Genomic DNA, 71,492 nt, shown 5'->3' on the forward strand with positions numbered 1-71,492 from the left:
TGACGATATTTTGCTCTTTTCTCCTGATGCAAAAGCCCATCAAGCGTTATTGGCCCAGTTTGCTTCTATCACTAGAGCCCATGGTATCATGTTGTCTGAAAAGAAAATGATTATTGGACAGACGCAAATAGAATTCCTTGGGATGAAATTATCCAAAGGACAATATGAAGCCCAACCACATATAGCCCATGAACTACTCAAATTCCCAGATGAAAATCTCACAAAAGTTTAGGTGCAACAATTCTTGGGCATCATCAATTACTTACGAGACTTTGTTCCCCGACTATCTGTACTGACAAGGCCACTCAGCGATATGCTCAAAAAGAATAGTCCAGAATGGTCACATGACCAAACGGTGGCAGTCAAAAAACTGAAAGAAATCATGCAAAATTTACCACCTCTACAGATTCCTTCTGACGGAAAACGTGTTCTTCAAACAGACGCTAGTGACCAACATTGGGGTGCTGTCCTTCTAGAGCAAGATGAACAAGGAAAAAGACGAATATGTGGATACAAGAGTGGACACTTCAAAGATTCCCAACTCCATTATCATTCAACGCTCAAAGAACTGATTGCAATCAAGATGGGAATAACAAAATTTGAGTTCCACCTCATCGGCCATCATTTTTTAGTGGAAACCGATTTTGCTGCATCAAAGGGAATGATAGGCCTAAAAAAGAATAAGACAACCAATACTCAACTTTTGAGATTGGCAACATGGTTTGATCATTACTCTTTTGAAAGAAAACACCTTCCCGGAAAAGAAAATATCTTGGCCGACCTCTTATCTAGACCTAAGTCTATAAATATGGTCTCCTCACACCCACTCAAAACCATCCCTTTAATCAGCCACAACTCGTCCCATACCATTCCATACATATATATCATGGCATCATCATCATCATCGCAAAAGAATTGCTCATTTCCCTGCTCTTTTCCCCGAGATGCAAAGCTCATCCTTTCTAAATCCAAAAGGTCAGCAAAGGAAAAAGCCTCTCACAGGGCTATTTATACTCACGAACAGATTCTCTCCAAACTTGGACCCTATTTTCAATACGATTTTTTGATTCACCCAAAGTATCCTTTTGCCCATCTCGTCCCCTTTCGGACTGCACTTTTCACTCCAAAGTCCATAGCCCATCTTTTTTGGTACCTAACATGCCTCTGTACAATGGCTATCGAAGTCCAAACTATGGCTCTTCACACTGCTATACAGTCGTTCCTCGAACAAGAAAAAAAATAAACCAGCCTACGAAATCCAAATGGACATTTTGTCTTGGTACGCTCCTCTAGAGGAGTGGCAAAAAATACTCTGGGATGAATGGGAAAAGGTTCGCAACAATCGACACGTCTTTGTTTATCCATCAGGACCACATGTAGCCAACATGATGGATTGCTATACGGTCTTCTTTATCAGTCTTAATGCAAAATTGGACGAGAACAAGAAAATAGTTTGCAATCCCACTTTTGAACTATACGGATCCCAGGAAGCACCTTTCAGAGAGCAAGATGCAGAGTACAGAGATCTCCAAAAGATTATATTTGAGAAAAATCAGACTATTCCACCAGAAATTTGGCCAAGAATAGAAGATGATGCCCCATGGGAAAAGTTCCCCTCAGATTATTCACGACGCATAGCAAGGGCTCTAGAAAAGTTCCAAATCTCCGAGAATAGTCACAATCAGGTCCAAGCCCCTAAAGCAAAAAAGACAAACTCATCACTATTCAAAGAAACAGACACTGTGGGGGTCCTACTCCGTAAGACAAGCATTTTTGAAGATTCACAAGATCCATACATGGACCAAGAAATCAACCAGGATCCCTATCTCTTTCAGTACAATGGATTGGAATGGGAGATCGTCTATTCTGATTATGATGCATGTCCACCAGCTGGAAGTGATGAAGAAGATGAACCATCAGGTTGGCACCCACTTCAAGAAGACCCCAATTATGACTCAGACTACAATGCTGATCACGAGCCAATTATCGACCGCTAATAAGAAGAACGAAAGAATTCCGTATCTCCTATTTGTGTAAGATAGCAATAAGTGGAAAAATTCCTTATAGTCATGATGTTTGTAGGAATTTTTTCTTATCGTTTGGCATTTTCTATGTTTGTCAGTTAGTCAGTTTGTCCATTTGTTGTCAGACTGTCTTTTTCTCCGCTTGTCATTTTGTTGGTTTGTCCTTTTGTTGTCAGAGTGTCCTTTTGTGTGCTTGTTTGCTTGTAGGAAATTTCTAGGAAGTTTCCTATTTTGTATTGTACTTCATGTAAATGGCTATATATAGAGCCATCCTTTTCATTGTAAGGACATCAGAAAACTTTCTACTAAATAAATTTCTAGTGTTCTTCTCTCAAAATGTTCTTTTAAATTTTCTTTAAGAGATTTCTGAGATAGTGATAGTGTGCATTATGGGTCATACTTAATAGATATTGTGCCCCCTAATATATTGAGTTTGTCAAAAATACCCTTTTTATAATATCATATGCTCATATTTAATTCTTCCTCTCATTTTGTTCAAAACCACCATTTGTACTGATGATGTGGCAATGTAACAAAGGATAATGAGTAATTTGACCTCTTTTAAGATGGAAATTGACTTTAAGGTGGCATATGTAATGCTAAAAGAAAAATAGAGTTCACTTTTATTATATTACAAAATAGAAAAAATAATTAAGAAACGATTAAAAAAAAACATTTCATAACCCCTTAAAAACAATTTAATATAAATAATTTCATTTAAACAATCCATTTTTTTTTTTTTGCTAGTTCAAAATAGAAGGTGTAGAGTTCTAAAAAAATATGATTCTATAGTAAAATCTTCTTCTTTGGCCAATTCATAATTGGTAGTATTGTTAATGGTTGTATCTACTTTTATCTTTTTTTTTTGAAAGTCAAGAGAATCTAAATTTATTCATCTAATTTTAGATTCTTATTATTTACTTTTTATTTATTGTTTTTAAGTTTTTTATTTACGGTTATAAACATGTTATTATTCTCTTTTTTTCGAAGGGTATATAAATTTTGGTTGATTAGGATTTTTGTTTACTGAACTTTGACTACATGTACCAAATTATGTCCCTAAACTTTTTTAGCCAGTTAAAAATTCTCTCTAAACTATTGAGATTGTTGGATTTAAGGACTTTTGTCCAATTTCATTCAATTTTACTAATTTTGTGATTGTCCATGTACTAAATCATGCTCTCTAGACTTTGATATCTACCAAAATATGTCCCTCGAACTTCGACATGTACCAAATCAAGCCCCATGAACTTTTATCCATGTTAGACTTTTCTTACAAAAATTAGAAAAAAGTCCTTAAATCCAACAATCTCAATAGTTCAGGAATTTTTAACGACTAAAAAAGTTGAAGAAACAGGATTTGGTATATGTCAAAGTTCAAAAAGCAAAAATCTTAATTAACCATAAATTTTCAACTACTATCTATGAATAATACCACATCATGATTCATGATGTTACATCATCAATTTAACAGTTAATTTAAACAAAACCAGACGGATGGACTATATTACTCCTAATACACTTTTAACAAGACTTATAGATTAAGGCGCAAGTAGAAAGGGCAAAAACATTAATTATTAGTAAACATCCCGTGCTTCGCGGCGGATATATAAAATATTTTAAATTATATAAAAAAATATATTATGTATTTTAATTAATAATAATTACTTAGTAAAATTATATTGAAATTTTAAGTTTACTATTAAAAAAATTGTGACATAAATACTTAAAATATTAAATTTGTTGTTAATAAATACCGAAATTCGAAAAATAGTAGCATAAATCTTCATTTATGGTTTAATTTTTATTCTAATGTGTGTGTTAAGTTCTGAGTTCGAATTTTACTGTGTGTGTTTTTAATGTTTGAGTTTTAGTGTTTTACTGGAGTTTTCATGTTTGAGTTTGTGTTTATGAGATCTGTTTTCTTAATTTATTTATTTTTATATATTTTGAGAACTTAAAATTTGATGTTGTTTCTATTGATTATTGGGATTGAGAGTTTAATTTTTCATACGAGAATTAAAGTTTGTATTTTTGTTTCATGGATTGAAAAATATTAGAAAGTTTATGGAATGAGAATTTTGAATATATGAAAATAGAATTGAAAAATAGCATTTGAATCGAGAATCAAAGTTTATTGTTAATCTCCTTACAAAAAAAATTATTGTTAATCTGTAAAGATAATATGGCTCGAAGAAGATGGAAAAATTGATTTTTATTTCATTTAATATGTATATAATATTAAATGAAATAAAAATCAATAGGAACTACAATGATGACATCAACTTTATATGATTGTAATATAAAAATAATACATTATGAAAAAATTGGATTCATAATCTCACACATGTTTCTTCTTCTACATAATCTCACACTTGATTTTTTTTTTTGTTCAATTCGTAATGTTTAATTCATTATAAAATTTTTTTATTAAAAAAATACTTTTCCTATATTCTGCAAAGTTAAAAAAAAATTCACACGTATATATAGTTATGAATACATATGTATAAATTATTGAATAATTATTTAATTTAATATTATTAATTTAGTTTATATTTATTATTATGTGTTTTTTAAAAAATAATTAATTTAAGATAGATATTTTTATAGAAAATTTATTAAAATAATAGTAAAATATTAATTTGTAAATTTATGCTCTAATAAAATATTAAAAATTAAGAGAATTACGGAGAAAAAAATAATAATTTTAGAGAGATTTTAGACCGCCACGTCACCGCCTCATACTTTTCTTTTATAATTTGTAAAATATTAATTTGTAAATTTATGCTCTAAGATTCCAATTTGTGATTGTTTCATTAAAGATATAATCTCTCTAATTTATTATTTTTCTTTGATTTTAAATAATAAAGTACATAAGTGAAAAATTCATGTATATGAGAACAAATACAAATACAAAATGTGATTTGTCATCATAACAATGCATAAATTTTCTAAAATTGTAAAAGTGATTATCCAAATAATTTATTAGAGTTCAAAAAAAAAAAAAAATCATTAGAGATTTACATATCTAAAGTCATTGACTCTAGATCAAGAACAATAGCCTTTCTATAGCCTTCTGCTCCTATCACAATGCACACTCATTAAAAACCATAATAAACAAAAATAAAAAAGAGCATGTCACAAAAGTCAAAATTATCTCTCTTAATTCATTAAGGTAATATAAAATTAATGGTAATTAAGTCTATAAATAAAAAAATTATCTAGTAATAAAGTCTTAAAGATGTGTATTTAAGTCAATAAAATCAAACTAATATAGGTATATGTATGGTTCAAAGAATAAAGAAACACTAAAGAAAACAATATAATAATAAAATTACCATCTTATATGAACTATATTGTAATCCAATGAGAGAATAAAAATGAGAAAGATGAATGTATATATATGAAAAAACGATGCGATTTATGCATCATTTAGAATTAATGTATATATATATATATATAGATAATTATTATCTATATTGTTTTAGAGTTTGGTAGAAGATTTTTTTTTTTAAAAAAAAAAATAATTAGAAAATAAATTTTTGTGTGGTAGTAGAAGATTTTTAAAGAAAATAATAAAATAATTAAAAAATAACTTTTGTATATATGATAGGATATAGATTTTTTAATATATTAATTGTATATTATTTTTTCAAATTTTAATTTAAAGAAAAAAGAAGCCAATACGTGGCCAAAAAAAACATAATAACTAAATTGTTTGTTGAGTTATCATTTTTTTTTTAAAAAAAAATTAAATGAATTAAGAAAAAAATATATTAATTGTATATTATTTTTTAAAATTTTAATTTTAAAAAAGAAGCTAAAACGTGGCAAAAAAAATCTAATAATTAAATATTTTGTTGTTATCATATTTTTTTTTTTAAAAAAAAAATAAATGAATTAAGGAAAAAATATATTTTATATTAATTAATATATATGAAATTAATAAAAAATTAAAGAAAAGAGAGAATTAAGGAGGAAAAAGAAAGATGACTTTAAAGCACTTTTAAGCCGCCACGTCACCGCTTCATATTTCTCCTTTATATATATATAGATTCTTTTTAAATATCTTTTCAAAAAAAATATCATTACTGAGTATTTGTTTTAAAGAAAAAGGCTAAAAAGTATTATTGATGTTTAATATTATTTTTGAAGTCATATTATTATTAGTGTAATTAAATATTGTGTGACATATAAAAATAATTTTCAAAAAATATTACTAACTAATTATAAAATAAAATGCGCTTGACACTACTAAAATCTAATATCTAATAATAATATATTTTTTTTACTTCAATAATAAATATTTAACATGTCCATATGTCAACATGACTACTTTAAAGCATTTTAGTTTGGCACAACTGTGTTGTGGGAAAAAGCAGCTGTAGCAGAACTGTGAAAAACACTGAGCTGAGTGTTTGGTAAATTATAATTTTTAAAGTGCTCCGAGTTGTTAAAATTCTATTATAATAATAATAATATTTTAATCTAATTCATTATAATCACAAATATATATATAAAAAATATGTTATATAAAATTTTTATTTTTTATATATTTTTAATTATTTTTTCTATAGTATAAATTTATATGCATTTGATAAAAATAATTTTTTTTATTATTTTTAAATTGTATTTTTATCACTTGTAAAAGATAAAATTGTAGTTTATAAAAATCATAAATTGATATTGTTTGTTAATAAATAAAATATAAATATAAAATATTTTTTAAAATAAAATAAAAAATTAGAAATTTAAATATTATTTATTTCTAAATATTTTTTCATTTAAAAAATATTTTTATTTTTTATAATATATAATAAATAATTAAATAAATTTTTAGTAAAAATAATTTATTATAGAGTCTTTTAATCAAAACAATTTAACTTTTAATTATATCTTTTTTCATAAATTATTCAATAAATTGTTTTTTAAATGCTTACCAAACTTTTTTTTTTTTGTGACAACTTTTTAAATTTTTTAAAAAGTAATTTTTAGCTTTTTTGTAGTCAAAAAGAAAGACTATTCTCAAGTTTTAAAGCATTTCTGTGTTGGCCGGTGACGTGGGTCCGACTGGTTTAGTGGTTTACACTACAGAGAAGAAATTACCTTATTTTACTTTTAGTAAAAAAAACTCCACCTATAGTCTGTTTTGGAGACTTAGCATTCTACTAATTATACACATTAATTATATTCATCATCAATCATGATTCATGTACGTACATCTCTTTAAATATAGAAACCTATAGCTTTCTACTCTCTCAACCATAACCATAATTTTGTCTCTCTCTCTCTCTCTCTCTCTCTGTCTCTTTAATATATTTTTGTATAGTTTTTTCAATGGCTTCATTAAAGCAGAGCTGTGATGATGATAATATTGGATCAATTACCAACGGTATCAAAGCATTGGTAGAATCAAGAGATGTTAGATCAGTTCCTTCAGAATACACATTTATTAGGAACCCCAATGAAGATCATGAAGCTGACTTGAATGATCCTGACCATTCAATTCCCATCATTGATTTCTCACTCCTCACCTCTGACTCACCTCAACAACGTTCCAAGATTCTTCATGACCTCCAAAAAGCTTGCCAGGAATGGGGGTTCTTCTTGGTACTACATATCTATCTATCTATATATATACCTTAAATTATTTTTAATTAGTTGATTTATTTACCTTTGTGGATAGATATGGTATATATGTGGAATGTGGATCTATAGTTTCATCTCTTATAATTCACACATATATTTATTGGAATAATGTTTCTAATGCAAAAAAAATCATGTACTTTAAACAATATAATATCCTCACTTAAGTAGCCAAGATCTCATTTCTTTATAGAGTTTTCACCACATAATATTGTATTTAGGCTAATTAGTAATTTTCTTCCCTAACTTTGACATGTACCAAATCATGTCCCTGAACTTTTTTGGCCGTTAAAAATTCCCCCTGAACTATTGAGATTGTTAAATTTAAGGACTTTTGTCTAATTTCATTCAATTTTACTGTTTCAGGTACTAAATCATACTCCCTAGACTTTGATATCTACCAAATCATGTCCCTCAAATTTTTATATGTATTAAATCATGCCCCCTGAACTTTTATCCAAAATTTTTAACGGCCAAAAAAATTCAAGGAGCATGATTTAGTACATGTCAAAAAATTGCTAATTAGCCTTGTATTTAATATTGGGTTGGAGTTTAATATAATTTTATGGTTTTGTTTGTGAAAACTGAGCTTCAACTATTAGATTTTAATTCAATCGTCAATAATAAAACAAAGATTTGAGTTATTTTACTTTATTTTTTACATCTTGTTTCATCCTTTTTGTTAGGACTATTACAGTAAAAATCTTTTGATTTTACAATGATTCATTTAGGATTAGGCATGACCATAGATAGTACTATGTTGCTGCCAGTGAGGCTGCAAACACATGTTTTCTAAACTTGAAAAGAAGCTATCCATTTCAGAAACCATGGAAGTATAGAGGTAAAAGTTTTCCAGCCCAACCATGGAAATATATATATATATATAATATTTCGTTTACACTATAAAAAAAAAATGTGTTTATATCAAAAATATTTAACTCAAACTCTATTTTTTTTACCTCATTTTGTGCTAAATACCTTTTTTTTTTTTTTTTTTTTTTTTTTTTTTTTCCACCCATAGAATAACCCAGGTGTGTAATGTAAAAAAATCTGTTTTTTTTTTTTTTTTTTTTTTTAATTAGAAAACAAAATTAAGCTTAAAATGCACTATTTTCAAAAAAAAAAAAAAAAAAAAAAAGCTTAAAATGCACTTATATATATTTATTTAATTTTCACATTCGTTGAGGCGTATATAATATGATATATGCCACAAGTGTTTTTTTTTTTTTTTTTTGAAGGAGTCTCTGGCTATATATACATAAGTATATGTATATATTTATATATTTGTACATTTGTATATGATATGATTCCACTATCTTTTTGCTAATTGCTGGTCATTTGTTTGTATATACCTAAAAGATCGATCGGTGGAAAAAGGTTAAGAATATAATTACAACAAATTATATATCTTTATATATTAAAAGTGCCTATTTAACGGCATTTTTTGGTTTAACATTCTTGGTTTAATCTGTTAAATTTAACGATTAGTTTGATCTCCCGTTAAAAAATAAACCCAATAATTAAACCAAAAAATTAAACAATCTTTTAAATAAACAATCTTTTAAATATTAATAATTTCTTTTTAAATTAAAAAAATCATCTTAGACACATATCTCTCTAACAAACCTATCTTGGGAGAATATTAATAATTTTTTTATTTATTTTTTAAAAAAGAAAAATATAGATAAAATATCTAGAAAAGATAATATAAAAGAAGATTGATTGTGTTGGCTTAGAGATTTTTGGGCTTGGGCTTAAAAAAATAAATAAAAAAAAAAGATGAAATGGGCTGTAATTAGTATTTACCTTATATGTTTGTGCTTATTTTTAGTTTTATTTTTAATTTTACCACCAAGAGGAGAAAATTGAAAAATATTAGAATATGAAAATATTATTGGTGCTTATTAGTAATTTGCAAAGAGTGTGAAAGTCTATAAATATATAGTTGTGTAGCTATTATTAGATATGAAATGAGATAATAGAACTTTTTTCAATTAGAAGATTAATGTACATTTTACTATTAATAACATACATTATTATAACACAATTATGTTTTACTTACTAAATATACTGACACATATTTTATTTTTATAAAACAAATCGTTCAAATAATTATACTATTTTAATTATTAATTAAAATAAAAAACTAAAATATTAAATAAAACTAACACTACGTGACTTGGCACGTAACAATCACCTAAATATATATATATATATATATAAATATATATATATATATATATTTAATTACAACTTTTTGTTTTACATGAATGTCATGATCATATATAGTAATTAGTACACTGCATACTATGTTTATTATTATTTATAGAAAAGGGACATATAGTGTTATTAATTATTAATGATTTAAAATGAATCAGCTGATTAACCATGGTGTGGGGGAGAGTTTAATGAAGAGAATGATAGAGATGTGTAGAGACTTTTTCAATATGCCGGCTGAGGAAAAGCCAGAAATAATAAGTAATAACAAAGGAGCCAAAAGAAGTGTTTTAGAGCCCATTATGTACGGCACTAGTTTTAATGTTGCTATTGATAAAGTTTTGCTATGGAGGGACTTTATTAAGGTTATATCTCATCCTCATTTCAATTCCCCTCACAACCCACAAGGCTTCAGGTATTAATATATATTAATTATTTTGTATCATATATTTATTTCTTACTTGTTTGGAAGACGAGATTCTATGACTTAAAAAAAAAAAGAAAAAAAAGGTTATATTTTTCAGAATAAGATTGACTTAAGGTGGCTATTGGTTGGGAGGAATGAAAATATAAGAATGAGAATGTGAATGAGTATATGAATAGAATAGAATAAAATTTAAAATGCATAAAAAATATTGATAAAAAAATTATTAAATTTTTTCTCATCATGCATTGGAATGATCTTTCCTTCCATTTCAAAGAACATAAATAATACAACTAAGTTGAAACTAACCATATCAGGATTAAGATCCATAGACCTAAGATCAACCATTGATATTGACTTAGAAAGATATAACGGTAAGTTTATGATATCTTATCTAAGATCAATATCGGTCCCTTCCAATGTATACTCCATACATCCGATACTGGTAAACTTTGCCAATACCCTAGAAAGGACATAACACTTATCCAAGGTGTAAGTATACCTTATCGTTGATTATCATGCCAGTATAAATCCAGTGAACTGACAAATCATGAGAATTAAACTTTTGAACATATAATCATGATTATATTCTACTGTGCTGACGACACTATAATCATGAATAAATATATATATATTTATATATGTTCTGGACTTAATAGAATTTATATATTAAACATAATCATGAAATAAATTATGTGAACCATGCAACATAAAATGCAGTTTCTAATCTTTATTAATTAGTAAATTTGATTATATTGAAATGAGTTTTATTTAGGGCACAAAACTCAACAAATACCTCATTTTATAATTTGAAAAAAGAAAAAATAGAATTATATTTTTGGGAAAAATTTAGATCTTAATTCTTAAACACATTATACATAAAAAGGATAATTACATAAAATATTATTTTTTGTTAAAATTTTACATTTTTACATTCAAATACTTATTTTTTAATATTTTTATGGTGTTTTATTAAAACAACAATAAAATAACATAAAAATAATATTCAAACAATATCAAAACAACAACAAAAAATAACAAAAAAAATCAGCAATAAATTAACAAGAGTATAACATAAAAATACATTAAAAGACTGTATTTTTTTGTAAATGAAATCATAAATTGTTATAGTGCACCAAAATTTGGTGATGAAAATTGGTATATGTAATGCATATTAAGTTGTAGATATTTTTTTATATTATATCTCAATTTTTTTTATATGATATCGTATATTATAATTATGTATTATGCATTATGTTTGTTTTTTATAAATTATATTGCGCCGAAAATATATAAGATTTAAATAGTAACATGTACATGTATTTTTTTTTTTATTTTATTTCTTAATGTCATAAATTATTTAGAATTTTCTAAAAAGATATTAGAACTACAATATACATGAATATTATATGAACTAAAGAAATAAGATATGAAATGAAAAATACTCCTACAGCATAGTAAATGTGATGTGTCCAACCTAAAAATCTATCTACATATATTCTAAAAATTTAGTAAAATTTCATTTTAGGGAGACTGCTTTAGAGTTCAGTACAAGAACAAGAGAAGTAGCAAGCAAAGTAGTAAAAGCAATATCAGAGACATTAGGACTAGAAGAGGATTGCATTTCAAAGGCAATGAATTGGGATGAAGGCTTACAACTCTTGGCTGCCAACTACTATCCAGCTTGCCCAGAGCCCGATCGAGCCATCGGAATCCCACCTCATACAGACCATGGCCTTGTCACTCTTCTAATCCAAAATGAGATGAGTGGTCTTCAAGTTCAACACAAAGGCCAATGGGTCATGTTGGAAGCCATAACTAATGCCTTTGTTGTTAACCTTGGTGATCAAATGCAGGTAATTAATGTGTTCAGATGAGACTACCCAAGTTACTAAAATCTCCCACAATTAGACATCTTAAGATGACTTGTAACAATTTGGTCAGCCATTGTGGCTGCACATGGATTAGTTGTGTATGCTCTTCAGATGGATTAACAACTTGTTGTCATTTAGACTGTATGACATTATTCAGTTATCAATGATTTTGGTCATTGTTTTCAAAAAAACAAAAAAAATGACTTGTAACAATGTGTTCCTTTATTATCCTATAGATATAATGTGTTCTTGTATTGTATTGCAGGTGGTGACCAATGGTAAATACAAGAGTGTACGGCATAGAGCTGTGGTGAACAACACGAAGACAAGGATCTCCATAGCAGTGCCACATGGACCGTCGGTGGACACGGTGGTTGTGCCATTGCCGGAGCTATTAGAGAAGGAAGGCCAATCTCCGGTGTACTCTGGCATGTCGTACAAAGACTACATAGAACTTCAGCAAAGTAGCAAGTGCTACATGAAATCCTCCATTGATATGATAACGATATAAAATATGTACTATAAACTATTATAATGTGTTTTGTTTAGTGATTATGTTGATGGCCACTTTGATCCATACTCAAATATTTTGTTAGTATTTGTGTTGTAATTTCCTTTAAGGCTTCCTGGCATTATTGATATGTTAAAGGTCAATACATCATTTTATGTATGTGTTTTATGTGTTGTCAATGTCAATTAAATATGAGTTTTAGGCCATTTGGCCTTTCTTAATTGTTATGTAATGAATGGTTACATATGTATTATGTAATATGTGCTTAATTTATCGATCAAGATTGTTATTTTTTTCACATTTGAAAAGGCATAGTGCTTGAAATGACAAAATAATTCACATGACTATATACAGACAAATATGGTAGCCGGCTCATGACGTTTAATTTCTCTTTTTTATATACTTCAATGCTGTTCTTTAAGATTAAAAACAAAGAAATAAACTTTTGGCCAAAATAAAAGTAAAGAAGAATATAAATTTTATATTGATTTGAGCTCTCCTATGAGGGGAAGGGGAAGCTATTTATTCTGTACTATTGAAGAACAAGTTTACATTCAGAGACAAATAACACAAGAGGTGATTCCAAGTCACAACTCAAGACAACACTTGACTGTAACCAATTAAGTATCATTTTGTTTCAGACTTTTACAGATCACTTTGGTTGAATTAAACTTAAATAGACACTGTAATATATAAGATTCTATCATGTCATTTTGGACCTAATTTCTCTTTTGCTCTTAGATGGTTCCTAAAACATATAACTATTTGGAAATCTATTGCTAGTTGCTGTCTCAAAACTCAAATATTGAATTTTTGGTTTAAAAGTTCTTTTTTAATACACGGTTGCTTCCTCGGATAGTTTAAAAGTAAGAGAAAAATAAAAAATACTCTGTGAATAGGATTCGGTGAAGAAAGAATACAAGCTCTTAGAAAAGTTTTCAACAGCAAAAATTTTGTTCCAAGCTTTAGGGGTTATATACTTTGGTATTCGCGGTGCGAGTTGTTTTTTTTTTCCGAATCGTGACTGTGAGATCTTAAAACAATAAAATTTACACTGCAAAAAAACGGCATAGTGCAGTACGGTTTGAACGGTTTATACTTTATCATTATCAAACGTTATAAGAAATTCAAAAATCAATATAATAAAATTGTAATGATAAAAAAAAAATTATTTAAATTTTAATATCCTAACATATATACTAATCATCAAATCGAAATATATTATAATATATATATATTTTTTTTTTGAAAAAGAATCGTTATATTAAACAAACGAACTAGTTAGACTGTAAGGTCATTACAAATTAGATTCAAAAGAATGTCATTAGCATCCAGACAACCATAACGATTTTGTGTAAAAGTCCATTTCGCTACATTATGAGCACAAATATTACAAGAACGAGCTACATTAGAGAAATTATAACCCGCAAATAAAGAAGAAATGCTTAAACATTGCCGAGTGTAATTCTCGATATCCCACCTAGACTCCATTTCCAAAAGAGAGTTAATCACCACCCAGAGTCACTCTCAACAATAACAAAATTACATCTCTTCTCTGTCGTTATCGGTAAAGCCAAGTAACGCAGCCTCACCACAAAGAGAGTCTGAAAAATCAAATCTAGCAGTGGCGGCCCAACAAAACAATCTCTAGCAACAACAGCAAGGAGTCTAAATATATATTACATATATTTGTTCGCAATTATTAAATTCGAAAACCATTTCATTTAATGAACACCCTAGTTAGAACAAGTTGAATAAACAGACTAACATAAGTAATTAGAGCACAAAAACATATGAAGTAGAAAAAAATGGAGAAAAGATTTTTTCGGAAACTAATTTCAAAGCCCACAACAACACAAAATCTATGAGAAATATGATACCAAAAGTATTAAGAATTCTCCATCAAATGGGCTCTTCAAAATATAAGCCCAACAGAATTCGAAGCCCACAACAACAAAAAATCAAAGTAGCCCAAAAAATTTAGAACTAGAATTGTAGGACTTTACCCCGAAGGGAGCCCTTCCAGAAATTCTCGAAGGCCTAGGCTTAACCAAGGCCTAAGAGGGGGTTTGGAAATAGTTTTCAACCAGCAATAGACGCGCCTCGGTTAGAACCTCACTAGCTGCGTCATTGCCCCAAGCGCAAAGATACTTCTACACTTCCACCTCCTATTTGTTTTATATTACAATCTCACCAAAACATTACTCTCTCTTATCCATGTGGGATAAACTCAACACAACAAATTACAACTCAATACTCTTCTTAATGGGAAAAACCCTAATAATAATGAATAATATTCATTCTCAAAACCCTGACAAAACCAACAAAACAAACAAACCCCATTCATTTCAAAAACCCTCCTCCACTGTAGACTATAGATAATACTCTCTCTTCTTCTTCTTCTTCTTCTTCCCGCCCTGTAGAGTTACCATTAGAGAGTATACCTCAAAGGGTTTTAGAGATGCTTGAGAGTTATGCAGAAACTGTGGAGGAAAAGCCCCATTCTTTGTACTCCTCTGTGTACTAGTCCTACTCTAGCTCCATTTTCATTCTCCATCCATAAAAACTCAATCCCTTTGGCTTTCAAAAACCCCTCTCTCTCTTCTTCTTCTTCTTTATCTTCCTCTGTTTTCCCAATGCCCACCGCTTCCTCTTTCGCTAGCGGCGCAGCCCTCGCCGGCTCTTTCTCCAAGACACGCGCTTCTACCGTTTCTTCTCGTTTTGCCGCCGTCGCAGCCGCGGCTTCCAGAAACGGCAGCATTTGCCGATGCTCAACCGGGAACAGGGCACCGTTTCGGGCGTGGGTAGCGTGTAAGAACGGCCGGCGTCCAGGGCACAGGGCCGCGTGGCTTCAAACTGCCGTTGAGGGTACGAAGAAATCTGAAGAGGGTTTGGTGTGTTTTAGTGATGGTGAAGGTGGAGAAGCCGAAAAGGGTTCGGAGGAGAAGCCGCCTGTGCGGTCGCATAACAGGAGGCAAAGGGGTTCGTCGTCCGGTGGTGGTGGTTTGACCGATAACCCGGACTTGTTGACCATTCCGGGAGTGGGTCCAAGAAATTTGAGAAAACTGGTGGAGAAAGGTATTTCTGGTGTTGCTGAGTTGAAGCAATTGTATAAAGATAACTTCTTCGGAAAATCTAGTCAAAAAATGGTGGAGTTTTTGCAGGATTCTGTAGGAATTATTCACCGTAACCATGCCGAGAGTATAACTACTTATATCAAAGAGAGTGTTGATGAAGAAGATATGAAGATTTCAGGCCAAAACCAGAAGAAGAAACGGCTTACTTTCTGTGTTGAGGGAAATATCAGTGTTGGAAAGACAACATTCCTTCAAAGAATAGCTAATGAAACAATTGAGCTACGTGATCTTGTTGAGGTTGTTCCTGAACCCATTAACAAGTGGCAAGATGTTGGACCAGACCATTTCAACATATTGGATGCTTTCTATGCTGAGCCTCAGAGGTATGCCTATACTTTTCAGAACTATGTTTTTGTGACAAGGGTTATGCAGGAGAGAGAGTCATCTAGTGGTATAAAGCCACTTAGGTTGATGGAAAGGAGTGTTTTTAGTGATAGAATGGTGTTTGTGAGAGCTGTGCATGAAGCAAAATGGATGAATGAGATGGAGATTAGCATTTATGACTCATGGTTTGATCCAGTTGTTTCATGTTTGCCTGGGCTTATTCCTGATGCTTTCATCTACCTTAGAGCAAGCCCTGATACTTGTCACAAGAGAATGAAGCTGCGAAAACGAAACGAGGAAGGAGGAGTGACATTAGAGTATCTCAGTGACCTGCATGAAAAGCATGAGAGCTGGCTTTTCCCTTATGAAAGTGGCAATCATGGGGTCTTGTCTGTTAATAAATTACCTTTACATTCAGACAATTCGTTGCATCCTGATATTAGGGGGAGAGTGTTCTTCTTAGAAGGAAATCATATGCATTCAAGTATTCAAAAGGTACCTGCTTTGGTTCTTGACTGTGAACCCAACATTGATTTCAGTAAAGACATTGATGCAAAGAGACAGTATGCTCGCCAAGTCGCGGAGTTCTTTGAATATGTGAAGAACAAGAAAGAAGATGACCCTACAAAGAAAGCTGGAGATGAAGGCAAGAAGACTAAGCAACCTCGGATATTGTTGCCACCTGATGGTGAACTATGGGTTCCTAATAAGCATTTTCCGGGCTCAGCCCTGAAATCTCTGGATTTCAGACGAGCCATGTCGCTCATGTCTGGCTAAAGTGAAGGTATTTTAGATTTAGATTCATCTAGGGAGTGTGTGTGGTGTGGTGGTATTGTTTTGTGGAGGGGAGTTGTCTCTAGGTGATGATGTATCTAAAGATTCTTGTGCACGTATAAAAATGTTTAGGTGTGTAGTCTTGGAGATGTAGAGAGAATAGTTATGATGTAAAAACATGATGTGTCGGTTGACATGTTTTAGATGTCATTCGCTTAGAAATCGATGTCTTGTGTTTTTGTACAACCGATGTGATGTTGGGATGGGATCAGTAATGATTAAAAACTGTTCGATTTTCCTTTTTTAGAATTTTTCTTGTTCAAAAAATCATGCACTCAAGTCCTTTTTCAATGCCGGATGGTGAAAAAAGTTGGTGAAAAATACACCATTCCTTAGTTTGTGAAAGAGTGTTTACATTGAGAATCTTGGTATGCTCGGTTGAGTAACAAATGTACCTAATTCCAACATGGGTAACACATCTAAAAAACCCTATATCAAACAAAAGTAAGATATCTATTTAAAAGGAGGTATGCTTTACCAACTGCAAAGCCAAAACATATATAAAGTGAGTTTAAAGCTCTTATTGTAAAAATGAGTAAATGCACCATCTTACTAGAATTTACAGCATGCTGACACATGGCATGAATTAAAAGGGTTTTTTTTCCTTATGATTCCACATAAATTGTGCTAAAGTGGAAAAAGTTTCCTAAAAGGAGATTAGTGCTTGTTGTGGAGGGAAGTTGTCCCAGGGTAATGATGCATCTAAAGTTAAAAGATTCTTGTGCCTTCATGTCACTTCAGACACTTCAAAATATAGATATTTCTTCTCATAAATCTGGAATCTGAGTTAGGATGAGAATGTACAAATTTACTTATTCATACTAATGTACTCACTAATCTTATTACCAAATACACCAGTATATATATATAGTTTATATATATGTTTTACATGTTTTTCTCCTTATACAACAGGTAAGAGTACTACATGATACAACAAATATGTAGGATCTTCATACGGTGAAACTCAAATTACCTCTCCTCAAAAGTCCGAGTTGGAAGAGAGAAAAATGGCTTTTATGGAAGCAGACAATGAAGAGGATAGTATTTGAATGTATTATATCAGAAATCTTCAATGCACTGCAAAGATGGGTTCCCCATCATAAAAATCTGGTTGCAATGTGCTCTGCAATAGCTAAACTTGATGTTAAACCCGGTGACTCGATTCCGAAAAGGTTGACAAGATTAGCTACACCATGAATATCTGCCCCCTGAATGGAGAAAATCAAAGTAACTGTTATCAGTCCAACAAATTTACCAGCAAAAAATGTATAAACAAAGCATATTGAAAGTTGAATTAGGAAAAGAAAAATCAGTCTGGCTAGATTGCCTTTGCACATCCCTCATAAATTGTATATAGACTGTAGAAAGACAATTCAAATAAATCCTAATAATTATGTCTAAAATCATGGCTAATCACAAATGGATTCTACAGCTAGAATACAATACAATTAAAGTTGAAATATAATTTTATTCTTCTTGATTTCTGTATTCTCCAAGCATATTTGGGTGCACATAACATATCATTACTCTTAAGCTAATTCCACATAGACTATTGATGCATTTTGTAACCAGTTGTAATCACTTCGTTTAGTTTACTTCGCAATCAAGTCAACAATAGCTATCCATTTAGCTACCTGATTCTATGAATTGAATTCATATAGCAGTATCTCACAAACTTATTACACACTATTTGAATCTTGCTCTTAATCAGTTTTTACTCAGACATCTGGGCTTGCTTAGCAGGATTCTCTGCCTAAACCTCTGATATATGGATAGCATAAACAAAAAAAAAAAAGCAATAGCTACGTAGGTGGTTGGGAGGGACTCAAACCTCATATCTTGTGGGAACAAATCACAAACCATTTGACCTACCCCTTTTGAGTGAATCTATCTCACAAATGGACACAAAAGAATACTAAATTTCATTTATAAAGATTCTTCAGATCATTGAATTGAGAAACTACAAAGTAAAATATGCTCCCATTAAGAAGTGCAAATTGCATTTTGGGTGTAAGAATACAAAAGAAGATGCTAACACAGGTCCTCAACTATATGCTTTCTGGCTGATATTAATTACAGAGAGTTGAGTAATAAAATTTACCAAGACACATAATATCAGGCATAAGAATTGTTCAAAAAAAAAAAAATATCAGGCATAAGAAAAGCACAAGAACAGACCTGTACTATAAAATCAACCGGTGGCTGTCCAGGACCTGAAACTTTTGGTCGAATTCCTGCATATCCTGGCTGAAGAGAATCATTCTTCAAATTTGGGTAGTACTTTCTAATATCCTGGTAAAATAGCTCCCCCCGAGTGGCATCTACAGTGTAGTCAAACCTGAAATCAACATTTGTTTTTAGTTTTTGGGCATGTCTGCAACAACTATGTTACTATGTACAGGAACACTAAAAAAGAAACAGCAGTAACAACTAAAAACTAATTATTTTAAGTCTATCCAAGTGATCATGTGGGTATGTTGTGAGTAAGAGATACACTTACCTGCTTCCTTTTTCTTTTTTCTTTTTTCATTTTTAAAAGGAAAGAATCAGCAGTCAGAAAGAGAAATGCACTAATGACCTTAATCTCTCCCTTAGATAGCACTAACTGAGGAGTTCAATCTGTTTTCATACCATAATTCATTAATACCCCATATATGAAAATCCTCTCCAATTTTGGTATACAATTTTTGATAAGTTCTTTCTTGGATAGAGTTAACTTCTATCATTACACAGTAGGTTAGCTGAAATTCCTCCTCAAAACTTTATTGAATTGATGAACAAAATTACAAATCACAAGCTTTCGAGAGGTTAGTTCTCTCCTAATATTCTTTTAGAAAACTGGGGCTCTCCACAATGAGTCCGAACTCTTATCAATTTTCTCTATGACCTTCTATCAGGAAAAAAAAAAGGAAGAAGAAAATCTCCATGACCTTTCTAAGAGAACCCCTCCCCCTTATATACTCTAAGGTGCCCTAAAATAATTGCCACATCAGCCTCTTAGACTAATACAACTCACAACTAATAGACATCAGCTTTTAATTAAAAATAAAAAGAGTTAACAACTAAGCCTAAAGTCTAACTTAACCTATTGGCTTATCAAGTTTATCTAAATAAAAATAATAAAGTTCGAAAAATTATTTAATAACTACTAGTTTTAGATGATTTGCATGCATTCACATGAATTCAGACACTCAAAATAGGACAAAGGATCCATAGTTAATGATGAAGAAATTGCAAAGGTTAATCAAGATCAAAATTAAACAAAATAATTTGGCCCTTTACTATCCTATTCATGTTGTCAACACGCGGAAAGCGCATAACTCAATGAAATGTAAATTTCAGTAAGTGACTTTCTAATCATAAAATTCCTACAAATCAATTGACTCATAAAATGTCTAAAACTTAGGTGAACCAGAAGCTATTGTAGTAGTCGATTGGTGTTTCTCTCATTTGGAGAATAATTCATTCAATTACTAATGAAAGGGTTAGACTGACAAACAAGAACAAAGAAACCTTACTTGTTTAGAAAGCTTGAAATTTCATCCAAACCATCAATCCATTCAACGTCTGGACCAAACTTCAGCTGACCATCTAAATCTAGGGTAACATGCACCCCAAACCCACCCTCTACTGGAATAGGGTATATCAAATGTTTAAAAGGAGGGTTCTTCATTTTATTCAATGTGAAATAGCAACCACGAGCATAATAAGCAGGTGGGATTTCTGCAGTGTGTATGCCATCAAACTTCTTAGCAAGGACAGGGGCACTCAAGCCTGTTGAGTTTACAACAAGATTAGGAATAAGTACTAATTCTGGATGAATTAAAGACCTCAAACCATTTTCAAGAGATTTTGTTTCAGCAATGTGAAGGCGAATTCGAGTTTCATCGACATGGCCACCAATAACAGTAGTATTATATGAGAAAGTTGCTCCATTGTTTTCAGCCTCCCCCTGGCTTCATAAATAGATTACACCCTTGTCAAAATTGGTTTTTAACTCTAAATAGAAACAAATAGATTAAATCATAGTATTAGCTCTCCACAAAAACATGTCTTAAGTTACAAAATACCTATCTAGTTTAGATTCAAAAGGGAATACATACCACTAAAGATAGCATTAATGAGTGTGTATCAATAATCCCAGTAAGAGGTGATAGTATTGCTTTCGAACACTGCAATTCAGGTTCCATTCTCATGGCTTCAGAGCCCTCCATCATCTTCAATCCGGGAACCCCATTTTGGATTCCACGTCTCATAATATCATTCAGCTTTGGAATCTCTGAAGAACTTGTTGCAACTATGAGCTTACCAATTTGTTCATGAGGAACATTATGTTCAGTGCAATATTTATACAATAAGTCTCTTCCTCTCGCACAAAATATAGCCTGAAGATAATAACGAATTGAGAATCTAAACAAGATTACGAATGATTCAAGAATCAATAATCTTTCTAACATATAATAATTTTTTGAGCTGATTACGAAAGGAGTTAGTACAGAAGTTGCTAGAAAAATTTATTGAACACCTTGAGAGAATTGCGAGGGTAGTAGATCCCGGCATGAATGACTTCGCTGTTGCGAGAAGAGGTACCGGTGCCAAATGTGGAAGCCGATTCTATAACCAAAACGTCTCTGCCTCTGGCGGCCAGCTCTCTGGCCGTGGCGATTCCGACGACGCCAGCCCCGATCACTACGCAGTCGACTCTCTCGGAGGCGTGGTGGCTGGTGAAACTCCTCGGACATGGAAGAAATCTCTTGAGGCTTCGAAGCGCGTGGTTCTTCAGCATCATCGGACCCTACTCTAATGGCCGTTGAGCTAACTGACACTCTCCTATGAAGGAATTTAACAAAATAAGAATCAGCAGTCAGTGCTCTTTTCTTTTCTTTTCTTTTCTTTTTTAGTTAATCTTCTTCCTTATTTATTATCAAAAAATAAAACTTAGATATTGTATAATTTTATAAATTAAAATATTTAAATAAATATACATATCTATAGTATTTCGTAATACTTTTTTTATTAATTTTTTATTTTTTAATTTTTTAATTGAAAATCAAAATTTTAAAATTTTTTAAAATAAAAAAAAAACATTTTCACAATATTTTTTTATTTTTTTTTCTTAATATATAATTTGGACTCCAATCAAGCCCAAACCCAAAATTGGACGCGAACTCCAACCCTAGATCCGGCCCCAAACTCAACCTCGGACCCAGATCCCAAACCCCGGACCCGAACCCAAACCTAAACCCTAAACTTGAACCCAGATCCTAACTCAGACCCAAACCTAGACCCCAAACTTGAACCTGAACCTAGCCCTAGGACCCAGACCCGGACCCAGACCCCGAACTTGGCCGCGAACCCCAATCCTAGCCCCAAACCTAGCCTCGAACCCAGGACCCCAGCCCCAAACCTGACCCCTTATACGGACCCTAAACTCGACGCGGGACCCAACCCCAAACCCCGGACCGACCCCGGACCTCGGGCCCGAACCATCCCCAGCCTTAAACCCTAGACCCGAACCTAGCCCCGGACCCAGACTCAGCCCCGGACCCCAGACCCCAAACTCGCACCTAAACCTGCCCCCAACCTCGACCCTAAATAAAATCAAAAAATGAAAATGAACTTTGCAAAACATATTTTTGTTTTTTGTTTTTAAAATTAAAAAATAAAAATAGTTATAGAACGCATTTTTGTTTTTTAAAAACAAAATTTTTAAACACAAAAAATCTACTTTCATTTTTGTGATTAAAAAAATTAAAGAAAATAAAAGTGTTATCAAACGCCGTCATACTTTGTAATTTGTTGGAATTATTAAAAATATATAGGAAGTATTGATGATTATTTAATTTCAGATTGATAAAGTATGCAAGTTCTGCTACAAACATTGCTACTAAAATAGAAATGTTATGACAAAGTTAGTTTTTCTTTTTTAATTTGCTTTTATTCCATATTGTTGGATAGTCGAGGCTTCTATTCTTTCTCGAGAGTTTGAAATTATTGGAAAAAAGATAAGCAAAGGGAGACTTATGGTAAAACTTAATATGCACCAAAGTTTTTTTACCGCGTGACCATTCTTACTTAAAGCTTTTATCCATAATTTTGGGAAAAACTTTTGTAAGTTTATATTGGCTTGCACCACTCTTTTTGGTTTTTCTTTGTGCTCCTAAATGGCCAACCTTTAAAGAAAGTTTGTTCTCGAAAGAGTCTTAGTCTTATTTAGGAAGATTTATTGCAGCACGGAGATCCTCCTGATCATGATGCAAGGTGTTAGTGTGACCTTGCGTGAGCTAAGGGCGTTACGAAGGTTTTGAATCTCAGTGCCATCCCCTACCATCGTTTGAGCATTGGTTGTGGATGGGATTCCAGTGTTGGGAGTGATTTGATTGACTGTAAAACTGGTATTCCCAGTCTCTTGCACAGCTAGGGTGATCCCAGCCAGAGGGGAAGTCACACCTTGGCCCACAGTAGGTGTTAGGCTGCTCAGGATTGGTTCCTGGAGGGACCCTTGTATTCCCAGGGGTTTGCATGGCAGGATCTGTCAGCAATGGGTCACTCTGATCAACCAAGCCTCTGCGAGTTTGCACCACCATTCTGTGTGTCTGTTGAAACTTAAGACAAAGAACAAACTTGGATTTTTGCTCTCAATAAAAGCACCAAAATGTTAGCCTCGTTTTTAGCCAATGACAGTGAGTCAATTAATAAGCGATTAGAAATATAATAAAACAGAGCAAAAATCAATAAGCAATAAAGAACACCAAGTTTTAAAAAGGTTCGGCCCCTTTAGTTCGGTAATAGCTTACTCCTCTTAGATTGTATTAACTTGAGAACAAAGAACACAATGTTTCCTCTCTCAAAGATCTCACAATGAAATCTCTCAGTATTTTCTCTTATATTTCTCTCTGAAGCAATTCTTTCGATCCCTTTTATAGTGAAGCTAGGTCACTATTTATAGGGCTAAATGCATGAGAGATGGTTTTCCTTTTGCTTACAATATCTATAATTGGTAAGATCATGCATTACATAATTAGAATACATGAAATGGGGGATTGGGACAGCCTGTCGTATCCTTCTTATACAATCCCATGATTGTAGGGATTCCCTTTGTGCTTGGGCTTCACGAAATCAACTTTGAAGTAGTTAAGTCTTATAACACGTGGCTCGGAGAAGCAGCTTCACTCTTTGCTCGGATTATCTACCTTCTACTCTACTCGGTCAAATAGACTTTGTGCGTGCAGATATGTTGCTCGAAGTCTGTTCGGTATATCTCTCTGTCCAAGTGCAAGGAATGACAAACATGTGTCACTCATACATGCTGCCACGTCATAGAGCAAAAAATGGGATAACAATTATAAAATTTAGTGTTATATTTAAGGGTAAATAGCGGCATAAGTACCCAATATTTTAGATTTGTAACCGGCATAAACTCAATGTTTATTTTTAGCGGGTAAAGTACCCAAAGTTTCTAAAAGTGTTATTCCGTCCACCTCCGTTTGAGTTTTCTCTGTTAGTCTATTATGCTTAACACGTGTAAGGCCAGATTAATAGGCCTTCTTTTTACATAAAAACAAATAAATAGGAATTAAAACAAAATCTAAAATATATTAAACTGAATAAATAAAACATAAATTCTAAAAATAAAATAATAAATCGTTTAATCCTGTAAGATACGAAAGGTCTCCCTATATTCCCCCCATTTTTTTTGGCATAAAATCTAGACTTTGAACCGAAGTAACACCTGCTTCGTGGACCGATTCCGGTGAACATCGCCGGAGAAGAAGACGAAAATAATGTCTTATCCTAGTCGAGATAGTCATCAAGGTTGGGTGAGAAGGAGATTTGATGGTATAACTTGCGATTGTGGCTTAGAGTGTGCACTGAAAACATCTTGGACCAAGAAAAATCCAGGTAGAAGATTCAAAACTTGCTATAGAATGAAAGTAAATAATTTTAAAGTTAGGCAGAAGATTTGATATATAATTTTTCTGAAGAAGGGATTTGATTCTGGGTTGGATGAGAAGAATTGAAGATTACCAAGGAGAAGAAGAAATATCATCCCGAGGGAGTTTGGGCAACAATTGTGTGCTTATCAAAATGGTGGTATTTGGGTGAATATAAGTTAGGGGAAATTATTATTCTTTTTTTTTTTTTTTTTGTGGTTGTTGAAGTAGGTGTAGATTTCAAGAAATTGTTATGGAAATTCAGTAATAGTATTGTAATTTTTTACACAATGATTTAATAAATTAGTGTTTTCAATTTTAGTTTACTCTATATATACAAATATGGAAAAATTATATTATATGCATATTATTGAATAATTTTAATTTGGATTCATATTATTGAAATCCTGCTCTTGGTGAGATAAGCCTAAAAGGGAAATCATTTTTTGTTGAGTACCAGAATATTTGTTGCTACTGGCTTCATTGAGGTGGAGCTCGACTATTGTTGCATTAGATCGGTAAATCGTCGAAAGGGAAAGAGCATGTAAAGAGTGTGGGTGCATGAAAAGTTTCAGAAGCTTATTTGAAGTTATTGCCAAAGCTCTTTTGTTGAGATATCATTCTTAAAAGGTGGTGGGAATTTGTTCTTTGCTCACTTTTTATATTGTAGAATGATACAAAAAGTATTTTTCTCCATTGATTTTTTTAATTCTCATTGTGTTTTAAAAAAGAGTACCAGAAAAAAGACTGAGCAAATAAGAGAAGCAATTATAGATGTTAGTTCCATACAGGTGGGAGAAGAAGTGCTCTTTTTATCTTTTCCTTTCTAAGTTTCTTTTCATATGTACATATTTTGATCTATATCAAACAACTGCTTTTTACTTTTTTTTTTGTAAAGTCCTTTTTTGGAAAGTTAGTTGACAAAATAATTTTTCCATTTATGGTAAGATTGTTGTGCATTAATATTCGAATTCTTACCTTATAAATTCAGTTTTTAGTTGCCCTTTTCCTTGTTAGGAAAGTTGCACTTTCAGCTGAACTTTCCTTTGTTGAAAACTTCTCAAAAGAGAAGGAATTCTCTTTTGGAAAGTTGTCTTTTTTAGGGAAACTTTGATTATTGCCTTTTCCTTATTGATTTCGATTGTATCTTGATACAATCAGAATATCTAATCTGTTTTTGGCAGGAATCAAGCATTGATAGAAGATCGGACTCGTTTATAGCAAGTTTCCCGTTTCTGGTCAGATCTGCTGCGTCAGCATCCGAATCTGATGTAGCAGATCGTGTTTTCTTAGGAAAGTTTTTGTACAGCTGTAGATTCGAACTTGTGGTTGCCTCTTTGGTTTCTATGTTCTATAAATAGAGCCTAGAGAGCAACCATTCGAATCACCTCTTCCATTATTCATGTTTTGCATTTATCTTTTGAGAGAAGAGTGTGTTTCTTTGTTTTGTGAGAGCCTAGTTGTTCATCTAGGTTCTAGTTGTTCTATTTCTGTTCTTACTCTATCCTAGAGGTTGTGAAGAACTACTTGACTGAACAAGAGATTGGTCTTCGGGAGAAGACTAGATAAAGCCTTACTTCGGGAGGAAGTAAGCACTTGGTCTTCGGGAGAAGACTTGTTGAAGCCTTACTTCGGGAGGAAGTAAGCACTCACACTTCAAAGACGAAGGGAGTTCGGGCTTGAAGGTGTTTCAAGAAGTCAGATTCATAAAGTGGATTACAAAGGATTGCGGCAATACTTTAGAGGGAGTCTAAACTTGTTTAAGTCAATTGTTTTTGTAATTTTGATACTTTATTAATTGATTTCATTCTCTGGGCGTGGCCCCGTGGACTAGGAGTTTTCGTGAGAACACTGATACCACGTATAAATCTCTTGTGTCAAGTTATTTATTTTTCTGCAAATATTTTATATTCTGCCTATTCAGTTTTGCTGTAGCAGAATTACTTTCTGCTGCTGCAAACGCTTACAGTTTTTATATTTTTCTTATATACAACTGACATTTGCAAAAACACGGTTTTTTATTTTTTTTTCATTTGGTTATAAGATTTAGATTTATGAGAACAGCTTTTCAAGTCATTTTTTTGTTACAAGAGTTATACCCAATGAATAAAACACCAAAAAATGGGAGTGTCAATATCATAAGTGCATCATTTCAGATTGTAATAATTTAACAGTATTTACAAAAATGTTAGAATAAAAGGTACGGTAACAAATAAGAATTAATAATTAGTAACTATACCATATTTTTTTTTGTTGGAAGTAACAATATCAAATTAATACCATTGCAACAGATGAAAGTACAGTACTTTCTCAAAAAAGAAAAAGATAAAGATGAAAGTGTGATTTCTTTGTAGTTTAGAGACAAAACATTAATGATTTTATCATTATAATTGTCTGATTTCATAGACATTTTGCAAGTCTTTTTTTTTAAAAAAAGAAAAAGTAAATAAAAATTTCATTGAAAAGAGAAAGCCAAAACGCCTACAGAGTTGAGTCTAAACAAACAAACCAACGTGCTAAAAGCCTAAATGTCTAAAGGCCAACATGCCAAAACAAAGTGTAAATGTCAAAAGACTAACATGCTACTGCCTATTTCAAAAGGCCAAAAGAAAGTGTAAATGTCAAAAGGTCAACTTGTCAAAAGAAAGTCTAGCCAAAATAGTTTCACTACCACTGCCTATTTCTATCCCTGTTGAGATGTTCTTGGTATTTCTTGAGATTGTTTTGCTGTTTTCCTTGCCTTTTGTTTTTCTCTCCTCTTATTTCTTTTCACAGTTTCTACACTTGGATTTTTCTTTGGTGGCCTTCCTTGCCTCTTGCTAGTACTAGTTGCTTGTTGGTTTTCAGTATTAGCCTGCAAGTAAATTAATTTACAGCATTTATAAGTAGCTTATGAAAATTTAATACAAATTAATTATAGAATAAATTTTACCTGCTCTCTTGTTGGATTCTTACAAGTACGACGAGAATGACCTTGTTTTCCACATTTGCTACAGCTGTTGAACTGTCCAAATCTTCTAGCCTTAGTTGCATTAGCGGCAGGAAGTTCATCAACATCCTTTTTTCTTGCTTTCTTTGGTCTCCCGGGTAAAACAGTATCAGCAGGTGGATAAATTGGATTTTGTCCTGGGTTTGGCCATTTATCAGGTGATGGCATTGGATAAATAATGCTTGCATACTAAGCTGTAAAGACCTCTTTCTTGTACACATTATCCACAAAATCCATTACTTCCAAGTTAGAGCTCCAAATAGCAGATATTGCATGCCCACAAGGTATTCCAGTTAGTTGGTAACCCGTACAAGTACATGTCCAACTAACCAAGTTGACTGAGAACCTTTCCAAATCACGATAATGTACCTGGAATAGGTGTGCATCAGCCCTAGTGCAAGAACAACGCCTGGCCACTTGCTTGTTCTTCTCTATAACTTTCCAAACCCTCTTTCCAACTAGATACGGCCATTTTGAAACACTTTCTCTTTTCATACAAAATCTACTAAATAACTAGAATCGAATTTTCTCTAGCATTGTAATGATAGGCTTCTCTCTTGCTTCTAATATTGCAGCATTAAAACATTCACAAAGGTTATTCAATAACATGTCATATTTAACATTAAATTTGAAATGACTCTTACTCCATTCACTTGGGTTTTTCTTCATCAACCAGTCATAGGCCTTTTCATTGGCCTCCTTTAGTTCAGCCATTTTTCTTTTGAACTCCTCTAGTGTTGTAGCTCTTGCACATGCCCACAACTTTTGTTTCAACAAAAGACCTGGAAAATCTTTTTTGAAATTGGCATGTAAATGACGCACACAAAATCTTATCTCTGCACCCTCAAATGTAGAGCCTTGAGCTTTCTCTAAACCTTTTTGTCTATCACTAATCATAGTGATATTTGTAGGATTGGTAACTTCTAAATCTTCTTTCAACAAGTTTAAAAACCATGTCCAAGTATCAGTATTCTCTTTCTCGCAAATAGCATATGCAATTGGGAACATAGAGTTATCAGCATCAATACCAATAGCAACAAGTAACATACCTTTACAGTATCCTTTTAGGAAGCATCCATCTAAACCAATGAGTGGCCTGCATGCTTTGAATCCATCCTTACAAGCTTTAAGGCCTACATAAACTCTCTCGAACAACCTCTTCTCATCAACTAGATTGCTTTTTATAATGACTGTGCTTCCGGGATTCAACTCGAGCAGTTGCCTGCAGTAATCCTCTAATACAACGTACTGTTCAGCTACCGAGCCTTGAAGAAATTGTTTAGCCTTTTTCTTTGCATTGTAGAAAACATGCTGGTTGTGTGGGAGAACTTGCTTTCAGTGGTCAACTCCATAAAGTTACTATAATGCATGTTGGGGTTCATTCTAAATTGATCTATAAAATGCTTAGCCAACCAAGTTGCATCCACATGCCTACTATTAAACACTATTCCACAATTATGAACATTCCAAATGGAATTAATTCTAAAAGTAGTGTTGTCTCTTTTCTGTACCCTAGCATATAGAGACCATGGACATCCTTTAGCCTTACAAACTGCTTTCAACTTTGTTTGATTATTGAAAATATACACAAACTCTCTGTCATTGGCTATGAAGTACTCTGTTATAGCTTCTCTTAGCTGGTCCACATTAGCAAACTCTAATTCAACATCAAACTTGAAATCTAACCATTCATCTCGCGGGGTAAACTCCTTCCTACTTTTTTTAGATTCACAGTCACCCTCATCACCACTTTTTAAGCTATGTAGATCTTCATCATCATCATAACCAATACTTGAGTTATCTTCTTCTTGTTGGTTGCAGAAGTCATTAACTAAAAGCCACCATATGCTAGGTTCAGTAGTGTTTACTTCAGCTTCTCCAACATCATCTTCCTCTAGGGCATACTCATCTTCAACAAAGTCGGAGTCTTCTTGGGCCTCATCTGCAACTTGCTCAATTAAAGCCTCATATCTAGCTCGGTCCAGCCAAAAATTATCGTCATTTTGGCCCTCATTTTGACCTAAATTGCGGACCACTATCTCACCTACAAGTAACACAACATGAAATCAATTCATGAATACAACATATATAACCATATACAAGAATCAGTTCATGATTTTTTACATATATAACCATATAAGAGAATTACTTCATGATTTGTTATCTGTAAGACAACATGGTATCAGATCATAATTTGTTACATATATAATCATATAAAAGGATCGTTATTTTGTATATAAATGATATTGCACATAATTACATAAAACTTTTTCACATTTATATCCCCAAACATCCTAAGTAAATCCTTATATGTGACTAAACTTTTTCCCATCATTCAATTCTAAATCTTTGGGTTTGTACCAAACTAATTCTTATCACAACCATCAAAATAACTTTCATGTCCTCTCTGGCTCTCTCATATTTTTTATTCTAAATGGACCAAACCTGGTGTACACTTAGTATAAAAAAAATTAGAATAATCATTCATGACCATTCAATAAAGTCAAACCATTAACATCTTACCTACTTGGCAAATAGGTGAAAACAAAACAAAACCCCAAACCAATACAAAGATACTAACAAAAACAGTGCAACTGCAAGTGGTCCCTTCTCCCGATGTTAAATCAGTAAGAAAAATATCCTATTTTATACAATATTCTGCCATACATTAATTTAAATACATAAAAAAAACTAATCAAATAACTATATATAGCATATTGTCCATAACATTAAAAAAATAGAGATGTATAAACAGAGAAAAGTGAAAGTACTCATATAAAAAAAAAAGTGGATTTCTTAAAAAAATTTACATTCAAACTGTTCGTCAAAAATATACAAATGACAGAAAACTTATTACCATATGGAGGAGCTGGGTCTTCAAGGTCATGCCAAGACATTATTTTCGTCTTCTTCTCCGGCGATGTTCACCGGAATTGGTCCACGAAGCAGGTGTTACTTCGGTTCAAAGTCTAGATTTTATACAAAAAAAAGGGGGGGAAATATAGGGGGAGACCTTTCGTTTCTTACAGGATTGAACGATTTATTTTTTATTTTTAGAATTTATGTTTTATTTATTCAGTTTAATATATTTTAGATTTTGTTTTAATTCCTATTTATTTATTTTTATTTTAAAAGAAGGCCTATTAATCTGGCCTTACACGTGTTAAGCATAATAGACTAATAGAGGAAACTCAAACGGAGGTGGACAGAATAACACTTTTAGAAACTTTGGGTACTTTACGCGTTAAAAACAAACATTGGGTTTATGCCGGTTACAAATCTAAAATATTGGGTACTTATGCCGCTATTTACTCTATATTTAAATTATATTATTATAATTATTAAATCATAGGATTTTTTAATATTTCGTGTCGTGCTTTTTAAGTTTTTTGTGTGTCGTGTTTTTCGGGCTAGTCTATTTGTGCTTACGTGTCGTGTTATTTGTGCTTCTCATACCGTGTCATGCTTAATCACATATTTTTTGTTTTCTGTTGTACCAATTTATAATATTATATCGTATTCTGTCTAAATTCATATTTTTTTTTTGTGTTTGATCATATTCGTGTCCTCCAAACTCGTCTTAATTTCGAGTCTTGTCAAAAAAAACTCGACCTATGTTTACATTACTGTCACTGGGTATGGAGATGATGCACTACCTAAAACTAAACAAATGGCATAAAATTAACACATAAACAAAGGTGTCATGAAAGCAGAAAGAGATAGTGTCATTTTGAATCATGTAAAAACTCATTTCATTTACACACATATACATATATATATATATGACGTGGCTATATATGACAGTGACACATATGAATGTAATGTGACACTTGTATAAAACGTGTTGAAGGACAAGAAGAGTAATAGTAATATAGTAATTTAATAAATTGGTTGAGAATATAGTAATTTAGTAGTGCTACCATTGATGAGTGAGGAGAAAGAGAGATGATTTACTATTTAGATGAAAGAGAAAGTTGCCCAGGTTGCATTATTAACAATCTCAAACAATCCAATTCTGGCATTCCCTTCAAACATTTCTTCTATGTTTTTCTTCTTGCCCTTATTACAGGTAACTTCTCTGTTTTAAAAAATAAAAATATTGTTCTGTATTTTTTAAATAAAATGTAATATATGGGATGATTTCTTATATCTATTACTACATTTAAAGCAATAAACATTTGCTAATTGCTTCATTTTTTTAAAGTTAATATGCTTTCTCTTAATTTTGTTGTTAAAATTTTGCAGCTTTGCCAATGTCATCTTTGTTTCCTTTCCTATATTTCATGGTAATTACTTACTATGTTTATTGGTGAAACTTGTTCTATAGTATAATATAACTTACATATTAATTTATAAGGTAAAGTGTAGATCATATTTGAAAAATAAGATTAGATTGGATTGAATTAAAAATATATGTAAAATATTTAGTAAATTATGAAAAACAAGTTGGATGCAAAATTATAGTATCTTTCTTATCACTGAAATACATGAAGAGATTAATTTATCTCAATTTTTGTAAAGACTAATGCCAAATGCATACTTAAATTAGTGTGTCGTAATCATTACTCATTCTAAATTGATCTTTTCAGATAAAAGATTTTAATATTGCAAAAAGAGAAGAGGATATAGGTTACTATGTTGGTGTTGTGGGTGAGCCTATTTTTCATTACCTATGATTATTTATATCAATACAAGATTTTGGTTTTTATGATGTCTTTTAATATATATTCATTCCTTAATTAAAGGATCTGCATTCATGTTTGGAAGATTTCTTACTTCCATTATTTGGGGAATGATAGCTGATGAATATGGTCGAAAACCAGTTATGATTTTTGGCACAATTGCAGTGTAAGTACTTTCTAATTAATTACTTAATTAATAGCTTAATTAAGCTTTATCATTTCTGTCAAGGTCTCATTCTTTTCTCTCCAATATTGTTTTAACAATTTTTTTTGTGACAGGATAATTTTCAACACATTGTTTGGACTTAGTACAAACTTTTGGATGGCAGTTTCAACAAGGTTTCTCCTTGGAAGTTTGTGTGGAATACTTGGACCAATGAGGGTAATACTCATTCTGTTTTATTGTGGATTTGAACATTATTATTTAAGTTTGCCACCATTTTTAGCTAACTAGTAAGCTAGCATAGCACAAAATGAGCATTATTGAAAACAGATTGTGTCAAACAAATGGAATACATTAACATTAACATATAATTTAAGAGCATAATAATATTATTAAGCTATGATCATATTTTTCAGGCATATGTTTCAGAAATTTGTCATACAAAATATGAAGCCTTGGGAATGTGTATAGTAAGAACAAGCATGCCCTTTCTTGTTTATTTGAAATACCAAAATAGAATGATATAATATATAAGAGAAAGAGTAATTTTTCAGACAAGCACAGCATGGGGGATCGGATTAGTGATTGGTCCTACTCTTGGAGGTTTCCTTTCCCAGGTATTACTTTGAACAATTATTTTAGTTTTACCTATGTAACAATTTCGACAATAAAAGTAGTCGATTTTGTTAAACTCAACTATTATTCTTTTTACCGTTAAATAATTTTAAGTACTTAATATTTTTTAATCAAGTTTTTGTCTTTGAAATTAGAAAGTAAGTGCATATTTGGCATCATAACTAAAAAATTGTTTTTTGTTTTTAAAAACAGAAAATTGTTTTTTGAAAACAATTTGGCATGTTTGGCCTTATTTTTTAAAAACAGTTTTCAGAAAACAAAGTTACAAAAAACAAGAATTTTGAAAACAACAAAATGTTGTTTTCTGTTTTAAAAACCAATTCACTTTTAGTCAATATTGTTTTTAAAAAACACTAACCAAACATGACTTGTTTTTAAAAATTTCAAAAATTATTTTTTGTTCTCATTTCTAAAAATAATTTTTTGAAAACAAAAAACAAAAAATAATACCAAACATCCTCTAATTTTTCTTTTGTTTTAATCATGTTTTTGTTTTTGTTTTATAAAATCATGTTTTTCAAGAATCAATTTTTTTTTTTAAAAAAAAAAATACTTCTAAATTTTTTTTAATTAATATTTTAAACTTAAATAAAATTAACAATAAAAATAAAAATAAAAACAAAATTTACAGAACATAGTTAAAATTTTTGTTTTTTTAATTATAGAACATATTTTTATTTTTTTAAAATATATTTTAAAATAAAAGTTGTACTTTTAATTTTGTGATTAAAAAATTTGAAAACAAAATGTTAATAAAGACCACTTTTTTAAAAATAATTTAAATTCTATAATTAAAAGTCTAATATTGTGAGTACTTGGATTATTTAAATTATTCTATATTAGGAAATATACTTGCGCTTAGGGGTGTTTATTGGATCACATCCAATGTTTTTAAGCCCATCCAGATCCGATCCAATCATATATTGGATGTTAGATTTTACCATCCGATCCGATCCAATCAATTTCAGTCATCCAATCGATCCAACATCCATTGGATGTTGGATTGGATCGGTTTTATCCATTGGATGTATTTCATATATATTTATTGGTTTAATTTGGGTTTATCCAATATTTTAAACCTAGTATTTTTTGGATCGGATCCATCCAATATTTTAGGTCCAGTATGTATTGGATTGGACTGGATCCATCCAATCCAAGAAAAAAAGAGTAAAATTTTAATGTTAATTTTCATATATACATATAGATTTGACGTATAACAATATAGAATCTAATTACTCATTCAAACTAAATGAAAATACAAATTAGTTCGATTAGATGTTGGATGTATTGGATTTTTAGACACCCCATCCACCATCCGATCTGATCCAATTGGATATTTAAAAATAACATCCAATCCGATCCGATCACAATTGAATATCCAATGTTTGGCGGTCGGTTGTAATTGGATCGGTCGGTTCTCATTGGATTGGATCGATTTATGCACACCCCTACTTGCGCTTCTTACATTTTTTTTAATAATGTAAATATAATTTGAAATTTTATATTTTATAAATATAATATGTATACATTTTTGTTACTATAATATTTATATTATTTTATATAATATAAAATTTAAATAAAATTAAAATATATGCTATAAATTAAAATATAGAGTTAGATATAGAATTATAATTTCTATAAATATTAAAGATAGAGAGGCGAACTTGTAGAGGCAACTATAGAATTTTTTAAATACTTATTTTAATTATTTTTTTAATTTGATTTATAATTTATTTTTGCATACATAACAATTTTAAATATTTTATAAATGAAAAAAATATACATAATTTTAAAAAACTTAAATGTTAAAAAATTAATAAAGTATTTTATTTGTTAAAAGAATAAAAGAATTTTTAAAGTTTTAACAAAAGTGGTATCCTATTATAGAATTTTATAGATGAATTTTATTTAAATTACTATTATTTTTTTAATTTGATTTATAAATTATATTTACATACATGAAATTTTTAGATTTTTTAAAATTAAAAAAAAAAAAAAAACTATTAAGACTTTTTTCATAAAATAGAAAGACATCACAAATTAGTAAGAAATGAATAATATATACTACAAATTAAAATATAGAGTATGATATAGAATAATTATTTCTCCAAATGTCAAATATAGAGAGATAGGGAAAAAAGTAGTCCCTACTATAGAACTTTTCTATATTTTTATTTTTTGATTGATTTATAAATTATCTTTGAATACATAAGAATATTTTTCCTTATTTTTTTATTTGTTAAAAGAAAAAAAAAAAGGTTCTTAAAGTTTAGACAAAAGTGGTGCCCTACTATAGAATTTTCTAAATTTTTATATTTTTAATTTAATTTTTAAATTATTTTTACATACATAAAAATTTAGATTTTTTAAAAATTAAAAAAGAATATTAGAGTTCAGACTTTCTTCATAGAAAAACATCACAAATTAGTGAAAAATCGAATAATATAATTTTCTCTAAATGTCAAACATAAAAATTATATTTGGTATGGGATCCTTAAACCCTAAACTCTAAATCTTATACTTGAGTTCTTTGAACTGTTCTGCCATTCATATAAATGATGATATACTATAAACATGACTCTCTCTTGACATAATTTTTTAAAGTTTTTTAATTTTAAAAACAATAAAATAAAAATAAATCTTTTGTTTTTAAAATTTTATTTTTAAAAAAATAAAAAATATGTTCTATAGCTAATTTTATTTTTAAATTTTAAAATTAGAACACAACACTCTGTTCGCGCTGAGTGTTGGGGAAAGATTAGAAAAATTTATAGGACCGAATTTCAAGAGGTGGCAGCAAAAGATGTTCATTTATCTGACTACAATGATTCTTGCAAAATTAGCCACTGATGACAAATCATAGCTCAAAGAAGATAAGAAAGACACCAAAGTCATCAATGTTGCTAAAACTTGAAACAAACCTAAATTTTTTTCTCGTAATTATATTATAAATAGCTTAGACAATGTATGAAGTGTATCATAAAAGGAATACGATTAAAAAATTGTAGAAGTCTTTGGATTGAAACTATAAAATTGAAGGTGCTAGCTCTAATAAATTTATGGTTGGTCGATTCTTTAATTTTAAAATTGTAACGTCCCCGTTTCAAGTTTCTAGTGGACCTTCTCCCACAAACTAATGACTCTTATACACGAGTACGTTACTCTTGGCTACTTCATGAAATGACGACTGATCTTGCAGAATAACACGAGTCTTTCCAGCATGCTTTGTCCTTACTCGCCTGCTTCTTAAAAAAATTTCCCAAGAGGTCAACCATCCAGAAATTACCCCAAGTCAAGCATACTGAACTTTAAAGTCCTTTCATGATGGGCTACTAAAAAGAAGATATATCTTGTTGATATAGATAGTATCAATCAATCTATTTAAATCCTTTTAAACTGTGTAGTCTCATACCTACGCAGTTTCAGAATCATCACACTTAACCTTCCCCAGGCAATGTAAATTTCACAGTACCCGGTCTTTCCTCTTGCGGATCACAACTCTCTCACAATCACCCCTTTTGGGAGTCTGACGTCCTCGACGACCACACTTCCGACTGGGGCAAGGCTCTGATACTATTTGTAAAATCCTCACTTCTAGCCTTCATTGGGCCTTCTCCCATAGACTAATGACTCTTATACACGGGTACGTCACTCTTGACTGCTTCATGGAATGACGATTAGCCCTGCAGACTAACACGAGTTTTTTCAACATGTTTTGTCCTTACTCGCCTGCTTCTTAAGAAAACTTTCAAGAAGGTCACTCATCCTGAAATTACCCCAGGTCAAGCATGCATAACTTTAGATCTCTTTCATGATGAGCTACTGAAAAGAAGATACATTTTTTTGATACAGGTAGTACCAATCAATCCATTTAAACTATTTTTAACTGTGTAGTCTCATACATACACAGTCTTAAAATCATCACAGTTAACCTTTCGATGTGGGATTGAACAACTCCTAGTCTTTCTCCTTGTAGATCACAGGACTCTGACTGTCACAGAAAAGGTATATTCTAAAACTGTGATAAGTTAGGTTCAGAAAATTCTGTCAATCTTGCATAAGATACATTCTGAGGGAATGATTCTTAGGGAGACCTTCCAAATAGCTGTTATGGTTAAGAAGTTGCCTTGCCTGGAAGGAATACAAAAGTTATCTTAAGCACAAGTAAAAACAGATGATTATTGTAGATTTAATTGTTAGACTTCGTATCGAAGAAGACAACAAAAGTTCTAATAAGAAAAATTATAATCAAGATATGGTGAAGGACAATTTAACAGAGCAAGGTTTAATCTTTAAAGGAAAGAACAACTTTAAACCTAATAATAAAAGGGTAAAATTGGGACCAAAAGGTGATGTCACCAAAAAGTAGTTCCAATCACTTGGTAAGTACTTAAACTTCAATAAGCCAGGTCACAAGCCAGTGGATTGTAGACTGCCAAAGAGAATATATAATTTTGAAGCCAGTATGGTAAATGACATGTCCAAAGATGTTGGTAATATACATCTATTGACATTGGTTTCAAAGATAAACTTAGTTAAATCTAATCAAAGAGAAGGGCTCATTGAAATTGATTTTATTTGATATATATGTCCTGAAAAGAGTATGTTTAAATCTTTTGAAGAAATAGATAATAGAGAGAAAATATTTATGAAAATTTTGCTACGTTTGAGATAGTGGATTAAGGTAAAGTGATCATAAAAATAAATTCTGAAAAGGAGTTCACTCTCAACAATGTGTTGTATGTACCGGAGATCTGTAAGAACCTTGTAACTAGTTCACTGTTGAGTAAACATGAATTTTTCCTAGTATATGAGCCAAACAAGGTTGTGTTGTCCAAAAGTGAAATATATGTGGGAAGAAATTATATAACAAATGGGTTGTTTAATTTCAATGTAATGGTTTTTTAAACCAATTATCAATGAAGTTAATAACGCTTCTATTTATTCGGTTGAATTTTTCAATGTATGAAATGGAAGACTAGGACATGTTAATTGTGATACTATGTGTACATTAATTAATTTGAATCACATACCTAAATCTCGCATTGATATAAATCATAATTGTATGACCTGTGTTGAGGCAAAACTAACTAGATCATTCTTCAAAAATATTAAAAGGAATAATGAACCCCTAGATTTAATACGTTGTGATATATGTAACTTGAAATTTATTCAAAGAAAAATGGGAGGAAATAAATATTTTATTACTTTTGTCGAAGATAGTACAAAATATTTTGCTAAAAAGCAAAAAGAAGGTTATAGATAAATTTATAATCTATAAAAGTGAAGTTGAGAATCAACTCAACAAAAAGGTCAATGTGTTAATAAATGACCAATGTAGTGAGTATGGATTACCGTTTGGTGAATTTTTTGCTATAAAACTACGACACTTTATTTGCCTCAAAAAAATAGAGTTGTTGAACAGAAGATTTGCATGTTAAAAGAAACGATGAATGCAATGTTAATCAGTTATGGCGCTGCTTAGAACAAGTGGGGGAAGTTATCGTGTCAGCTAATCACATTTTAAATAAGTTACTAAAAAAAAAGAGAAAAGACCCCTTATGAATTATGAAAAGGACAACAAAGTCTTCCTTCAAATACTTAAGAGTGTAGGGTGTCTTGCCAAAGTGGTTGTAACTTTACCTAAAATGGTGAAGATAATTCTTAAAATTATTGATTGTATTTTCACTGGTTATACACATAATAATACTATCAATTTTTTTGTGTATGAGTCGTAAATTTTTTATTTTTTTTTCACATAATGTGACCGACTTAGAATGAGTCCATCAATTATTCTTGAGATTTGAATAGCCAAAATAACATCTGCTAAATTCATATTTTTCATTTCAAATTTAGATTTCAACATACTTTATATAGATTTGACCATCTTATCGTTGCTTGCTTTCTATAATGAACATGTCATCAACATAAAGACATAAAATGATAGTCATGATTTCTTTCTTTAAATGAACATAGTCGTCATATTATCATATGGTCAAATTTTTTATGCTATTATTTTGGTGCTTGTTTTAGTCCATATAAAGACTTCACCAATTTACAAATTTTTCCTTGTCGTCGGGTAGAAAAATTCTCATGTTGTTTCATATAAATTTTCTCATTTAAATTCCCTTTGGAAAAGTTGTTTTCACATTCATTAGATATACATCGAGAATGTGTATTGCTGTAATAAAAAATATCATTCTAATAAAATTTATTCTCGTCATAGGAGAATATGTATCAATTCTTGTTGTTTATAACTTTAATTATAAGTCTCGTGATATTCTTGTCAATTTATTTATATGCTTTCATTCTCTTCTTAAAAACCCACGTAGACCCTAAAGGCTTACATCCCGGAAGAAGATCTACCAACTCCCAAGCATGATTTTGTAGTATGGACTCAATTTTACTATTAATGGCTTCTTTTACAAAGAACCTTCAGGAAAGTATATGAATTCTTCAAAACTTTGAGATTCACTTTCTAGTAAATAGGTCAAAAAATCTAAACAAAAAAGATTTCTTTTATAATTGTTTTTTAACGTCTAGTTTGATCCTAACTATTTTCATCAATAGTGTCATGTGTTCATTTTAATAAACATGAATTATCTTTGAATCTACATGGAAATACATCTTTAAAGAAAGATGCATTCCTAAATCATCAATATCAGAGATTTGCGAATCATGTACAAAAAACTAATAAGCAGTATTATTATGTGCATACGTAATGAAAATGCAATTAATAATTTTTAGATTTATGTTTACCATTTTAGGTAAGTTTACAACCACTTTGATAAGACACATTTGAAGGAAGGCTTTGTTCTTTTTCTATGACTCATAAGGGGTCTTATCCTCTTTGTTTTTTGGTACCTTGTTTAAAAGGTGATTAGCTGACATGACAATTTTTATTACACTGAGCTAATTTAGAACTGATTAAAATCGCATTCATCATTTTTTTAATGTGCAAATTTTTCGGTCAGCAACTCTATTTTGTTGAGGCAAATAAGGTGTCGTAGTTTCATAGCACAAAAATCACCAAACAGTGATTCATACTCACTACCTCAGTCACTTATTAATCTCTTGATCTTTTTGTTGAGTTGATTGTCAACTTTACTTTTATAGAGTATAAGTTTATCTATAGCCTCGTTTTTGCTTTTTAAAAAATGCATATAACACTATTTTATACTATTATCGATAAAAGTAATAAAATATTTATTGTCTCCCATTGTTTGAACAAATTTTAAATTACATGTATCACTATGTATTAAATCTAGAGGTTTATTATTACTGTTAATAGTTTTGAAGGGAGAGTTTTGCTTCAACATAGATTTTATATTAATGTGAAATTTAAGTATGTGATTTAAGTTAATTAATGTATGTACAGTATCACAATTAACATATCTTAGTCTACAATGTAATACATTGAAAAACTCAACTAAATAAACAAAGGCGTTATTAACTTTATTGATAATTGGTTTAAAAAGTCATTACATTGAACTTAAACAACCCATCAGTTATATAATTTCTTCCAACATATATTATATTTTTGGACAACACAACCTTGTCCGACTCATATACTAAAAAAAATTCATGTTTACTCAACAGTGAACTAGTTACAAAGTTCTTATAAATCTCCAGTACATACAGCACATTGTCGAGAGTCAGCTCCCTTTTGGAAGTCATTTTTAGGATCACTTTACCTTGAGCCACTATTTCAAACGTGGCAGAATTTTTCATGAATTTTTTTTTTTTTCATTATTTACTTGTTCAAAAGATTTGAGCATACTCTTTTCGGGCATATATGTTAAGTAGACTCAATTTCAATCAACCCTTCTCATTGATTAAATTTGACTAGGTTTATCTCTGAGACCATTGCTAATAGATGTATATTACCAACATCTTTGGACATGTCATTCACTATATTGGCTTCAGGATTATTTATTCCTCTTTGGCAGTCTATAGTCCACTGACTTGTGACCAGACTTATTGAAGTTAAGTACTTACCAAGTGATTAGAATTGTTTTTTTTGGTGACACCACCTTTTGGTTCTAACTTTACCCTTATATTATTGTGTTTGAAGTTCTTCTTTTCCTTGGAGATTGGACCTTGTTTGTTACATTGGCTTTAGTCATATCTTTACTATAACTTTTCTTATCAGAATTTTTGTTGTCTTCTTTGATACAAAATCTAATAATTAAATCTACAATAGTCATCTGTTTTCGTTTGTGTTTAAGGTAGCTTTTGTACTCCTTCCATGAACGGGTAGCTTCTCAATCATAGCAACTATTTGGATGGTCTCACTAAGCATTATTCCCTCAAAATGTATATCACGCAAAATTAACTGGATTTTTTGAACCTGACTGATCACAGTTTTAGAATCTACCATTTTAAAATCAAGAAATCGACCAACCACAAATTTATTTGAGCCAGATTTTATAGTTTTGATTCAAAGACTTCCACAGTTCCATAACTATATTCTTTTTAAGATACACTTCATATAAATTACTTTTTAAACTATTCATAATATAATTTACGAGAAAAAAAAATTAACTTTCTTCTAAGCTTTAACAACATTGATAATTTTAGTGTCTTTCTCATCTTCTTTGAGCTCTTATTCTTCATTATTGACTAACTTTGCAAGATTCTTTGTGATAAGATTAGATGAACTTCTTCTGCTGCCACTTCTAGAAATTTGATCCTATGAATTTGTTTGAGCTACTAGATCTTGAGTTTCTGCCATCACATCATCATCTCCACCATCTTGGTTCATTTTAGTAATCATTTTATCTAAAATCAAGTAACCAATAGTGCTAAGTTTTCTCATAACAAATTTTTAAATTTATACTCTAAAGATAATTTAAAGAAAAAACCTAGAAGGGTTTGAAACTAACTATTTCGTAGCTTGACCTCTTGTCGAATATTTCTTTAAATTTGTTCAATTTCCTAGCCAAGTACGAAGGTTTTCAAGGCATTACTCATCCTACACTTATTTTGAACTCTCTGAGATTCTTAGACAAGTAATAGAGAATATTCTATCACAAATTTTAAAGTTAATTTTTCTAGACGAAATCACAATCCTTAAAATTTACCATAATATCTTATAAATTAATTGATATATTCATATCATCAAAAATTAGATATATTCAGCATTATGATGATACATAAATCACGGAAATATATCTAACTTTAAATATTATATCAAAGTAAAACACGTTTTAAAATTGTTGTAAATATAATGAGACTAATATAATATTTAAAACAAACGTAATGATAAATTAAAATTAATATACATCTATTAATATATTAATCATACTCTACACATTATAATAACAAACATATAAAGAGAAAATTAATTGTGAGTGTAATTTTAATTGACAAACATATAAAGTGTGACAGTTTGTGGTCCTGTAATTTATAAGGAGAAATACTAGTAAATTGTACAATCTCACATCGTTTAAAGAAGGTTAAGTGTCATGGTTCTGAGACTATGTAGGTATGGGACTACACAGTTAAAGATGACTTAAGTAGATTTATGAGTACTACTTATATCAACAAAGTGTATTTTATTTTTTGGTGACTCGTTACTTAAGAATTTCAAAATTAAGCGTGTTTGATCTGAAGTAATCTTAGGATGGGTGACCTTTTGGGAAGTTTTTTCAAAAAGCGTGTGAGTGAGGACAAAGCACGCTGGAAATACTCATGTTAGTTTTAGGGTCAGGAAGCAACTAGATTGACGTACTCGTGTGTAAGAGCATATATTTGTAAGAGAAGGTCTAATAGAAGCTTGAAATGAAGGCTTATGTAACACACAATTTCCGCCCTATGTAGCACACAATTTTTTTTTAAAATAGATTTGCCTAAACTAAATAATATGCCTGAACCCTATTACAAATATTTTAGAACATTTTATATCAATAACAATTTATCATCTAAGACTTATCATATAATGATATGATGTGTTGGTGTAATAAAATTAATCAAAAAAACACTGGTTATATTATATTTGTAGTCTTGGATTTTGATAAATTTTAGCTCAAAACAAACTGGACTAAAATCCACATTTTTTCATCCATTAAAATATGTTGATTTAGTGAACATTTCTTAAAAATCATCCTTTAGAAGTAAAAATTAAAAGATCATTCTTTTTATAGGTGTTTTGGCTTCATTATTTCTTCCCAACAACCTATAAGTAACATTATTAAAGTGTTTGTTTAGTTGGATTCTTATTTGTAATTATACCTTTATTTTATTACTTTTTTTATTATATATATATACTAGCAAAAAACTACGTGCGAGGTACGTATACTAAATTTTATGCTAGTTTTTTTCTATGTTATTTGAAAGTGATACAATTAAAAATTAAAGAAAAAATATTATTAGTTATTAGGTGAGATTATTATTATGTGTATAGGAAGAAATCACAAATTAATTAATCTTATAATCTTAACTTTAATCAAATAGGGTTCTAGATATATGAACATAAATAATCACGTAAAAATCAAAAATAATTATTTGAATAAAGAATTCAATATACACAGTTATATATATAAATCTCATTAATAAAAAATAATTATTTAATTTATGAACAATAATTTGTCACGCTATATGTTTTCCAATAAAGAAATACACCTCCTCATAGTCACAAAAAAATAATACATGTAATACAGATCTTTGTAATAGAGTACCTAAAAGAAACAAAACTTCAGTTACCATAATTGGAAAAGGTTTAAGTGAACTAAATAATGACTAAGAAGATCTAAATTACAAAATGAAAATAACATGTCTATATGAGTATGATTTTTTTTGCTATATGAGCATGATTGATCTAAGAGAAAATAGATAAACCTATAAACATATAAATATACTTAATATTAATTTTGACAAAGAAACAATTTAATAATAAACAGTTCTAAATATCAGTTTGACAATTTCAACACACTAATTACTCATTAAATAACCATAATGTATACATCATGATAATTTTATTTTATTTGATATCAAATGATAGAGATTATTGAGGTTTTCAGTTATGGAAAACACACTATGATCAAAAAGTAATGCTCATTAATTGTATATTTCAAAGAAACCCAAATTTCCATGAATGTCCCTAATAAGATATAAACAATAAAGTTGTAAATTAAAAAAAAAAGTAGCAAAATTTCAGTTAATATAAGAAATAGAACAAATTGAAGATTTATACAATACTGGAATTTGAACTCTTAGAGGCCATTAGCGAAGGAGCGAAACTCGTTAGATCTCATAGTAGAACACTACCTTAATAGTCTGAACACAAAAATTGTAGAAATCAAAATATGAATAAATTAGCATCATCAACAAAAGGAAAATTAAAGGGAAAAGACTTAATAATTACGTGACAAATAATTATTAATTGAATTAAAAAGTTAAGATTATAAGATTAATTTAAATTATTGTTCATATATTGATTAATCCCATTAATTAAAAATAATTCAATATATGAACTCTATTAGATTAATACGGTAATTAAAGAAAATCTAGAACCTTATTTTTTTGGGGGATTTAATGGGATTTATTTTATTTTTATTTTATTATATATAAATAAAAAGTGACTCATGAATTTCTCATAAACCATTTTATTTTTAATAATAAACCATTTTATTTTTAATATAAATAAAAAATCACCCATGAATTTCTCATAAACCAAGAATTCTGTTATATACGCAGACTTTATATAGAATAGATATTGGGTAGGGTGCAAACCTAGTTGGGATTAGTATGGTAAATTCGTGGATGTTGGCTTGTCCAGCCCATATTATCAAGATTGGCAATATGGGTCACGACACGCCGACATAGCTTGAAAACAACACAAAATAAATAAATTCAGGTGACGTGTCATAATCGTGTTGATATAATAACAAATTAATTTCTATATATTTTAAAATAAAAAATTTAAAGTTCTTGTATTTATAATGATAATCGTGTTATCATGTCGTCTGATCTATTAATTAATCGTGTCGTGTTCGTGTTTGAGGTTTTGACACATTTAATAAATTAAATGTGTTGTGTTTGTGTGTGAGGTTTCGATACTTTTAATAAACATGTTGTGTTCATGTTTACCTTAATCATATCGTGTCATAAACGTGTCAACACAAACACGACACGATAACACGAATTGTCAGCCCAACATATTATACCGTACTTATTTAAATATAGGTTGTGTTATGTCGTACTATTAATAAATATGGATCGTGTTGTGTCGTGCCAATATTTTTAAGGGGTAGGCCCAACATAGTCTGGTGTGCTCGTGCCGTACTCGGATTTGTGTCGTGCTTTACTCGTGTTGGCCAATTTTTTTTTAAATAGGCCAACCCATTTTCATATTCTGACTCGATTTCGTGGTTTTTCACATTTATTTTTATAATAATTAATGAGTCCATTACTAATATATATATAAATATATATATATATATTTCTCATAATATTTTACAGAAAACTATATTAAAAAAATATTATAATTTAAATATTTATTTATAAATATTCAATTTTTGTGTCATATTTTATAATTAAATTAATATACAGTTCATAACCAAAAAAATATAGTTTTAATTTTATGTTTTTTAAATTTTTTAATTATCCAATTATAATATTCAATTATAATATTCAGTGTTATTATATTTAAATTTTATTATTATTTTTAACTTATTTATAATGAATAAATATTTATATTTATTTTTATATAAAATATAATTATGTAACATAATTTTTAATTTAATCTTATTTTTTAATTTTCCTGTTAACTTTAACAAGATATACGATTATTTAATAGAATATTCTTAATTAATTTTATATTATTATGTATATCTAAAAAAAAATTAATATAAATATCTTTATATAAATAAATTCAAATACATTTAATGCGGTGGATACTTTTCACAATTTCTTAATTTAAGTTTGATTTTGTATTTTTGAGTTCACTTAATTGAATATAAGTTTTAGTTTTTATTTTGTTTAATTAACATTTTTTTTTTCAATTCTATACAGATATATTTTAGGTTGATTGTATTCATATTTTAACAATTTTTTTTTATTTATGACCGTTAATTTTATTTTTGTTTCGATCACAACTTTTTATTTATTTATTTATTATTTTTTTTTTTTTTGAGAAAAATCTTACCTCATTATCATCACAATTTTTTAGTTACCTTATTTTACAATTACATCATGAATTCTATTATAAAAATTAATATATTATTATTATTATTATTATTATTATTATACAAAATATCATCATTATTATTCTAAAAGTTTTTTTTTTAGATAAATTATTCTAAAAACTTTGAGCATTTGTATTTTTTTTTATTTTTTTTAAAAAAAATATATATATACTATTATGTTTCTTTTTATAGAGCTTTAAAATAAATATTGTTCTGCTAAAATAATATTATTTATTTAATTAAATTATATATAATATTTTTATTCTCACATTCAAAAATTAAAACATAAGTTAAAAAAAAAGCCTAAACATATAATTAAGTATATACGTACCTTACACATGATATTTGCTTAGTATATCATTATTATTATTATTTAAAGTGTCGTACCGTGTTTTTCAAGCTTGTCTCGTACTATGTCTTTCGGGCTAGTTAATTCGTACATACGTGTCGTGTCATACTTAAGCACATATTTTTTGTGTCATGTCATGTCAATGTGTAGCATCATGTCGTGTTGTGTTTAATTTCATATTTTTTCGTGCTCGTGCCACTCGGACTCATGTCAGTCTCTAGGAAAACAAATCATTATCTATTTACTTATTTTGGAGAGGAATCCAAGCATGACTTCAATGATAGAAGTTGGAAATTGTAGTTGAGATTATTTTTATATTATTTTTAGTTTTGATGCATTTGAAATTGAATTATAGCCTGCAGAGAAGTTCCCAAATATATTTTTTAAAGAGTCTCTATTTGGTAGGTAAGAATAGCTTTCCAATTTTATATATCTATGTATTTATTATTATTGTTCATAGTTCACTGATTTTTTTTCTTACTAAGCTAGGCAGACTCACCACAAATTATGATAAATCTTATGAAATGACAGGTTCCCATACTTGTTACCATGCTTGATCATATCAATATTTTCTTTGGTTGTAACAATTTTCTGTTGTTGGATGCCGGTATGTTCAAATATTCATTATACTACTTTTATTTTTATTTTTTGGTTCATAGTTTAATATCTTGAAAAGAAAAATTGTAGCTTTTCCATAAAGTTAGTGAAACTTTTTTTTTTTTCTATTTTCTCACCTACTTGGAGTGGTCTATTATTATTTCAAATTTAATACTATACTTCTTAATTTACATTATGAAGATTTCCATGCTTATGGTTGATTACAGGAAACACTTCACTTTCATACCAAAAATGGATATGATCAGATAGAAAATTTGGAAGAACTTGAGGAAATAAGCCCTTCTCCAAAACAAAGTCTTTTTAAGAACTGGCCCCTAATGTCATCTATTATAGTATTTAGTGTTTTCCAACTTCATGACATGGCTTATGCAGAGGTAGTGGATCAAATTCTTGCATTAATTCAATAAATAAAGGTTTTTTTTTTTTTTTTTCTAATAACCATAGTACTTCTTGGGCAATCTATTTTCTTAGATTTTTCCATTATGGGCTGTGAGTTCCAAAAACCATGGAGGACTAAGCTATTCAAGTGAAGAAGTTGGTGAAGTTCTTGCCATTTCAGGTACACCGCTGTATCATCGCTTTTAATCCATCGTGTAAGTTTGCAGGGGCGGGGCTGGGACGGGGCTAGGACTTTCCTTCAAGTTAGGGAAATAATCAAACAATGTTTAATATAGCCATTTTCAAGTTAATCATCTAAAATTTAATTTTTTATTTTAAAACATAACTTTCCATTAGTCAATTGTAGACATTAAAATTGAAGGTGAATATTGCATGAAATTGTACTAAATTTTATTTAAAGCTTAACATATTTGACATACAATTATTAATTATAATAAGAACTTGAGGAGGCATATGCACATACAATTACTGTACAGTTTCAAGTGCACTACCTTTTGTTTTGTATTGTTGAGAAGGTTTTACTTCTTCCACTTACCTATTATTATGAGAAAATAGAGATGTTAGAATTATTGTAGAATCCATTGGAAGAAAAGAATGATATTGTTGAATTGTCTCTAATTACTTCTTAATTTAAAAAAGTTGTTTAGTGCTGTGATTGAGGAGATTTGTGGAGATTAGTCCTATATAAAGAGGTAGGATAATAATATGTGCTCATAATATTTACACCAAAAAATACACTTATGCAACAACTCATTTTAATCTAGAGAGACTTGTCTTAAATAAATATAATTGGTTATAAAAAAACTTACAATGTAAGTATATAGAATGTTTTGATGTGTATTATGAGTGCCCATGTCATGACTCTAAAGAGATCACACAATATTTAACATGTTGCATATGATTCTCCTCAAAAGACTAACAATCTTATTTTTTTTCCTAGGATTTGTAATGCTTCTCTTTCAGTTATTTTTGTACCCAACAATTGAGAGGACCTTTGGACCTGTACTGTTATCTAGAGTGGGAGCAGTATGTCTCTAATATTCTTCATCTATAACCAGTTTTGGCATTCATATTGTGTTGTGAAATTTATACTAATTTCATTGTTTTTTATTGCAAAGGTCATCATAATAGTTGTGTTATCATGTTACCCTTTTATAGCAAAGTTTTCTGGACTCAAACTCACAATATTAATTGATCTGGCATCTGTGTTACATATTGTAATATCAGTAAGTATCTATCCACAAATTATAATTTCAATTATGTTATTATATATTTTGACTTAACATCATTGTTAAATACATTGTTAGGCATGTATTACTACAGGAATGTTACTACTACAAAACAGAGCTGTGGTAATTGTTCTATCTTACTTAATGTAATTTGTATACTTAATTTTAAGATTTCAAAGTTAGTAACCTTAGTTTTTTGTCAAATAAACTTCTTATACCAATTTTTTTAGAGTCAAAGCCAAAGAGGGGCTGCAAATGGCATATCCATGACTGTCATGTCTCTATTCAAAGCGGCCGGTCCGGCCGGTGGAGGTGCCTTGTAAGTTTATCAAGTTCATGATTCATGATTCTCAACATTAACTGACAATTATGTTTCTTGGTTCTTTAAAGTGTTATATTTACATATTAAAAAATGGTATGATTTACAGATGATTAATTAGAGATTTTTCCAAAAAAAAAAAGAGAGAAAAATTGTTTGTACTTGTTTTTTGATGATACTAATCTAGGTGCATTAAATTTATACCAAAACTCAGAAAGAAACTTGACTAGACATATTATTAGAATTCCACATTCATATTTGATTTATTTACTATATCTATCATTCTGAAATGTAGCCAACAATATTAGTTTGGTGATTTATTTGGCAAATAATAAATTCTCTTTTTGTTTTTAATATTCAAGTTGATGTTAATTCCTTTTTTCTCCTTTCGTTTTATCAGATTTTCTTGGGCACAAAATCATCAAAATGAATCATTTCTCTCTGGTACATGATCTAAATCTCATTGATTTTTTTATTATTATTTTTCTTGTCATTGATTTTTTTATTATTATTTTTCTTGTCTGTAAACTCACCATATTATATGATTTTCTTTTTATGAAGTGAGTGTTGCACATAATTATAATCATAGAGCATGATGAGGAAACAACCACTAAAATGAGAACAATGAAACTCTTACCATATAGGAATCCTCTTAAAACTACATTGGGGCTAATAAAATAGGAATCATTCAAAATTTCAAATCAAATTAACATAGAAAGAAAGTCCCTAGATATGTATATTTGCTTCATGACAAGCCAAAAACCAAAGCTTCATCATTCCTTGTTACTATTTTTTTAAACTTCATAAAGAAACACCTCACCATTGTTTTAAGTTTTTATTTCCTAAGGATTTTGGGGTTCAACAAGATGGTCTGTTTGGCCTTAAAGATGATTTAGCCTTAAAAATGCTCTAAAATGATTATGTGATAATAAGTCTAATAGTTCATATAAGTTTCTATAGTATTTCGACTCTATTTCTTATCAAGTTTATGTTCAATGGTGTTTATTTTGCAGGTGATCAGATGGTTTTCTTCATTCTTAACGCAATCGAGTTTATAGCACTCATAATGACCTTCAAACCTTTTCTAGCCTTCTCTGATGTAAATTAAGCAATTTTAGTTGCACCAAAACTTAACACTTCATTTAAGCACAGATAAAAAGACAAAATCTAATGAGTAGAGAATACAGCATCTCAAATAACTTATTAGCTCAAACTTTTACCAACAAAATTGGCCTATATTAATTACAGCTTCTAAACTAAATGTCTCAACTGAAATATCTTAACCACAGTTTTGAATGAGCAATTAAGTTTTTAACAGCTACAAAATTGTTCTATTACCTCAACTTCTGCTCTAAGAAGCACAATGGTGGCTATATAATTTGTTAAGAAACACCAGCACAGAGTTCATCTTCACTTGAATTTGTTTTCAGCTGGTCCTCGCTCTCGATCTTAAGCGATGTATTCTTAAGTACTGGGTAATGAATTGATTGCAGAAAGTTGAAATAAGCATATTTGATATCAAACTGCATATCATACCCTGCCAATGCCATAAAGATTCATACCTCAGCATTGTATAATTGGTAGTTAAAACAGTCAAAAGTTAAAAATTATTGAAAAGAGAGTTTGAACTATACAATAATTTACGGCAATAACTCGCCCATTATCATCTGGACTTTGTCTAACATGATGAAACCACATGCTTGGCCTGCATAAAGCCCAGAAGTACCAAGCCTTTCAAAACCCATCATACAATAAGCTGGAAAATGATATTGAATGTAATAGACAGTTCAAACAAATCATTCCAAGTTAGAACATAAGCCATATAGAGCCAATATAACCAAAGGGTTCAGTTTTCCACACTATAGAAAAACCTGAGTCACTTGGATTCTTTAGAAGATAGGCAACAATGTTTCATCTAACTCCAATGGACATCTTAGACCATAACCCAATTTAAGCTGCCCAGAAAATAATTCTCACCTGCTTCAATGCATGTAAATCAACCCAGGACTTTGTCTCATAGAATTTCAAACAACAGGAAGTTGTGGTTCAAATTAGAATGGCATTATAAAAGGAAAGAAAAACATACAAGTATAGAATCTCTCCAGGATTGATGGTACATTCAAATGGCTTAGGACCCTGAAAAAATAAAGGAAATTTCTCCATTTCCTCAACTTTGTTTTTCCCAGAAGGGTAGGGATTCACACTACACCAAGGTACATATCTAAGCGGTTTATCCAATTCCAAAGTGAAATCTTTAGTGTCCTGAACAGTCAAAATTTTCAAAAAAAAAAAAAATTCATATGATGATGAATGATCAATCTAATAAACAAAGACAGACAAAAAAAAAGTTAATAGAGCAAAGAACACCTGAGAATACAAATATTGGGCAGCAGGATAATCTCGAATGTACATACGATGAACATCCGTAGGAGGAAGAAGCAGGAAATGCTTGCGTCCAGTCACAACAGCATATAGATTTTCGTAATGGTCCTTGTGGAATGATGTCTCAGACAAATGATTACCAATCCAGAGATTAACAGCCTCAGGGAGGCAGCCAAGAGCATCCGATGCCCAAGGAATGTTGGCATCACAATCGGGAGATAGCGCTGAGTACTCCAACCGAAAGCAATCATTTTGTTGCTGAGCATAAGCAACAAAATTGGAACCAGTGGAGCTGATAAGGCTTAGAGCTTCCGGGAAAGGCATGTGTTGAACATGAGCAGAGGCAAAACAGAGATAATCATTGGCCTTAGTTAGAGGGGCAAGAGCATCAGCTCGGCCATTAGGGGTGAGGTGTACAGACACCAATGGATCGGAAGAAGACGAGCTGGAAAGGGATTTTATAAGATAGGAATCATTGGACCAGTTTGAAAGGGCTGGCCAGTGGTTGATAGCATTAGAGATTATACATGGCTTGTTTTGAGAGACAAAGTCCCTTAGGAATTGGATTGGGGTTGGGGGTGAGTTCAGACGCTCTACTTCCCCTGAAAGTCCAAGGCTCAGCTCTCTCACTTCTTCCCACAATGTTTCAATCTCCATTGTCTGAGAAACACTAGTTGATTCCCTTTTCTCCTGATTGGGTTTTCAACAACTATGTTACATCGTCATTATAACTACAAACTAGCTAAGCAAGATACTGAAATTTTCAAATTCATGGGTTCTAATTTATATTGACTAAAATTATTCGCAACTGAACATGAAAATCAAAGTTTGTGCTCAAATTTTTAAACTGAAATTATAATCTCCTGTTGCAGTTAGAGAAAGGGAAAACTTTCAATGTTAAAAGCCTAAAACTTCACAAGGTGGTCGTCTCTGTATAAATCAAAATAAGAAAGGAATTGAAACCTCTGTGATAATTGCCAGTAACCCTAGAATGAAGCTCTGCCAAACTGTAATGCCTATGCTCGAACAAGTTCTTGTATTGGTTTCCTTTGCCTTATTTGTCGGCAGTTTCTTTTCAGATGGCCTACTACCCCATACTGGAAGTAGGGCCTAGCTTGACACTCCCCTGATGGCATCTCTTACACCTTGGACATTCTAAATAGGTCTGCCAATTCTCGTTTCCACCACGACAGAAACCTTGGTTACTTTGAAACCTCTTATTCGATCCTATAGCTGACGGATCATTGGGTCTTTTCTTACGATCATTAGGGTCATTACCCTTACCAGAACTAGCACCAGACGTCTGCTTCCATGAATCTCTTCTTGCACTATTTCTTTTTTTTTTTTCGAATCTGGTCTTCTGCACCCTCAATAGCAAAGGCCAACTCAACTACCTGAGCATAGGTTCGAACAAATCTAGGTTGTTTGGCAGCAACAATCACATCTCTAGCAATGTGTTCTTCCAATCCCCGAATGAATTTGGCCTTTCTAGCTGCCTCAGTGGCCACTTCATCTGAGGCAAACTTTGTCAGTCGATCGAACTTGGTGGCATACTCTGTCACCGTCATATTGCACTGGGTGGGTAAACCATATAAATTCTTCTGCTTTTGATACTCGGATAGACTCACTATAGTATTTTTCATAAAACAGGGTCCTAAAAGCGTCCCAAGTCATGTTATTCAGATCATGACTCTGTGACACAATCTCCCACCAAATGTGACGTCCTCACGCAGCATGTAAATGGCACACCTTACTCAATCATTACTCTTGACCCGCATAAAGTCAAATATGGATGTTATCATACTTATCCATTATTCCGCCTTGAGTGGATCAGCACCACCCTCGAACACCGCCGGATTCTGCTTCCTGAATCGTCGTACAATGGTTCCAGATGATTTCCCACATTATGTGGCACTACAAGAGGTGTTAGAGGATTAGGATTAGGATTTGGAATAGGCTGAGCTCGTTGCTTTCCCAGTTCTCAAATTTGTTCACCTTGCTGTCGGATGGTCTCTTGCATCGCGGCATATAACTCTTCCCAATTTGGTTGTGGTGGAGGATTCTCACCCTCACTACCAACCCCAAGCCCAGAAAGCTCGCGGTTACCCCTACCAGATCGCCTCGGGTGCATGATTTATACACCTGCGATCATAACTTTCCATCATTTAGTATATTTCAGTTCATAATCAATGCTAATAAGCATTTCTAAACATATGCATACGCATTGCTCATTACTATGCTTTTCTAATAATTAGCATATATCAAATAAGCAAGTAATTAGGTAATTAATAAGTAATTTAACAACTAACACTTACTGAACCATGAGTCGAACGAGTCTAGGCAGCCAATATACATATGAACCAATCTTCAGGATCTTTAAACCTTGGTCGCTCTGATTCATGTTGTAACGCCCTGTCCCACATGGACGCTACGTTTGTGCTTTTACAAATTAGTTTTAACCTAACTTATTAACTTAAGAAAAGTGCGATGGGATTTAAAACTTTTAATTAAAGATAAAACATAAGTTTTATAAAATATAACCATTGTCAAGTACGGGGATCTCCTGTATAAAACTTTTACACTCGTTTTTAAAATTAGTATTACAACATAGGGTTACAATTCAAAATACAGCCAAAAGGGTGGATCTTGTCCACTGGTACCCGGGGCACTACGGTTGATATGTACACTGTTGGAAAACCTATGACTCATGGTTGATCCTCTTTACCCTTCCCTTTACCTACACCACGAAGCACCCGTGAGTCACAGAGACTCAGCAAGAAAAGCTACTAAATCACACGCAGTGTAAAATGCAAGTAATCACAACATGACATAATAAACATACTCATCATTCATCACATATTCAACATGCATATGCAATTAAACGTCAATAAGACGAGACAATCTCAGTGCCTCATAAAGCACCCTTACCACTCGTTAACCACGAGCTACATATGTCACTATCGTTGCTCGGTAAAGCAAACGATAAGTAAGAAACCTATTTGTGGTTTCAAACGAGTAATTACCCATAACAGTAATGACTGTTTCTTTCCCTCGATCATAATCGAGTCACAACAAATGCACAACATTACCTCGATCATAATCGAGGCACCAACAATTATAATCGTTTCTTATCTAACATACTGAGAGGTGCATAAAAATTTTCTTACCTCAGTCCAGAAGTTAAGTGTGCACGCTAACCTGTATGGAAACAACGCTCAACAATTCTGATCTTATGTCACGACAACAAAATCCAGTGAATATCTTAACCAATTTTTGACACAAACCATAATACTAAAACCGGACAAACCCTAACTTCCATTAGCTTCAAAATAGGCTATACAATACCTAAATAACCTAAACTAGGTACTAGATAACACACCCAGCCAAAAACCAACCTCAAAGAAAACCAGGAATCTCCCCTGCAGACCAACCGGTCGGCCGGTTTTGCTATACCAGAACCAACTGGTCGACCGGTTCTGGCAGGTAAGGAATTCTAGGTTTTCTTCCCCCAAAACTGATCCAAAACCTCTTCATACCTATCCAATTTCTCCATAAGAATATAATACCGAATATATTCAAAGCATCAATTCACAATAACTCATCAAATTACACAAATCACCATGTTAGAACCATGAAATTGAATTCTAAAACTGAATTCTCCAATTCCATCACCACAGCCACTTAATTCACTCAAACTAAACTCTAACAAACCCTAAATCAAGCCTATAAATATTATCTAAACTTAATTTAACATCACAGTCCCAAAATCCTAAAACTCTAACCCAAAACTAGCTTAAAACTTAAAAAATCTTAACACAACATATGAAAGAACTTACCTCAAGGCTCCTAAGTTGAGCTTGAGAGTAAAATCTGCTAGAGATTTAAGGAAATTGATGAAGAACTCCTCACATTTGGCTGGCTTCTAGGTTGCTCAAAGGAAAGAGAAAGGAAGAATAAACTTAAACATTCTTAATTTCTAAAATATCAACCTTTTATCTCTTAACATTATATTCAGCATATGCACTTACTATTATTTAAAATTCAGCCTAAATAAAACACTAAATGACAAAAGAATTCAACCTTTTGCAAAATGACTATTCTACCCCTCCCTTTAAAACTTGCGCTATAATATGATCTAAGGTTATTTTGGTCATTTCCTAATTTTTTCGGTTCAACCAACTCCTCAACATTTAACCTAGTCCATTATAATTCCAATACAGCACAACTTAATTATAGTGATATTTCTGACCACTCCGTCGAGTTTCTAAGGCCGTCGAACCCGAAAATATTTTATTTCACAAATGGTATCTACCATACCCACACAATCCGATGAAATCTCCGTAATTAATAAATTACGCTTTATTTAATCATTTATTAATTTCACATTAGTTACCACACATTTAGCTTAAGTAAGATTATAATCTCACTCCAATATTAGCTTAATCACATATTTAATAAAACATGCACACTTAAATTTTATAATATTTTCTGAGATATTACATCAGATATGCGACCCTGAACAAAGGATCTTTGTCGATCGGAACTATGGTTGTGCAACGACTGCACCGACAGTGACAACCCCCAAACACGTGGCCCTCCACCCATCCTCTTAGAAGGGAAACCCTTCGAACAAATCAAAAAAAAGGGAAACACCTTGAAGAAAACACACCTCCGACGCAGCCACACACCATCCAAATCAGTACTGTATGAGACTCGGTCCGTCAATGAGGCAAAGAAACATAGACCAAAAACTATTTTAAACAACGAAGATAAGAGAGAACTTGAATTTCTCTACTTTGTGAAATCAGCAAACCCGACCAAAGCCACACCCAAACCCAAAAGAATGCCAACAGGCCCTGGTCGGAAACAAAGAAAAACCCCACACAACCGCTTATTAGGGTTAGGGAAGTTAACAAGAGAGAAAACCCTTATTCCCCTAATGTATTTGTTTTACTTGAGGGTATTTAAAACTTTTTAGGTGGGTATAATGTTATTTTTGTGTAGGAAACTTTAAAAAGATATATACTTATTGCACTAAATGAGAGTTATTTGGAGGAGTTTCTTAAGGATCATGTCGACCAGTTTTTCATATTTATGTGGAATATTATTCCCAGGGCCGACCCTGAGTTGAAATGGGCTATAGGCAAAAAAAAATTTTGGGCCTTTACTATAAAGATAAATAGTATTTTTAAAAATTATTAAAAAAATATATATAGTTTTTAAAAGGCAATTTTTTTATTTGGGTCCCTAAAATGAGTGGGCCCTAGGCGCGGGCCTAGCTCGCTTATGCCCAGGGCCAGCCTGATTATTCCCCATTTTCATTTCTTTTATTTTTCTAATTAAATCCTAGTATGTTGATATTAATATCATTAATTAAATGCATTCTAAAGGCTTGAAAATATGATGATGATGTTGTTGAATTTTTTTTCCTCTCTGATTATTACATTTCAATATTATTCATTTTTAGGGGAAAAGGTAGAGACATTCCCTCAAAATAATGATAGGTCCTTTTTATTATTATTAATGTTTGAGAAGGATGTTTAGGTTGTTGGTCTTCTTCATTCATTGTTAAATTAATTAGGCTCGATCAAGATGAACAAGAATACCCTGCTAAAAAAATATTTTTCATTTGCTAATTAACATAAATCAATTTCCATAAATATATACATAAAAAAAATCATTTCCATAATTTTTTCAAAAGATTATTACCAATTGTCATATTATTTATTAGTGTAATTAAATATTATATTGCATGTATTTTAGTTTAATATTTAGACTCAAATTTATCCAATTTTTCATTTAATATCGAAAAAAATTCATTCCCATAATCTAGAATGTTATTTTATTAAAAGAAAAATAGAACATAAGTAATAAGAATTAACTCTATTATAAAGGTATAATATATTAAAATTTGAGAGAGGAAACAAATTATAAATATAGCATTGTTATTGATTACATGTGGTATTCAGTATTTTCTAGAAATCACATTTTACGAGTAGTTGATGATATTTTATAAAAATCACCCTATACCTAATTGTACCAACACTGATACATGATGAAAATACTAGACACAATAATATCTTTTTAACATTTCTCTTAAAAATATATATGGACAACAAACCTAAGATCAATAATATGCTAAAATTGTGGCTGAAGTTAAGAATTTTTAATTAAAATACATATTTATTTTTTAATATTAATTGTATTTATTTTTAGAGCATTGCTATTAGTCATTAGTAGTGTCGGGCACAGATGTATCACCTTATGATTGGCTAGCGATACTAAATTATGTGGGATCCGATACTGATGAGTGTACATTTGTACACTCATTCTTAGTCAATTATTAGATGGATTAGTATTTATTTTTCTATAGATCAGATGTGTTTTCTCTAAGTGTATAGGTTTGTGCTGAAAAGAAATTTTGTGATGAACTGAGATCTTTGAGTACATTTTTGACAATGATTTCATTATTTTCTCGAAGAGCTTATGAAACCCAAAATGATAGAGCTCGTTCTCAGCTTTCCAAACATGTTAAATCATCACATTTGGAGTCGGGACACAAAAGTTATACATGATTTACTGAGCAAGGTCGAATCAGAAAAATTTGGTGCTCTGCGCTATAGCACAGATACTTAATTGGATCAATAACAATATTAACACATAAGAAGATACTAAGCACTACTGATGCATGCCCTTTAATAATTCTCTTACTTTTAATATTCAGAATTTATTTTGATAAAAGAAAAAGTTTACTCAATAAATATAGTATTAAAAAGTATCAAATACTATTAAATTAAAAACAAAGTATAATATATTTTACACTTACAAAATTAGATAGTAGATTTGAGTTCTTAATAATAATTATTATAAAAAAAAGGCTAATTAGGATTTTTGCCCCCTGAACTTTGACATGTACCAAATCATGTCTTCTGAACTTTTAAGGCCATTGAAAATACCCCTGAACTATTGAGATTGTTGGATTTAAGGACTTTTGTCTAATTTTAGTAAAAAAGTCTAACATGGATGAAAGTTCAGGAGGCATAATTTAGTACATGTCAAAGTTCGAATGACATGATTTAGTAGATATCAAAGTCTGGAGAACATGGTCTAGTACATAAACAATCATTGAAATAGTAAAATTGAATAAAATTAGACAAAAGTCCTTAAATCCAACAATCTCAAGAGTTAAGGAGCATTTTCAATGACCTTAAAAGTTCAGGAAATATGATTTAGTACATGTCAAAATTCAAGGGACAAAAATCATTATTAGTCTAAAAAAAATTACTAACTATTTAGAAGCACAACTATTAGTCATTAGTGTATAATAGCAATTATGGTTTCTCAAAAAAAAAAAAAAAAAAACAAAGCAATTATGGTAACAAAATACATAAAAAGACATCTCATAAATATAAGTGACCAACCTATAGGCTATACCTATAAGTATGTATAACAACAAATGCTGTCATATTACAATTGTTTCTCTTTTAATGATTTTAAGAAAAGTGTCGGTAGGCTAATCATTCACATTTTACACAGTCTGATCTAATGTAATTTAAAGAAACTGTATTTCTGAAAGAAAAAAAAACAAAAATCAACTTATAAATAAATTGTGAAACATCACTTGAATAAATTTGAAATTAATATATTTCAAATAATTATTAAAATAAATTAGAAGATTCTAACTTATAGAACATTTTAAAGAGGCAAATTGGTGATATGATCTATATGTTAGTACAATTTTTTAATTTATTTTTTAGTAGTGTGCTAAATCTGTTTTAAATTATTTGCTACAACAACAAATAAGCTTTTTTATTATTTATAATTGTGTTATTCCATATAGGGGTGTTCACTAAGTATCTGATCCAATCCAATCCGCACGATCCAATCCAATCCAATCCGCAAAATGCGGATATCCGCACTTACGCGGATTGGATTGGATTGAAAAATCTAAAATCCGCACTTGTTCGGATTGGATGTTGTTTGACCTCAAAAAGTAACCGATCCAATCCAATCCGCACTTAATTATATATATTTTTAAAAAATTATAATATATAATATATATTAATTTTCTAGTAATATTAAAAAAAACACATACTTCTAATTTATTAATCTTTTTTAGTAATATATTGAGTTAGTGTATTTTATTTGTTTTATAATAAAAAAACACTAGAAAAATTATTCTATTCACATAGACACATACACACAAATTTAAATATATATATATATACTAACTTATTTATTTTAGTAATAAATACATATATATTTTAGTGTAAATTATATATTGACATATATGTATATGGGTTTGATTTATATATAAATGGAGATGGAAATAGATTATTATTGGAGATTAAGAAACAATAGTCTTATTTTAATTTTTTTTCTATGAAATATTAAATAATTTATTATTAAAAAAATAACCGATCCAAAATAACCGATCCAATCCGCACTATTGCGGATTGGATTTGATCGGATTTAAATTATTATGCGGATCGGATTGGATCCAAAATATGAAATCTGCACTTAGTGCGGATTGGATGTTGTTTGACCAAAAAAGTGCGGATTGGATCGGATGAACACCCCTAATTCCATATTATATAAATAATGTATTTTTTTTAAGCTATATAAATAATGTATTAATTGGCATTAATTAGGGAGTTTTTAATTCTTTTTTATTTATTAAAATGTCTAAATAATTTAGAAAATTATACTTATTCTTATGTTTCCAATAACTATTAAATAAATTTTGTTGAAAAAAACACAAAACTATTAAATTTCAAAAAGAATTAAAGAAACATTAGAAACTAAATTAATTACAATTTCATCTAAATATCTATGAATATACAAATAGTATTTTAAAAGCATTGTTATTGTTTTTTTATTTATTAAAATGTCTAAATAATTTAGAAAATTATACTTATTCTTATGTTTCCAATAACTATTAAATAAATTTTGTTGAAAAAAACACAAAACTATTAAATTTCAAAAAGAATTAAAGAAACATTAGAAACTAAATTAATTACAATTTCATCTAATTTATATCTATGGATATACAAATAGTATTTTAAAAGCATTAAAAGTATTGTTATTATGAACTAGTTGTGCTTAACAACACCTAAAACCTAAAGAGTTACATTACAATTGATTAATAATATACTTAAAAGTTATTTAATTGATTTATATGAAATCGAATACTACTTAATTGCACTAATAGCCATATAATACTTAAAACTCATACTGATGCCTCATAGCATTAGTCTTATGTTAAATATAGCATTTATTTATTAATTTGCTTTGATAGTGTAAGAATTTTAGGTGGTTTATTAGTTTTTAAAAAGAAAATTAACCAAGTGCATCAGAAATATGTGTGGAGGTTGAATAAGTTTTCATAAATACCACTAAGTATAAAAACATGCATAGTATCCTTCCTTCATCTACAATAACATAATATGATAAAACATGATCAAAACTTTAACCTATACTAAAATTCTACTACTAAAGAATATACATATGCTCCTTAAACTTCCAATACCTACCATCAAGAACCACAAAATAAGTCTGAGATTTTCTTGAGAATATTGATGATCAACTTCTTGGGGTTAATGTCAGCTACAACGACGATAAGTTACTTCGCTTAATTCCGCTCAGGAGCGTCCCCAATAGTACGCCTGGCGCTAAGATTCCCGACATATGACCATACTTTATCCAAATCAGAATTTTTCTTCAGAGCAAGAGATGTCCTTCCGGGACTTCCATCAAGTGGCGTCGAAGAGAACATAGATGGGGTAGCGAGAGGCGATGCAAAGGGTGTGTGATGTATGGAGAAAGGACTGGGAGATATCTTCTTCTGGAGAGGAAGACCGCCTAGTCCACCAGATCTCCCAAAGAGATCCGGTGCTGACTGTGAATCAGCATTTTTCTTGATGGCATCGTCAACGTAGAGGATGTCATCAATCCTCGCCATTATGTTAAAGGCTAGACTCTCCATGACTCTCGAGTAGCTCTCGAGAATCGACTGCCCCACATCCTGCAATGAGAATGGAAATGGAAATTCTTTTAGCAACCGAAAAAGAATCGAGGAAAAACTAATTTAAGAAGACAGTATGTTAAATAAACTACTTTATTGTATTGAATTTTGCTCATGTCCAATGCAGTCTGTGGAAGGGTAGGGAAACGATTTCTCAGGCTGTTTAAGAGAGATTCTGCTCGTTGGGCTAACAAGAGGTTTTTGTCAATGTCGGAAACAAGGCCTTTGACTTTGCCACCCCAAGAAGAACGCTTTCCCTTCTTACCAGATGATTGTTTCCTACAATCCTTCTTTTTCCAAATATACACTGCTGCCTCAACCCTGTTAACTATCTCAATAGTCAGATGTTCAGATGAGAGGTCCAGACAATCAAGTAAGCATTCTGGGGAGAATTGTTCGGCTGTTATGTAACGATAAACAATATCACCAAGGCATGCCTTTCCAGTCTGTTGTTTTTGAATTGGACAGGAGATAATGTCAGTTACAATTCTTAATGCCAATAAAACCGTAATTTACAATTTCCTAACATTGAAGTAAATGAGAATCAACGTACAGAATTAATACTCTTAAACAAATGCTTTTTAAATACGGATTTAATAACATTGAACAACCAAATGAGTTACTAAGACAGTGCAATTAATTGTCTATAATGAACTGATCACATACCTTGGGTAATGAGTCCAAGTATGCTCTGGGAATCTCCATCTCTGCAAGCATATTACTGTTAATAGTCATTGCAGCCTTAAGTATCTGATTGGTACAATCCTTACATTGCTGCAACCTCTTCCGGGCATCATCTGAGAGTCCATTAGGAGGAACTTTTGGATATGGAAGCCACCACTTATCTTCCTGCCTAATTGAAGGTCTTCCACCAATCATGTATCCCTTTCCATCATTAGAATCGTCAAGAGCTACATTTCGATCGACATAGGAGAATTCCGTGTTGGAAAACCCATCAAGCATAGCCAGAAGCATTGCATCAAGCTTTCTTAATGCAGGGAGGTTAATGTATAAGTCTGCACGAGGCCGACTCTCCATAACTTCAAACGCTCCCCCACCTGGGAACGGCTGTGTCGTAGGTACAAGCTGAACAATAGAATCACAAACAGATAATAACCACTCCATTTCTCTACGCCACATTTCCTTTTTCTGCTGAGCAAGAGGCTCTAATCTCCATAGCTCACCAAAAACAGTTGCTGCATCAAAGATCAAAACAAAATTTAAAATAAGTAAAAACATTACAGATGCTAGAATCCATAGAAATACAATTATATAAACCTTTGTAATCATTAAGTATGGAGATTAACCCGAAAGATTGGTTATGGCATTAGATATGGCTAGGGCAGTACAGACTCCTTTTCCACCTCCAGACATATCTTCTCCAAGCAGAAGCTTAGCAAATCTCTCCTTCATCAACTCAACCTCTGCAGATTTATAATAACAACAAAAATTATCAAATACTCAGCAAAAGAAATGACACACAGGATCTCTCTCAATTCTACGTGAATAAATAAAAATACCTACACATTCCTAAGAAATTGGTATGATTAAAGCTCAATAATTTTATTTTATTTTTTTTCCCGGGAAACAAACAAGAAAAATGCAAATTACACAAAAAAAAAACAAGATCTCAAAAAACGTTTGAGATTAATTTCATTACCTATATATATGTATGTATGTGTATATAGTTTCTCTCTGAAACGAGCCAAACACCATGACTAAATAATCTCTTTCCAGACAAAATTCATAAATAAAACAATGTAAATTATAACCATACCAGATAACTCAGTATCACGTTTTTGAGGTTTGTGGTCCCAACTAACCAACCCCTTCCCACCAATAAACGGAAGCATAACCGGCAAAGAAAACGGGAATTTGTCGGCAGCCATCGGACGTGGAGAAGAAGACATTGAACTAGAAGCTCCTTCAGCATCAAACCTCCGGCAAGAGAAACTGCTACAACTCTCCGACTCACTAACGTCGGCACTCAAGCTATAGCTTCCGCAACGTTCACTCTGCTGATCGGAAACGGCTTCATCATCGGAAGAGACACTTCCCATTGTTGAAATAATAATAATAAAAAAAAAATGAAGAGATCTCGTTGGTAAGTCACATTCGCTGCCTTGAGCCGTAATAGTACCGCAGCCAATTATCACCGAAACTTTCGCTTCCTTCCTCGCGTGGTCTGAGAATTCTGCACAGAGAGAAAGAAAGAAGAAGAAGATAAAAAGCAGAAGTGGTGGTGGTAGTGATGAAATGATAAAAAGCAGATAAAGTAACAGACACACTCTCTTTCTCTCTCCTCTCTTTTTCTCTTTCTCTCTCTTCTCTTTCTCTCTCTTCTCGCTCTTTTTTTCTCTCTTTTGTTTTCTCTCTCTTCTGTTTTTTTTTCTTTCTTTCTTTCTCTCTCTCTATAAAATCAATGGGATGGGGATTCTCACTCTACTGAAAAGGAAGGTAATTAAATTAATAATAAATTAGGGAAGGAGTATTTCCTAAAAAACTACAAAACTTCTTGGACTGGACCACTTCACACTTGACTCTATATCTTCTAATTTTTTTTATTTATTTTTTTTCTGGGTTTTTTTTTTTTTGTCTATTTAATTATTTATTTTTTTAATAAAATTTTATATTGTTTATGATAATAATTGACACAATACGATTTTGTAATGAAAAAACAATTCTAAAAATATAATGATATAAGATAAATGAAAATTGAAGATAATTTTAGAATTTTTTTTAATGAATTTATTCGTTATTTCTAAAAAAATAAATTATAGAGAAAAAATTATGAGCAATAAATAAAGAAACTTGATGTATTTTACATATTTTTTTAACTCAATGAATAATGCTTAGTTAAATAAAGAGATAATTATTCATTAAGCTAAACATATTTTAATATTAAAAAAATTGATGTATCATATAGTGTAAAAATTTAAGGTAAAATAAATAAAGTAGAGTTTTGATAATGTATTTTAAAAAATAGACTAAAAAAACTATTGAAAGTATTTTTTTCATTTTTTTTTATTATTGTATATTGGGGCACAATATTAAAATTAAATTATATTTTATTAAAAAATTATTTTTTGAGTGAAATATATAAAAAGAAAATTACAACTTGAACTTATAGATCCAAATCTTATCTTCTTTTGTTTTGTTTTTCCTATCTTAGTATAGTGGAATAATTTAATTTAAAAAATGACTTTAGGAATATAGGAGTATGTGTATGTAATGATTGATATTGGCTATCCTTTAATTAAAAAACTTCTATATTTTTCTATTGTTATATTTTTAAAGGAAAAAAATAATCCAAACTTTCTAAGGAAATCGAAATTTTTTTTTTTTAAGGAAATTGAAACATTTTTTTTCTTGTATTATAGATATTTTAATTATGTATAACAAATAATATCCGTTAAATCAACGTGAATTTAATAAACATAAAACTATATTATACATTTCCCCAAGGCTAGAATGTTAAAAGACTGATGTTATTGTAATATAAGAGATTATTTTAAGGTTTTTTTTTTTTTTTTTTTAAAGAAAATGCGTTAATTATACTAAGAAAAAGTTAGACCCATGAGGTTATTATAAGGGGGTTTTTGATAAAAATATTAAATTTTGAAGAAAAGTTTATAATTATACTATGATACAGAATTTTTATAAAAATTTTATTTTTTTATAAAACAACTGTAAAACAACAAAATAGAACAATTAAAATAACAGTGAAATAACTAAAAAAACAACTATGGAATAATAGTAAAAACTTAACACATTACACAGTATAAAATTTACACAATATTTTTGAAAAAAAATTCTGTCCCACAATAAAGAAGTAAAAAAGTTAAACATTTCAGTATGTGGTGTAAAAACCGTATTATAAATTAAGTTCGAAGGAATGTCATCAACATCCAAACAACTATATTGATTGTGGGTAAACATTATGGGCACAAAAATTATACTAACCGAGTTACATTAGAGAAAATACAACCTGCAAATAAAGAAAAAGTGCTTAAACAGTACCGAGGGTAATTCTCAATTTTTCATCTAGACTCCGAGAGTAATTCTCAATTTTTCATCTAGACTCCACTTCCTTTAGAGAGTTGATCACCAAAATTATATTATTTTGTTTGCATAACTAAAAAAAAAATCAAAATACTTTAATTTGACAAAATTATAATTGCTAGAACATGTAATTATTTTTTTATTTATAGATTTTCAAAAGGCATATTTATTTTTTTTTATTTTTAATTAATAAAATAAAAATAAAAATAAAACAAGTTAGGAAAGAGAAAATTATTCCCTAACATTTTTTTTTTATTTTTTTCTTAATTTGTGTGTGCTCTACTAGTTTCTCTTTTTCTAAAATTTAGTAAACAATTATGGAAATCAATACCATACAATTAATTCTCTTTCTCTTTAAGTAAACATGCCTCATTCTAAGGTTAACAAAAGGGACAAAGCGCTACAAGTAAGGTAGTAAAAAAGCCGCACAAATTTCACTTAGAGATGGCTGCCTACCACACATCAATAAAGAAAGAAGCAAGCCACTTCATAATATTAGACATAATTAGTGTTGTAAGTTTGTGTATGTCGTGCTGACCCATGGATTGAAATCCTCTGTCCCAATTGCATGTCCCATTGCCTGTCCCAATAATCAAAAACTGACACTTGTCTTCTTAGTTAATTTTCAACTAAGACTTGTTTGGTATAATCAAAGAGTACAACATATTAAATCATTTATTACTCTGTATAAAATATTTATACATATATATAGATAATAGAAAAATGAAGACAAGTGTTTTTTCTCTTTTTAGAGATGGATGAAATAAATCTGATGATAATCTATGGAACTAATCCTACTTGCCCATATTTTTTTTTAATCAGCTATAAATTAAATTAATATATATTGAATTCATTCTCTTGAATCATACATATTTTTCATGTATATATTATGTCTAAAAAAATATGCATCAACTAATTTCTTTTTACAAGTGTATCAATTTCCTTAGGCATATAGATTAAAACATATTGCTTTAGGTAATTTTAATTGAACATCATTCACAACATTGCAGAATATATGAAAATTTACAGAATTATATGTATTTTTATATATATATATGTAAATATGAGATATGAAAATAATACTAAGTATATATATTGCATTGGGATCCTATTATTTGATTTATTTATTGGTATTAAGTTATGTCTTCCAACTTTCTCAGAAAAATAAAAGGCACTCATGGATTTTTTCTTTCCAAACAAATCTTAATAGAGAATTAATTAGGAAGACATGTGTCAATTTTTGATTATTGGGACAGGCAATGGGACATTCAATTGGGACAGAGGATTTCAGTCCCTGACCCATCCCATTTTCGACTCGAGTATGAACATTTAAACTCATACCTGCTCTCGCCCCCGAAAGTCAATCCCCACCCCCGTCCCATTAGGGGTAGGTACCCGCAAGTATAATTGTCATCCTTAATGGGTTGTGTCGTGTCGTGTCAACATATTTAAAGGGTAGGCCTAGCACAGCCCGTAAGTTCAGTATTTTCATACTGTGCTTGGCTCGTGTCGACTCGTATTTCTCAAACAGGTCAGTCCATTTTCATATTCGAGCTTAAATTCGTGCTTTATTTTTTCATATTTTTTTACAATTAATAAATTATATGTATATTTTAAAGCTTTAGTTATATTTATATAAATTTTGAACAATACTTTATTGACAATTATATAAAACAATTATTAACATCATTAAAATTTAAATATTTACTTATAAATACTTAAATTTTTGTATCACACTCTATAAATAAATTAATTTATTATTTTAATTTTTTATATTTTAATAATTTTAATTATAAAATTATAATATTCAATATTATATTTAAATTTTATTATTATTTTAACTTATTTAGAATTGATAAATCCATATCTTATTATTATTAATAGTTTATAAGATTTTTTAAATATATCATGCTGTGTTTTTTGAATTGGTCGCGAGTCGTACCTTTCGAGTTAGTCTATTCATACTTACTTGTCTTGCATTTCGTGCTTATCGTGTCGTGTCGTGCTTAATTAATGACATATTTTTCGTGTCGTGTCGTGTCAAATGCCAATTTGTAACACCGTGTCGTGTCGTGTCCAATCTCGTATTTTTTCGTGCCTAATCGTGCTTGTGCCTTCTGGGTTTGTGTCAATTTCATGCCGTGTTATAAAACCCAACCCGTATTTTCAGCACTAGGACATCATTGACCTCTAATAGTAAATTACTATTTTTTTTTTTAAAAAAAAAACATAATAGTAATACTCTTTAAAAATATATATTTATATATATAGTTTCTTGGTCATCCTAAATCGATGAGTATTGCTATAAAAGGCTAGTAGTGTCTAGTATCGTGCACCACTTAAAGATAGTGTTTTACGATTAGTTAGCGATATTCTATAAAATTATTACATTAAATTAAATTATATGAGACATGATACTTAATTATACTAATATTGTATTACACGTGAGAATTACTAGGCACCACGTGTTTTTTAACAATTCTCTAAATTCAAAAGTGATGGTCTTTTATTATTCTATACTTATTACTTAAATACCAACCTAGGTAGTGAAGGCAATATCAATTCAGAGCCATTGGGGACTAGAAGATGATCACATGCCAAAGGTATACGAATTGTTTATTTGAGTTTATAGTTATTTATGATATTTGAGTCAATTTCAAATGTTATTTGACAATTTCATTCATATTGGTGTTTGGAAAATATTCATGACATTGTTTCACATTTGCCTTCCAAATATATGGATTACTCACCGGAAAAAATGGTGGAGATTATCAATAAAAGAGTAATTAATCAAAAAAAAAAAAAAAATGTAAGGCTAACATTAAATAAGAATATTCTTTTAAGGACATTATATTAACATTCCAAAATTTATCAAACATGCAAATTTTTTATACATAAAATATATTTTAATTTATACACACTTTTCCTTTTTTTTCTTCCTTCTCACATTATAAAAAAAAAGTATACATAAATGAATAAATAGAATGTAAATATATTTATTTATATTTTAGATATTAAGATAAAAAAAAAAAGACTATAAACTTAATAAAAATAAATATACACTACTTAAAAAATATGCAAATAATGTAAAGAGAAATATTAAAATTATTACATACAATGTAAAAGAAAAATGTAAAAAAAATAAAAAAAAAATTAAGTGATTGCTTTTATTCAGCGTTTGGATGACTAAATATATTCTTAAGCTCTTAATTTAATGTTTTAAAAAAAATAATTTTTATTTGGAATTGCAGCTAAAAAAAAACTTTTATATAGAGAGATTGCCTCTTGTCTGTCTGATCCCCATGGATTTTAGTTTCATAATTATAGAACGTTTATTTCAGCAAAAAAAAAAAAAAAACAAACTTTTATCTAGAATCCAAAGGTGTCAAAATTTCAAATAATGTCCATAATTTCTTTTTTTTTTTTTTTTTAAGAAAGGGATGTCAAGAATTTCTGAAAGGCTATCTTGCAAAATATTGTCAAAGTATATAAACATATCAACAACTACGAGTATTTAAAAGGCCATTTTGCAAATTGCACCCTCTAAAAAAATCACTTGTGTTTAAAATTTCTGAAAGAATATCAACGACTACAAGTATTTAAAAGACCATTTTGTATAAAATTAAGATAAATGTTGATAGCGCAACTTTCGAGACTACTAATGCCTATGGTACGGGTGTCATTGCCTGAAATAGTAAAGGTTTAGCCATTGAAGTGTTCTTGACTTTACTGCTTTGGGAGTACTCATCCGATTCCGAATGTTGCTGAATTAATGAGTATCAAAGAGGCCCTCAACTGATCAAAACCAAATGGACAATGCAATGTAATTTTGGAGACAGATTGTCTAGTTGCAGATCAAGCTCTTTATAGTTCAGTTGTTATGGCTTTTATTTTTGGTCTTATTGTTCAAGAGTGTAAATCTCTTCTTTCCTCTTTAATTCATGTTCATGTTTATTTTGTTAAACGGTCTGCAAATAAAACTGCACATTACCTTGCTCGTAGTTCTTGTTTTTAGTCTTATGGTATGTTTTTTGAGAAGAATTTCCTCTTTCTCTTCTTTCTATTGTAATGGCAAATTTGGCTATCTAATAAAGCTATCCACTTATTGAAAAAAAAAAAAAAAGCCATTTTGCAAAAATTATTCACTCTACAAACTAATTATAAAAGGAGACAATTTTGTCAAATACCCCTTTTCTTGAAAAAAAAAAAACTTCACTTTATCACAAATGATTAAAGTACTAAAACCATGCTGCAATGAGTACCTAAACAAATAATAAGCCAAAATAAAAACCAAACAAACTTTGAGGATTTAACATAAACTCATCTTTGAATCAGCACAAAGCATCAGCAAGTTAGCCAATAATAAATCGTAGCGGCATCCTTGCCGGCCGGAACCAAGCAATGGGCTGCAACAGCACAGGAAACTCGAAGGTTGACTCATGTCACATACAGCAAAGGAATCCCAAACTGGCCTCATAACATCTATCTACATTAACCAACAACAGATTTGCAATATTTCTCTTCTAAGAAAAGAAAAGAAAAAGAAACTTATTATGTACAACTTTAAAAGAAACCAACTAAGAATAAGAGCAATAGCATGCTTAAGAGAGAGTTGAATCCCAAATCATGTGGAGGCAAATCTTATGTTTGACTAGTTGAATTACTCTTGGGTAAAATTATACGTATTATCAAGAATTTTACCATTTTATCAAAAAAAAAGAAAATAAAAGAAACAACATTACTTATGAAAGCATAAGACACCACTTGAATGTTTTGTTTAAAATGTGCAAAGATTCATTTATACTAGAACATATTGGAGCAGGAATTAATTGACAACACCCATTATGTTGTAATCCTAACTAGACCTATTAATTTGGCTAAACTTCGGCCTATAAACCTGTGAAGTAGTAAATCCAACTTTTTTTTTTGATATATAAAGAAAAATAATTTACCACAATTTGAGGACAACTCACTTTCAAAATCAAGACATATATAGATAATTAATTGATATCCAATTATGTTGTAATCCTACTTAGACCTAATTTGGCTAAACTTCGCCCTGTAAACTTGTGAAGTAGCAAGTCAAACTTTTTTTTTTTTGGGGGGGGGGGGGGAACAAAGTGATCTGAATCACAATTAGACAAGCATCGAAACAAACAAGCTAATTGTCTAGCAAAGATATACAAAATCATAATATGCATTGCTACAAAACAATTTAAATGGTGATTCTTAAGGGCTTCTAAATTGAAGTAAATGTGTCATCTTTATAAAAGATTATTACCACAATTTTAGGAAAACTCACCTTCAAAATCAAGACAAATGTATAGATAATATGAGTAATATGCTACGTGCACCCTCTCTATATACACTATTAATCTCAAACCATACAAATAGGGTTTCTTTTTTTTCCTATCAATATGTAAAGTATATAATGGTTGAGATTTAATCATGAAAAATACACCATTTCTAATACTCCTATTTAATTATACAAATTTATCCACCATAATTATAATTTTCAACTAATAAAA

General features: G+C 30.4%; 7 protein-coding genes and 1 non-coding gene across 16 annotated transcripts; 3 read left to right on the forward strand and 5 right to left on the reverse strand.

Moving 5' to 3' along the window:
* The first annotated feature begins 7,084 nt into the window (after window positions 1-7,084).
* LOC115695403 (2-oxoglutarate-dependent dioxygenase 19) lies at window positions 7,085-12,977 on the forward strand. Of its 2 annotated transcripts, XM_061117421.1 has the most exons (5): window positions 7,241-7,634; window positions 10,049-10,302; window positions 11,840-12,167; window positions 12,451-12,704; window positions 12,751-12,977. In XM_061117421.1, exons 1-4 carry the CDS (start codon window positions 7,362-7,364, stop codon window positions 12,694-12,696), a joined length of 1,101 nt encoding a protein of 366 aa, XP_060973404.1. In that variant the 5' UTR covers window positions 7,241-7,361; the 3' UTR covers window positions 12,697-12,704; window positions 12,751-12,977. The 2 variants fall into 2 exon arrangements, with proteins under 2 accessions (XP_030478328.2, XP_060973404.1); XM_030622468.2 differs by having other exon boundaries at window positions 7,085-7,634; window positions 12,451-12,977.
* Window positions 12,978-14,694: 1,717 nt separating this feature from the next.
* On the reverse strand, window positions 14,695-14,845 carry LOC115696024 (U4 spliceosomal RNA). The gene has a single exon (XR_004007625.1). It is a non-coding gene; the product is annotated as a U4 spliceosomal RNA (small nuclear RNA).
* Window positions 14,846-14,986: 141 nt separating this feature from the next.
* On the reverse strand, window positions 14,987-21,917 carry LOC115724900 (L-2-hydroxyglutarate dehydrogenase, mitochondrial). Its single transcript, XM_030654272.2, has 5 exons — window positions 21,517-21,917; window positions 21,095-21,376; window positions 20,510-20,943; window positions 19,170-19,329; window positions 14,987-18,199 (listed from the first exon to the last, which is right to left on the reverse strand). Exons 1-5 carry the CDS (start codon window positions 21,778-21,780, stop codon window positions 18,089-18,091), a joined length of 1,251 nt encoding a protein of 416 aa, XP_030510132.2. The 5' UTR covers window positions 21,781-21,917; the 3' UTR covers window positions 14,987-18,088.
* LOC115724899 (uncharacterized) lies at window positions 15,171-17,240 on the forward strand. Its single transcript, XM_030654271.2, has one exon. It carries the CDS (start codon window positions 15,171-15,173, stop codon window positions 16,932-16,934), a length of 1,764 nt encoding a protein of 587 aa, XP_030510131.2. The 3' UTR covers window positions 16,935-17,240.
* A 5,076-nt stretch (window positions 21,918-26,993) lies between the features above and the next one.
* LOC133039343 (uncharacterized) lies at window positions 26,994-29,977 on the reverse strand (the record flags this gene model as incomplete). Its single annotated transcript, XM_061118215.1, has 2 exons — window positions 26,994-27,779; window positions 27,858-29,977. A coding segment is annotated over one exon (807 nt), but the record flags the coding sequence as incomplete, so codon positions are not given.
* Window positions 29,978-31,819: 1,842 nt separating this feature from the next.
* On the forward strand, window positions 31,820-50,765 carry LOC115695404 (protein ZINC INDUCED FACILITATOR 1-like). 5 transcript variants are annotated; one of them, XM_030622469.2, is made up of 17 exons: window positions 31,821-31,983; window positions 32,160-32,200; window positions 32,504-32,564; window positions 32,660-32,762; window positions 32,876-32,978; window positions 33,176-33,229; window positions 33,314-33,376; window positions 47,287-47,336; window positions 47,463-47,538; window positions 47,756-47,923; window positions 48,021-48,108; window positions 48,889-48,974; window positions 49,067-49,174; window positions 49,256-49,300; window positions 49,408-49,496; window positions 49,897-49,940; window positions 50,510-50,765. In XM_030622469.2, exons 1-17 carry the CDS (start codon window positions 31,860-31,862, stop codon window positions 50,602-50,604), a joined length of 1,398 nt encoding a protein of 465 aa, XP_030478329.2. In that variant the 5' UTR covers window positions 31,821-31,859; the 3' UTR covers window positions 50,605-50,765. The 5 variants fall into 5 exon arrangements, 4 of the variants coding, with proteins under 4 accessions (XP_060973405.1, XP_060973406.1, XP_030478329.2 ...); XM_061117422.1 differs by lacking the exon at window positions 32,160-32,200 and having other exon boundaries at window positions 31,820-31,983; XR_009688470.1 differs by lacking the exons at window positions 49,897-49,940; window positions 50,510-50,765 and having other exon boundaries at window positions 31,820-31,983; window positions 49,107-49,174.
* Window positions 47,934-53,052, reverse strand: LOC115695738 (lysine-specific demethylase JMJ32). Of its 4 annotated transcripts, none has more exons than XR_009688472.1 (6): window positions 51,864-53,052; window positions 51,583-51,758; window positions 51,131-51,201; window positions 50,835-51,033; window positions 48,440-48,483; window positions 47,934-48,179 (listed from the first exon to the last, which is right to left on the reverse strand). XR_009688472.1 is itself a non-coding variant. In XM_061117426.1 (5 exons), the coding sequence occupies exons 1-4, from the start codon at window positions 52,533-52,535 to the stop codon at window positions 50,879-50,881; spliced, it is 1,074 nt and encodes a 357-aa protein (XP_060973409.1). In that variant the 5' UTR covers window positions 52,536-53,051; the 3' UTR covers window positions 48,280-48,483; window positions 50,835-50,878. The 4 variants fall into 4 exon arrangements, 2 of the variants coding, with proteins under 2 accessions (XP_060973409.1, XP_060973408.1); XR_009688471.1 differs by having other exon boundaries at window positions 47,934-48,184; window positions 51,864-53,051; XM_061117426.1 differs by lacking the exon at window positions 47,934-48,179 and having other exon boundaries at window positions 48,280-48,483; window positions 51,864-53,051.
* An 8,187-nt stretch (window positions 53,053-61,239) lies between these two features.
* LOC115725455 (rop guanine nucleotide exchange factor 1) lies at window positions 61,240-64,392 on the reverse strand. Its single transcript, XM_030654984.2, has 5 exons — window positions 63,680-64,392; window positions 63,210-63,326; window positions 62,569-63,098; window positions 61,995-62,348; window positions 61,240-61,902 (listed from the first exon to the last, which is right to left on the reverse strand). The coding sequence occupies exons 1-5, from the start codon at window positions 63,960-63,962 to the stop codon at window positions 61,510-61,512; spliced, it is 1,677 nt and encodes a 558-aa protein (XP_030510844.1). The 5' UTR covers window positions 63,963-64,392; the 3' UTR covers window positions 61,240-61,509.
* Window positions 64,393-71,492: the final 7,100 nt, after the last annotated feature.

The sequence above is a fragment of the Cannabis sativa genome, chromosome 6 (assembly GCF_029168945.1).
Source record: "Cannabis sativa cultivar Pink pepper isolate KNU-18-1 chromosome 6, ASM2916894v1, whole genome shotgun sequence".
Classification (NCBI taxonomy): domain Eukaryota; kingdom Viridiplantae; phylum Streptophyta; class Magnoliopsida; order Rosales; family Cannabaceae; genus Cannabis; species Cannabis sativa.

What these genes read in the sequence shown, in the direction of transcription:
- LOC115695403 (XM_030622468.2), top strand. Translation starts at nt 7,362, where the DNA reads ATGGCTTCATTAAAGCAGAGCTGTGATGATGATAATATTGGATCAATT. An exon ending in CACAACCCACAAGGCTTCAG is followed by an intron (nt 10,303 to 11,839) that starts GTATTAATATAT and finishes ATTTCATTTTAG; the next exon opens with GGAGACTGCTTTAGAGTTCA. An exon ending in ACCTTGGTGATCAAATGCAG is followed by an intron (nt 12,168 to 12,450) that starts GTAATTAATGTG and finishes ATTGTATTGCAG; the next exon opens with GTGGTGACCAATGGTAAATA.
- LOC115724899 (XM_030654271.2), top strand. Translation starts at nt 15,171, where the DNA reads ATGCAGAAACTGTGGAGGAAAAGCCCCATTCTTTGTACTCCTCTGTGT.
- LOC115724900 (XM_030654272.2), bottom strand. Translation starts at nt 21,780, where the DNA reads ATGATGCTGAAGAACCACGCGCTTCGAAGCCTCAAGAGATTTCTTCCA. An exon ending in ATTTCAAGCTTTCTAAACAA is followed by an intron (nt 19,330 to 20,509) that starts GTAAGGTTTCTT and finishes TGTTGATTTCAG; the next exon opens with GTTTGACTACACTGTAGATG. An exon ending in CGGTTGATTTTATAGTACAG is followed by an intron (nt 18,200 to 19,169) that starts GTCTGTTCTTGT and finishes TTCTCCATTCAG; the next exon opens with GGGGCAGATATTCATGGTGT.
- LOC115695404 (XM_030622469.2), top strand. Translation starts at nt 31,860, where the DNA reads ATGATTTACTATTTAGATGAAAGAGAAAGTTGCCCAGGTTGCATTATT. An exon ending in TTGGAGGTTTCCTTTCCCAG is followed by an intron (nt 33,377 to 47,286) that starts GTATTACTTTGA and finishes ATTGAATTATAG; the next exon opens with CCTGCAGAGAAGTTCCCAAA. An exon ending in TTTTCTGTTGTTGGATGCCG is followed by an intron (nt 47,539 to 47,755) that starts GTATGTTCAAAT and finishes GGTTGATTACAG; the next exon opens with GAAACACTTCACTTTCATAC.
- LOC115695738 (XM_061117426.1), bottom strand. Translation starts at nt 52,535, where the DNA reads ATGGAGATTGAAACATTGTGGGAAGAAGTGAGAGAGCTGAGCCTTGGA. An exon ending in CCCAATATTTGTATTCTCAG is followed by an intron (nt 51,759 to 51,863) that starts GTGTTCTTTGCT and finishes TTGACTGTTCAG; the next exon opens with GACACTAAAGATTTCACTTT. An exon ending in AGTTATTGCCGTAAATTATT is followed by an intron (nt 51,034 to 51,130) that starts GTATAGTTCAAA and finishes TGGCATTGGCAG; the next exon opens with GGTATGATATGCAGTTTGAT.
- LOC115725455 (XM_030654984.2), bottom strand. Translation starts at nt 63,962, where the DNA reads ATGGGAAGTGTCTCTTCCGATGATGAAGCCGTTTCCGATCAGCAGAGT. An exon ending in ACTTGGACTCATTACCCAAG is followed by an intron (nt 62,349 to 62,568) that starts GTATGTGATCAG and finishes CAAAAACAACAG; the next exon opens with ACTGGAAAGGCATGCCTTGG. An exon ending in GCAAAATTCAATACAATAAA is followed by an intron (nt 61,903 to 61,994) that starts GTAGTTTATTTA and finishes TTCTCATTGCAG; the next exon opens with GATGTGGGGCAGTCGATTCT.